Source organism: Lissotriton vulgaris, chromosome 3_1, assembly GCF_964263255.1.
Source record: "Lissotriton vulgaris chromosome 3_1, aLisVul1.2, whole genome shotgun sequence".
In the NCBI taxonomy this organism is placed as follows: domain Eukaryota; kingdom Metazoa; phylum Chordata; class Amphibia; order Caudata; family Salamandridae; genus Lissotriton; species Lissotriton vulgaris.
Window position 1 is genome coordinate 12,046,862 of NC_141689.1, and position 72,089 is coordinate 12,118,950.

Genomic DNA, 72,089 nt, shown 5'->3' on the forward strand with positions numbered 1-72,089 from the left:
GTGGGCCATGAAGAAGTTGAGACCATACTTATTTGGCACTCACTTCAAGATTCAGACCGACCATAAGCCCCTCTTATGGCTTAATCAGATGAAGGGTGAAAACCCCAAACTACTCAGGTGGTCCATTTCCCTACAGGGGATGGACTTTACAGTGGAGCACCGCCCAGGGACTGACCATGGCAACGCAGATGGTCTCTCCAGGTACTTCCACTTAGATCATGAAGACACAACTGGTCAAGGTTAGTCTAATGTCCCTGCGTTTGGGGGGGGGTTGTGTAGGAGAGTAGGGTCTGCTATCCTATGGTCACCCTAAATTTTTGCTTTTTGCTTCACTGGTTTCTGACTTAATGTGGCTGTGGGCCTGCTAATCAGACCCACAGCCTGCTGTTCTCTCTCTAAATTACTGCCAATGTACTTTAGGTGCATTATGAATTGGAACTGGTTCACCTTATTGGCCCCTGTAACAGTGTACCCTAGGTACCCAGGGCATAGGTGTTTCCAAGGACTACCAGGGGCTGCAGCATGTATTGTGCTACCCCTGGCCTGGCCTCCATATTTGACACAACTGGCTGATCACTCAGCTGGGGTAAGTTGGTGTAATCACCTCTTACTTAGGTACAGTATGCCTGTGCCTAACCCTAAACTGGACACATATGTTCCTATCAGCCACTCCTATGGAAGGCCTCATCAATCCTGGAGGCAGAGTGCTTGGAAATATGTGAGATGGTGCTCTAGCATGAGCTGAGCCTGTCTGCAGCTGTCGGGAACCACTCCCTAAGCTGTTCCGGGATATTGCCATACCATATACTCTTAAGTGCATTATAATCCTCGCGGTTAAATGCTATCTTTGGTTTGGCTTTATCAAAACATGTCGAGTAAGGTGTCATACGAATTGGAATACTATCCCCTCGACAGTTCTGTCGACGGGGATAGCATTCCACCTTTCTAGAGGGACACGACATGTGTGTAGCCTTAACCCCGGTTAAAGTTAACCAGAGCCTCAGCGTCACAAAATGGATGCTGCCACCACAGACACGATTCTGGCCTCCTGCTGCTGACCGAAACTCGGCAGATGGTGGCCTGGACAAAGGGTTTCCTGCCTTGGGAGGTGCGAGCACCACCCCAGATAGGGTTTTGTGTATTGGGTAGGACAGGGCTGAATAGAATCAGACATGCCCGGGACACACAAGGTGTCCCCGTGCATAAGCCAGTCCAAACCGGTCCTGGGACTTTCCAGACCCAGGCCTGGCGAGGAGCTGGACAAAGGAAAGGGGGGGTAACCGCCCCCCTTCCTGGTTCCTCCCAGAGGAGGGACCTAGTAGGTGATCCACCCCTTAGATTGGGAATAAGAGTGGGAGCAGTGCCATTGCACAGCAGATCATCCTGAATCAACTTTAAACAAAGAAGAAGACTGGACTTCGACATTCTGCTGCTCAGAAGACTGAAGAGAATCTCCCTTGTGGCCTAGGAGTGGCCACCCTGTGAACACAGGTACCAACCAGCAACTCGACGTCTGCTTTGCCACTGCCTCCCGCCGGAGCCCGAGCCCAGAGCCTGACAAGAACCAGACTCCCAGACTTCTCAGAGCCCGATCCACAGTTCCTGCAAAGAAGGGACCCGTGGAGGCACCGAGAGACGTAGGACCGGATATCTTGAAAGACACTCGAAAAGCTGACTGCGCAGCATCTGAGGCATCCTCGACGTTGTGCTTTGGGGACTGAGAACCCCCATCACCGAGCAGCCCTTGCACCGAAGATCAGCCCCCCAGCATCTCCATGATCTGCGTGGGGCCCTTTTGCATTGTGCTACTTGATGCGCCATCCCAGCCACTAGCCACGTGGTCAACGGCCATCTTGGCGACGAAACTGACAAACTACACTGCGGGTCTGGTTGCTCCAGACTTGCCCAAGCTCCTGTGAAAAGGAGCACTCGCTCTGACCTTGCTGGTCCGAGTGTTAAGCATCTTTCGATTCCTGCGTGGCTTGCATTAGCCAAGGCCTGTTTGCTCCGATCAGGTCGTCGACACCGCCAACAGCGAGAAGCCTGCGTGGGACAGCGCATGACCCACTCCTGGACGTCCTCGACCCCCAGTGTCTACGTGGCTGCAGAGAGAAGCTACACGACAACGCCTGTTTGCACCCGACATCGCCTGGTTCCAATCTGGTTCCACGGTAGTCACTGGCTAGTGACTTTGAACATTGTCCCCTCAGCTTTCAGGTCTTCATATCTTCAGATCCACCCTTGGATCCACCGGGACTCTTCATCTCGAGCCGCCTGCAGCATCTTCATCTCCAAGCACCATCGACCAGCGTGACGAAACCCGACACTACTTCGACCCTGTGCACCCGCTTCCTGTGGGTGAGGTAACTCAGCTCTACCGGTGTTCCTACACTGGTACACATCTCAAGGGCCTGTGTCTTAAGTTTCAGCGTTCTAGGTCACTCGGAAGGTTCCTAACTGTCTAACCTTGTACTTTTTACGCACCATTGACTTTACATTGAGAAGTGCGTGCACTTTAAACACTGCACCCGAGTCCCGCGGGCCTTTCCCGACTTAATCATTGCTAGTCTCGAATAGCTCCAGCGATTCCCAAGGCCCTAGGCCTGTTTCCTTTCCAATTGGTATCTCTTATACCACTTTCTTAGTATATGGTTTAGGTGGCCCTTAGGGCTCATCCATATTGTGCAACTTTTGTGTATTTTAAACTGTCTTGTGATTTAACGCTTGTGCTTCTGTGCTCATAAAGAGTCCAGGGGATTTTATAGTTAATAAATCAATATATATTTTCAATATATATCTGTGTGGTGTCCTTTCATTTGGTATTCAAGGGGGTTGTGTATGGTAATACAGCTGGCTTCACATGCCTTTCAGAGTTTAGCCTAAGACTGCTTTGTCCACGTTACCACTAGGATAACTGGTCTACAAGGCTGAATTACAACCAATCATCATAAGGGTTGCTTGGCATGGTACAAAGTGATCACTAAGAATTAGTGAGCATCATATACCAGGCCAACTTCTCACAATGGTGGAGCACTTACTTATTGCATGTGACACAATGTACTCTGGACGCAGACACTGAGCACTACATCGCTTGATAAGTGCGGAATATAGAGTGACATGAGTTGGTGATCACCACTGGTGCTATACATCTTCCAGCCTACATGCTGGCATGTCTACATTTATGTACGAGTGAATTTGTGCTAACTAATGCTCTTTATTGTTGATTAATTTAAATCATTACAATGTACATAATTTTGTGTGTCTAGAGTAGAAAAGAATAAAAGAGGATACAAAAGTTTAAGTTCATGACTGACATGCATACTCCGGCTGGAGTGACAGAGTTCGATAAAATATATAAAATCGTAGAAGCAGTGATCCAATCTGGAACAAAGGTGCTAATGCATAAGAGTGTCAGCTGAGAGTAGAGTCCAGGTCTATGCGCCCTTTGGGTGAGCCCTTTAACACAGTAGGTTAATATTTGTTCACTCAGCGAAATTAATAAAACCTTTACATTTACAGTCCCAGCATTGATTTCGAGTAAAAGCATTTTAAACCAACATTAACAGTTGTGTTTCTCGTTCTGTCTAGGTTGCATGTGCTGACTTATTTGGTGTGCTTATTTAATCTTCAGATCTTGAATGTACTGCTTTACTTGTGTGCCTGGGATTTCTTGTGTGGAGTAAGATCCAAAGCAAGACTCTTTGGTTTTGATGCTGACGGCAGACTGTTATTTTGCTATGCTGACCATTTGATCATTGTCGTTCGGGCTTTGTGGCCAGCTAATTGCTGCTAGTAAATTTAGTGGTATGTGTCAATGTGGCCCAAATTGCATCTGTAACTTTCCCCAGTCTGGCCATGGCTTGTGTTGTATTGGCAGAGAAACATAGATCTGAGACGTCTCAGCAGTGTCTGAGGCCATAAGACCTACAAATTGGAATCAACAGGCGATGTCACTCACTTGTCGTCTTTGGACAGCAGCACAGCAGATGAGGCCAGGATTTGCATTTGTAGCTGCAGAGACAACAGTTGTCCCACCGGGCCCAAGATCGAGTGAAGCCCACGAAAAGCCAGGTAAAATCTAGTGGCAATGACACACATGATAGGGACACTTCCAGTACTTTCTGTTAATGTTCCATTGCACGCCTTTGTAAAGGATGTATTCAGTCATACCTCACACACATTAACAGTATGGTGGCTGAACTGGGGGCCCTTAAAGTTGGTACGACACCACCGCAAGGGCCTGCGCTGGGCCCCTGGATGCAGAGAGACATAAAGGTGTCATGCCAGTGCTATGCAAATTAATAAAATAAATGAAAACATATACAAAAGCTTTTTTTGAATACATCAACTTGCGTGAAAATTTGCATACATTGAATATACGCACATCCCTTTATAACTGAACATCTCTTTCCCAAGCAGTCCTTTCATTATGCTCTGAAGGCAGAGCCATGCTGACCTGTTACAAAGCCAGCATAACAAAACACGGCAAGCCACAACAATGACGCTGTTTGTCTCAAGCGGATGCCTGTGCCATTCTCATCACCTCTAGCATGGCTTGGGGCAGCAAAAACGCTATACTGGATTTCATTTGAATTGCATGCAATTTAAACAGCTGCTGTCCGGTCGTAATTAAGTAGACTCACCTGCGGGCCACTCTTTCCCAGTCCTTTCTGGCCTCTGAGATGCCTGCCTCAGAGTCACGGGCATTTTTTAATGTGCGATCCCAAATACGCATGTCATGATGAGCGTCGCCAGGCAGCAGAGACCCCACCCTAAGTTAAAAATAACTGTATAACCCAGGAGTGCAGATGTGGAGGCGGAGACAACTGCGCGCGGTACAACCGTCATCATGGTCAGGTCAGGTGGTTTTTAATCAGTGGTCGAAGTGGGGCGAAGAAAGGAGGTGAACTGTGGGCGGAGACTCTGAGGACGGGGATAACCCAAGGATTGGATCAGCGGGCGGAGTCAGAAGTGTGGCCAGCATGTGCCAAACATCCCATTTTTTAGTGTTTCTTTGGCATTTTACCGACCAGTTACAGCTTATTGTGTTATTTAATTCAACCAATGGATACACTTGATTATTTAAGGTTTATTGGGAGTTATTGGCATTTAAATACATTCCCAAAGTGGGTTTTGCAAATTCTATGTGTGCTAATGCAGCACACATATTGAAGATGTAATGTGACATTTTAGATTGTTTATGTACAGGAAGGGAACCCTTCCACGACATAAACAATCATCCCAGTGACACAGCATCCTTGCACCATGGTGCAAGGGTGCCTGCGACGTGCATAGCAGCCCATTGTGTGCCAGCGCAGGAGAAACCTTAGGAATGCAACATATTATTGTAAATATGTTGCATTCTTGTGGTTTGAAAGTTCCACAATGTGGTGCAGTTAACGCCTTAACCGCAACGGTTTTCCCCCCGCGGTGTGGGCGTTCTAAAGGGTCGGAAGGCTGCGTGAGCCATTGGCCGACGGCAGCACTAGGGAGGTAGTGCTCCCGTCGGCCAATGGCCGACGGCAGCACGGAACGGGTTAAAGGGCTTGCGGTGTTCGACTGCGGCACTTTCGTAAATGAGGATCTTAATTCTTTTTGTTTCTTTTGTGGTCCTGGGGTGGGACTGGGTCCAGGGGTTGGGGCATTTTTTATTAATGTTTGGGGAGGAGGCTTGAGGACCCCGTCTCTGTGCCAGTATATATGGCCACTGTGACCCTGTCCCTTGGGTCCTGATGAAACAATGTCCTGGTAACCCTTTACCCCTGGACTGAATGTGGATTGAAGCAAATGCAAGGGGAGTGGGGTTTTGCTCCTACTGGTGGAAGTGAATAGAAAGGCAGGAGCACAAAGGCAATATTGCCTTCACACATGTGGCCATGGACGACATAGAATGCATGCCACCAACAAGTCCCCAAAAAAGAGAAAGCTGTGGGAGTTACAGGTGGACTTTAAAAGTAATTAAATAATGCATCACAAGGTCGCAAAAAGTCATAATTAATAGCAGAACTGCTCATTTATTAATCGCTGCTCCCAGCATGGAGAGCCCCTTAATGCCTTTCATGGGCTAATGTACGTTTATATCCTGATTTGTGGTGCTCCAGTCTGGGAAGAGGTACCATTAACATCTTACCAAAGTGTTGTTGGGGGTGCTGCAGGGAGTAGAGCAGCCCCCTGCAAATAATTTATTAAAAGTAACCTGTGTTTCCTGGAGCGTCACAATGTACCCCCAGGAAATGTTTGTGCCATTTTTAGGCATTCCCAGAGCTTCAGCTTTTTCATTTTAGCGAAGGATTGGAGGGCCCCATTTGATGTTGGTATTATGGCTAAATGATGTGGTTGAGACAGAATTAGGCAGTGTTTACGTTTGCTGACAAAGCCAGTAAACATACCTTCATATAATCATGTGATGACCCCACGAAAAAAGCAATAGGCTTGCCTTATGCATTGAGGTGGTCACCCCCTGACAAAGCTAACAGGCTTGCATTCTAATATATATTGATGTGAAGACCGCTTGACAGAGCCAGTAGAACAGCCTTCTTTAAAAGAACATTCCTTTATGTTGTGATGAGTGCTCTCATTGACTGGTCGTGCTCAAGGAGATTTGCTACCACTTGTGTGGTTGGGTTCAAGGCCTGTCCACCACCGTTCAGAGATGACATAGTTAGGTATGGTAGTAAAATCAGACTCTGTATTAAAACAGCCCTAGAAATTTAATGAAAATGCCCAATATTAAAGTTACATTATAGTTAGGTAGGAAAATACTTTCTGTTAAAAAAATCTAAGAAATTCACAGAAAAAAGTGACATTATGGTTAGCGTTGGTAATAATTTGGAACTTCACATTTGATAAAACCCTTGAAATGCACTGCAAAAACCAAGGGATAATATGGTGGTGTTAAATCATGTCTATTAAAAATATATTACTTTATGTTTAAAAACCTCAGATATTCATTGAAAAAAATATGGTTAAAGCAAGGCTAAACAAGTAAAAATATCATTTTAAACTAAAAACCAATAATATGTACCGGTTATATTTCACTCAGGTATTTACTTGTGCCCCTCCTGTGTACTGTTATGACCTCATATATTATACCCTTATGACATTTTCAATGATGTAATTGGTGACATCACAGATAATATCTCAAATTACATCAGTGATGTAATCACTGATGACATCATGTAATCGATGTGACAGTGTGCTATATAAAAGAACACATTGTACATTTGCATGGTGTAAGAAATGGGGTTACCAAATCTCCAGGAGGGTAGCACGGAACCAAGCGGGCAGGCCAAACTTCGGAGGACATGTGAAGCACCAACACAGTACCCACGTACGACTCATCAGGCACACCACAAAAGAGGCAGGACACCAGCTTGAGTTGGAACAAGAAGTAGTTTAGTATCTCTCCAACCTGCAAGGCAAAAATGCATAAACAGTGATATCACAACACGGCGCCAACTGGCACCAGAGCCAAGTGTATCAGGGGGGATTATTTACATGGGAAGTAAGGGCTTGGTCCGTAAGTCCATGGCTGAAATCAAGAAGGTGATTAAACTTGTCATTAAACCTGGGGTCACTATGGCGGGGCCAACTCAGGCTCTCATCCTTAGCAGTAGACCGTGACTACAAAGTACAACATTATCATCAGGATACCCCTGCAGAATAACTCCAACACGACCCCTGTAAAGGAAACCTTCATGGCATCACAGCAAATCCCAACAGACAGGAGCACCTGTAATAAAGCAGCACATTTTCTCATAAACATGGGATGTAAACCGGGGCCTGGAATGACACGTCAGGCCAGCATGGGGGCAGGACACCTGCAGTAAAAAGGGCACATCAAGATTAGATATCGGTCTCATCACCTTAGGCCAGGGAGATGACCATCTCATCAGGGTAGTAGGCACCTTGTATGCAATAGAACCGTAGGCATACACATTACGCTGTGACATTAGGCATTTAACCATAAGCATATCAGCAATGGCGCATTATTCCTGAGCAATACCCTGGCATCCAACACATGGCGCACCTCACCAGTGCGTACATTCGGCTCACTTAGGCAGGTAAATAACATCCGCAGGGGCCCACAACCTTATTTGTATAACAGCCTGGAATCAGCGTAGGATCACCTAACAGGCGGGAAACATCAATAGACATTAGTAACAGGTCACAACCATTCCTGGGCAGGGATAATCAAGCAGGTCCTCTAACCCGGTCACTTATGCAGGAATAAACATTTCAGTAGGCAAACCATAAATACCTCTTCAGGCGACTAAAACTTCCCTAGAGGGGCAGTCGGCCTCAGCAGTATAACGCATGGGGATGCCCACCATTAACAGGGGCATTAACACTAGGCCATAAGCACACTGGGCGCGAAACCATCGGCCTGAACATCAACCCAGCATTAACCTCAGTCCTGGTCCTAGCTCTTGGGCTTTTAATGATTCCTTGGGGCACAGCATTTACAACCAGACTACACCAGTCCGCACTTCAGGCTGTTGTCCAGTTCAGGGTATGTTTACCATTCAAGGTCTCTAATTTTCCAAGTCATGGGGAGTGGGCGGACACCGACCCTGTGCCCCGGTGCCCTCTCCACCCCCTCACACAGTTTGAATAGGGCCCCACTCACCGGGCTACTCCGGGGCTCCTCCCTTTGCAGTAGGCCAGGCACCCTTCTGGTAATTATTTTAAACACGTCATAAGTGCTTCTACACGCGGGGTGAGCTACCGCAGCGCTATTCACTCCGCAAAAGGGCGCGAATACATGGGTTAGGCACTCACAGCTCTATTCACGGCGCTCAGCTCCTCTCTCGGGCCACACAGCTTTCAGGGCCCTGGGGCTCAAAGGGCCAGCAGCACTTCTCCAGGGCTTTGAAGTTAAAGTGCTTAACAGGCAGCTCCTCACAGCACAGCTACTTGGGGATACAATCCTCCCCATACAGCTCTTCTGAAGCACAGCACTTTCCAGATTATAGAGCTTGGCAGGCAATCAGCAGGGCAGTCTTTGTCACAGCACTCTGGGGACTCAAGCAGTCTTCTGCAGGCCAACGCTTCCAGGCACACAGCGCAAGGGGGGGCGGACAGTCCCAGTAACACATCCAGGGGTCCCAGGGTAGCTCTTCTCACCTCCTGGGGGGGTCCAGTCCACAACACTCCTTCCCTTCTCGGCGCTTCTTGGCGCAGCGCTTGCGTAGCGCAGGGTCAAGGCAGCTCCAGGGACCTAGGGGGGCCCTCCTTCCTCAGGGGCCCGAGGACAGAGCAGTAGCACTACTGGGCCCGGTCAGCAGGTAGTGGGGGCATCATCAAAGCAGGGTGGAAGGCTTTCACCATCCCCACTGCAGCGTGGCCCTCCTCCCACACGGCAGCCTGAACTCCTGAAGTGGGGCTTGACAAGCCCTGGGGACAGTAGAGGGGTTTTAGATGGGTGCAGGGTCCAGCACACAGGCCCAAGTGGCGGTATCCCCTTGCAGAAGGTCCCCTCACATTCCTGTTCCAGCTCTGTCTCTGCTCATCACATCTCTACTGCTCTCCCTGTACCAGAAAGGCTGGAAGCTTCTAGAAGGTCCCTCCAAATGCTGGGATTGCTGGGTACCAGACAACTAGACCGCTAACCCACTTCAGACAGGCGAACTAGTTCTAACTGGCTCAGAGGGAGGAGTAGAGCACCCTGGGTGCCAGGCTTTCCCTCCAAATGCAGGGATGGCTGGGTACCTAACAACTAGACTGCTAACCTCCTGCAGTCAGGTGGAACAAGGCACAGCCATGGCAGCAATTTTAAAAACACAACATTTTACCAGGGTGCATTTTACAATGGGGGAAATTGACAAGTGCTCACACCAATGCATGACATTACATTTTTAAAACAGGGTAACTCCTACCACACAAGGCCTATACAGGTTTACTACCATGGGGGAGACATCCTAGTCAAGGGGATCAAAAGCGAAAAATTTCAGGGGAGAAGGCCAAGTCCAACACATGGCTTTCTGGTTTTCCTTCATTAGTTGCTATCACTGAGAAGCAGGTTAGATCTGCAATGAGCACTACACAGAATTAAAAACATAACAGATGTTTATGCAGGTCATTCTGCCCATTTGTCCAAACAATAAAAATATGTTGACATCACCCTGGCAGGTGAGCTACTGGAAGATATCTCAGGAGAGTAAAGCAGATCCTGTGAAGGGCAGAGAACAGAACGCATAGGATGGTCTAAGAGGAGCCCTCACCCACCATGGTGCAAGGCAGTCAGATGGGTATTAGCTTGAATTAGGGGCATTTCGGGTGAAGGCTTTCATATTTTGGTGCATAAACTGAAGCATATGACCTACTATAGCTGATGAGAAGTGAGTGTTTGTTCAGCCTGAGGCATGTGTCAAATATTCATTTGCTAAATGTTCAATATTTCTCAGAAAGAAATCTCTCTTTCTTGTGTATTTGCCTGATCATGTGGTTCCTAAAAGTGACATTATTGGAGTAATTAAACATGTATTTGAGTTTCAAGTTTGTAAGAAAGGTCTTTGCAAAACAGTATCTGCGAAAAGTTAAAGGCTGTTAGTGAGTTGTGGCTTCATGTATTAATTTCCTCCTTTTTAGCTATGTGTTAGCTCCTTATGTATTGTACTTTCAGCTTTGTATTATAGCTGTAGGAAGATGGCCCAGGGTCTGTGTGTGCTAGACACCCTGGTGGGAACAGGAACACATCCACAAGTGTACCCACCCTCGTCCTACCTGTCACTAAATAACCTCTCCGCATCCAGGTCACGAATCAACCGCATTGTTAATGCAATGTCCCGGTCAGATCAGCGCAGCGGTGAAGAAGCAGGAATACACACACACAATGTAGAAGGCAGGGCCAGTGCCAGGCATTGGCAGTCCACAAAGATCATAGGGCCACCCCTCCACCTACCACACACTAGGCCACCCACACCCATTAAGGGACATGCTATGTGCCCCTCCTGTGTACCCCTATGCACAAAAACCAGCCAGGTGAACCCATACCCTGCATCACACACCAAGCAACCAGGGAGAGAGCCACAGCAGGTGGTGCTGCAGAGGAACACATAGCACATAAACTCAGGGCCAGGGCAACCCTCACACCACACCCACACTTGAGTCACACGCCTAAACAGCTGTTTTCAGGTTCCTCGTATGCCCCCAGAGACTCCCCCTGTAGCAGCCAATCACGCTGCGAGAGGGCGGAGCTGAGGGCTGGGAATCGGAGCTAAAATCAGCTCGTAGCGCGGGAGTCACGCACTAGGGTTCCTGCTATTAGAATTGTTGTGTGGCATTGCCGGAAACTGTTATTTTAGATTGTAGAATTACTGCTTTTTTAAAAAAACATGTCTAAATTGCACTTAGTTGAGTCACACGCCTAAACTGCTGTATTCGGGCTCCTCGTACGCTCCTAGAGACTCCCCCGGTAGCAGTCAATCATGCTGCCAGAGGGCGGAGCTGAGGGCGGGGAATCAGAGCTAAATGCACCATGCAGAGCACCAACGGCGCGCCAAAAGGCAAGCCCGTCTGTGCCTGTCCTCGCCCGACCGTGTTCAGTGGCCAGTTATTATGCCCATTTTTCCATTTACTCCTTGAAAACACTAAAAAGTATGCATTCTATCCATCTGTGCCCCACTGGTCTGAACATGAAATTCTCACAAAAAGGACTATCTTTCCTGAAATACAGACTTCCATTTCCCCTACAGAATCAGGCTAAATCAGGGGTTACGCCTTAACTGTTTACTATCTTAACACTTGTTCCCTTGTCAAAACACCAGCTGGACACATTTTCTATTCTACTCTTGAATAAACCTAGCATTCTCTTGTTGACCAAGACATGGCTCACTGATGATTCTGCCCCTGATATGCTGGTGGCTATCCCTGATGATTATTATATTATCCATGTAAATCGTCCGTCTGATAAACTAGGGGGGTGTGCAGCAGCTATCATTCATACCGACTATAGGTTTTGCCCTTTGCCAAGCCTCTCTCTTAAGGATACTGAGAACATTGTAATAAAGCTTGAATCTCTTCTTGACTCTTTTGTCTGTGTGTTCATGTATAGGCCTCCCTACCACATGCCCTCATTTCCTCTGGCACTCAGCGGTCAGATGGCAAAACTTGCAATTGATCACGCCAAGGTCCTTCTCGTGGGAGATTTTAATTATTGGTATCTGACACGTCCCACTCTGTAGAACAGATATTGATGCTACAGAAGCAAATGTCTCCGTATTGAATGCTAGTGATACACATGCCCCCCTTAAAAGATTCAAATCGGCCCGTCGTACTGACGCGTTGAGATGGATTTCCTCTGAACTTAAAAACCAGAAACATGGCGCTACGCCAACTGGAAAGATAGTGGAGATTAAAGTACTGCCCTGATAAAAAATTCATCTATATTGCTGCCAGGAAAGAATATAAGAAAAGCATTCTTACAGCCAAAGCTAGCCATTTCTGATTGCGGCTGTCATGGACACCCTCAGAGCGGGTGCTGATGACAACCTCTCCCAAGCCCTGATTTTGCTGGATCTTTCGGCGGCATTTGACACGGTCGATCATGCTATCCTGATCGACCGTGTCAGAAACGCCGGCATCCAGGGTATCGCGCTGGACTGGGTGCGGTCTTTCTTGCAAGGCCGCTCGCAGGCAGTCCACTTGTCTACTTTCACTGCTCCCTTTTCCTCTCTCACCTGTGGTGTCCCTCAAGGTTCTGCTCTTTCTCCCCTTCTTTTTAATTTATATATGCAACCACTTATGGTCTCCCTTCGTCACTCCCCTGCAACTATCTATAATTATGCTGATGACCTTCAGTTGGTCTTTCCCTTGGACACTCTACCCTCTTCCCGTCATAATTTTCAAACCACAATGTTGTTGATCTCAGACTGGATGGCTCACAGCCAGCTCAAGTTGAATCCGTCAAAAACGGAACTTGTCCTGGTGGGTGGCCCTACTAATCCTTGGAATGACACTTATTGGCCTCCTTCCCTTGGTATCCCTCCCAGCCCGGTCAGCACTGTGAAAAGCCTTGGAGTGGTTATCTCTGAGGATCTATCCATGAAACCCCAGATCTCGGCTGTGACATCATCCTGTTTTTTTCAACTGCGCAGGATCCGTAAGATCTGTCGTTTTCTCACCAGAGAGGCACTCATTTTAGTTTTACTGGCTCTGGTCATCTCCAGGATTGACTTTGCTAATCTCCTGTACGTGGGGATTCCTGCTTATCAGCTCCACAAACTTCAGTTAATCCAGAATCAGGCGGCCCGCTTGGTGTTTCACCAACCTAAACACCAGCATGTTTCTCCCCTTCTGAGGAGCCTTCACTGGCTCCCAGTGGCCCAACGGTGCTCCTTCAAACTCGGATGCACCGTCTTCAAATCTCTTCACGATCGCGCCCCTGAATTTGTGTCTTCTAAACTGAAGAGATATCTTCCCACCCGTAATCTAAGATCATCTGCTGATAATCTTCTCTGCATTCCATCTTTCCGTCGGAAGAAGCATGGCGGCTTGCGCCTTTCTTCTCTCGGCCCCATCTTTTGGAATTCCCTTCCCTCTTCTTTTCGTCACTGCCCTACCTATGAGTCATTTAGGAGAACCTTAAAAACTTTTCTTTTCAAAGCTGGAACAGTATGATCCCCTGGCCCTGGTTTGTTATGTCTGTTATGAGCGCCAAGAAACCGTCCCGGTGTACGTGCGCGGTAGAAATTATTTAACATAACATAACATAACATTTCTCCACAAATATTCTATCTCCAATAAGAACTCAAAAGAAATATTTAACATAGTCAATGAAATTTCTAATCTAGAGAGAATTTTATTGAAGGCTTTGCCTTCCCAGGCACTGTAATCAATTTCATTGATAAAATCATGGCTATCGAAGTCAATATTCCCAAGCATCCACTTAATCCGAGCTCTGCCCTTCCCCAAAATAACAGTATTTTAAGGCATTTCCCTAGTATTAACACTGAAATCCTCCATAAACGTTTAGTGAAGGTTAAATCGGGCGCCTCTTCTGATTGTTGCCCGCCCCACATTCTCAAAGTCTGCCTCACAGCTTTTCCTGGTCCTGTACTCACTCTTTTGAATGAGTCCCTTTCATCCAGCCACGTTCCTATGGCTTTTAAGAAAGCCACAGTGGTACCCCTTTTAAAGAAACCTGGAGCCAATCCTACACTCCTTTCCAGCTATCGTCCGATTTCCCTGCTCCCGTTCTTAGCAAAGATATTGGAAGCCCATGTAGCAAAAAGTCTCTCCAATTCTCTGGAGGAATTCAAATACCTTGATCCTCACAAGGCAGGGTTTTGGCCACCCTTATTCCACCGAAACAGTAATTCCGGCAGTCCTGGATACTCTCCGGGACTATGCTGACAAGGGTTCCCCTCAGGCTTTAGTACTATTAGATTTTTCTGCCGCTTTTGACATGGTCGACCATGTTATTTTGGCTGACCATGCCAAACCTGCTGGCATCCAAGGGGTAGCTGCCTGTTGGCTCACCTCATTTCTGGAGGCTAGGTCTCAGGCTGTCCATCAAGGGCACTTCTTGGCTTCCCCACGTAAAATCACCTGTGAAGTCCAACAGGGTTAGGCACTCTCCCCCTACCTGTTTAATATCTACATTTCTCCTTTGATTCAGTCCTTGAAGGAAAGAAATGTGACAGTTTTCAACTATGTGGATGACTTTCAGTTGGTCTTCAAGATTGATGACTCAGATTTTCAGGCTACAATGCTATATATACAACAGTGGATGGACCATAAACATCTTAAGTTAAACCTTGGAAAGACAGAGCTTGTCCTGACTGGGGATAGTCATAAATTCTGGGGCCCGCACTACTGGCCACCAGAGCTGGGTCCATCTCCCCTCCCCCTCCTTCTGAGCCAAAACATTGGGAATCTCCCTCAACAATAAACTTACGTTGAAATCACAGGTTAGCACAGTGATCTCTAAGTGTTTCTTCAATCTGCGTAAGATTTGGAAGATACACCGTCTCTTCACTCATGACGCACTGATCCAGATTATAATTGACACCGTTCTGTCACATCTGGATTATGCCAACTCTGTGTATCTGGGAATGCCACTCTATCTGTTTAAATGGCTGCATTTGGTCCAAAACCATGTAGCCTGGTTGGTATTTCGATAACCGAGATGGCAACCAGTTACGCCATTATGAATTTCGAATTTACAGCAATTTATATAGCGCGCTTATACCATGCGGTTTCATGGCGCTAGGAGGACGCTTAGTCAGAGGTGAGTAAAAGGGGAAGCAAGGTGCTAGGATGGAAAAGCACGGGAGAAATGAAAAGTCTTGAGTGCTCTGCGGAAATCAGAATAGGAGGGGGTGGATCTGATATGAAAGGGGAGAGAGTTCCAAAGAGTGGGGGCAAGGACCCTGAATTTCATGCCCCCGGATTTCTTTTTCTTAAATCGGGGAACAGAGAGCAAAAATTTAGTGGAGGAGCGAAGTTCTCTGTTGGGGCAATAAGCCCTAATGGCGGAGGATATGAAATCAGGGGCAGTCCCCGCCAAGGCCTGAAAGGTAGTGCACCCCAGTTTAAAGAGGGCCCGCTCTTTAATAGGGAGCCAATGGAGGGATTGGAGAAGGGGAGTAACATGATGGAATCTGGGTAAGCCATGGATCAGGCGAGCGGCCTGATTCTGGACTAGCTGGAGACGGTGGAAGGCATAGGCGGGAGCTCCATTGTATACAATGTTCCCGTAATCCAGCCGGGACAGAACCATTGCCATAAAAATAAGTTTAAGGCCCGGGACAGAGAAGAACCGGGAAATTTTGCGTATAGTGCGAAGGGCAAAGAAACAAGAAGAAACAACAGAATTGATCTGAGTGTGAGGGGTGAGGTGCTTGTTGAGTGAGATCCCTAGAGTTTTTACAGAGGGAGAAGGGGTGGGGGAAGTACCCAGGGAAGGGGGCCAGAAACTAGGGGACCAGGGACTGGGGGTGCTACCAGTAACAACAAGTTCCGTCTTGTCCGGATTTAATTTCAAATGATTACCGTTCATCCAATCGCTGATGAATAGCATGACCGACTGGAAGTTGAGTATGCTGGTAGGGGAGTGTGACAGGTGAAAGATGAGCTGGAGGTCATCAGCGTAATTGTATACGGTGACCTCCATGTTTTGAAGTGCGAAAATAAGGGGATAGATGTATAGGTTAAATAATAACGGGGAAAGGGAAGAACCCTGGGGAACACCACACCGGACTGGGAGAGGGGGGGGCAGTGAATTCAGCCAGGTGAACGGCCTGGGAACGATCTCTCAGAAAGGAGCTGATCCAGGCCAAAGCTGGGCCCTCAATGCCTGCCGCCCTGACACGGGTGAGAAGAATGGAGTGATCAACCGTGTCAAAGGCGGCGGAAAGATCTAGAAGGACCAGGGCCTGGGGCGTATTGGTATCCAGCCCCTCCCTGAGGTTGTCCATCACAGAGATAACCACCTTCTCGGTGGAGTGCCGAGGGCGAAAGCCGGCCTGCTGGGAAGCAAATCCTCCGCTTTCCTCAATAAAGGCACCTAGGACCTGAGTAACATGGGCCTCCAGGGCCTTAGCCAGGAAGGGGAGGAGGGAAATGGGGCGGTAGTTAGAAGGGGAGGTAGGGTCAGCCCCAGATTTTTTTAAAAGAGGAATAACAATGGCAGTTTTGTGAGAGACTGGGACGATCCCCTGGTCAAGGGAATCATTGAGGAAGGTGAGGGGAGGGAGATAGCAGCTCGTAAAGAGCCTGCGAAGAATATGCGCTGGAGCAACGCCTTTGCCGGATTTGACGCGAGTCAGTAGAGAAAGGAAGGTGTCTCTGGTAAGGGGAGGTAAGTGGGTCAGACGGGAAACAGGAGGGGGAGGCTGGGGATCACAGAAGGTAGAGGAGGGGGGGAATCCTGGCCTTAAAAAGGGCAGCCTTTTCAATGAATAAATCGTTGAGAGAGTTGCACAACACCTGGGAGGGAGGAACCTTGGAAGAGGCCCTGTCAGATGAGGACAGTTCTCGAACAATAGAGAATATCTCCCTGGAATGGTTCTCAGCATCAAGAATTCTCCCAGAAAAATACGCTGTCTTGGCCAGGAGAATGTCCTTTTTGTATTCTTTTAAAATAAGCAGGTAACAGGTTTTTAAGAGAGGACCGTAGGCGCATCTCCATGCTCTCTCCGCTTGATGCGTCTCAAGTTTTTTTGCCTTAAGTGCAGGAGAGAACCATTTGTTCGCGTCGTGGGCGCGCTTGACTGTTACATGCTTCAAAGGGGCAGCCTGATCACAAGCCCTCAGGAGCCAACTGCCGAGAGCATCCAACTGTCTAGATGGCGTGAGATCAGCCAGGATAGGGTCAGAAGCAGAGAGGGAGGAACAGAGGGCAGGGATATCGGCTCTGCTCCAGTTCCTCGCCCAAGTGTGTTTGGGGAGAGGAGTGGTGGAAGAAGAGCTTAGGTCCAGTGAGAAAGAAATGAGAAAGTGATCCGACCAGGGGCACGGCTGGACGGACAGGACCGGAATCGAGATATTGAGGGTCCAGATTTGATCCAACGTATGGCCGTGGATATGTGTAGGGGAAAGGACCCAGGAAACAAAATTCAAGCTCAGAAGGAGTTCTGTAAAGTTGCGAGAAACTACATCTTCAGAAGAAGCATTGGGCCAAAAGTTAAAATCTCCAAGGAGCAGAACCGAGGAATTGTTGATTGCTAGGGTTCCCAATAGATCAGAAATGGCTGGGAGAAAACGGGATTGCGGGGGACGATAAACGAGGACTCACGTCAGTGGGGTCTGAGAGAAAGTAGAGCGGATGACCAAACAGTCTGCCGTGGGTAGGGAAGGAGAAGGGAGAGGTTGAAAGTGGAAGTCTGCTCGGGCAACCAAAGCAACTCCACCACCAGCTCGACCGTTAGGTCGATCAGCCCTGAGTATAACATAGGGAGGGGGAAGGGCAGATAGCACACTCGGGAGTGAGTCAGAGCGGAACCATGTCTCGGTCAAGAATAGTAGATCTGGTTTGACAGAATCTAAGAAGTCAAATAACTCTAAATGGTGTTTGACAGCCGATCTAGTATTAAGTAGGAAGGCAGAAAGTTGGGGCGACATCAGGGACTGAGGGGAGATAGGGGCCACCTGACGGAGGGGAAGGGAAGGGTTGAAAGTGGGAGGGGTTGCTAAGGAATGCAAAGGAAGGAAGGAAACGACATTGGCTCCCCATTTCTCAGCTCTGTGCTTTTAAAATGGGCTGTCTTGTTTTTAAAGCCTTGCATGGCAATAGCCCTGCATTTATCAACAGCTTTTTACTTAGACATACACCTTCACGTAATCTTTGATCTGCCCACCTCTCACTTCTCACCACTCCAACTTTTAAGCGAGTACATCAAGGAGGCTGCAGATTTGCAGTCCTAGCTCCTAAACTTTGGAGTTCCCTTCCACTGGAAACACGGTCCAGCACTGACATTGTACAATTTAGGAAATCACTTAAGACCTGGTTGTTCAGGCAAGCATACAATTAAAAACTCTGGTTAGCATACTAAGCCTTTTTAGCGCCATGAAGCCGCCCGGTGTAAGTGCACTCTACAAATGATTATTAACATTAACATTAACAGTAACAGACATGAAGGACCCTGGCCAGCCTGCCTGCAATCCTGTGGATAGAATCCAATTCTGTGCTGGAAGTGCATCCAAACATCACATGTGTACAACTTAGCCAACATCACCATAGATTGTTTAGGATAACAGCTGCTTATCACAAACAACCATCATTGCACCCCCAGGCCTCAGAGTAAAGAACAACTGAAGTGCCTGTCACCTCTGCAAAACCCTGAGAAAATTAAGCCATTGGCAATGTTAAAGTGGCATACAGAACATGTTTCGCAATAAAGTATACCCACACATAAAACCCTTTATTTAGCAAGGGCACTGACAAAGCAGACAGCAGGAGTCACTGTCTTTATTCACATATCACACAGATAGGCTTCAAAAGTAGACAAGAGCAAGACCAGTGGCTAGTCCAAAGTGCAGAGTAAATACCTGAGAAGCTGCACAGGGAATGTGCAAACTCAACAAAGAACAGCAAGGCCAGTGGCCAGTACAAAGTGCAGAGCAGGTACATGAGATCCTGCACAGAGAATGTGCAAAGAGCAGTAAACATCAAGGCCAGTGGCCAGTACAAAGTGCAGAGAAGGCACATGTGTGCATTAGATCCTGCACAGGGAATGGGTGAGACTGTACCCTCCCAGGGTCAGCAACACAGTTTGGGGGAGAACAATGGGTGGTCCAGGTACCACTGTGGGAGAGACAGGTGTGTGAGGGGGACACTCACTCAGCTTTGGCTGTCGGTTGGACTGGATGGTGGCTGAGTGTCGGGCCGATTTGGAGGACTGGACCGGGGAGAGAGGCCAAGCTGGGGTAGAGATATCAGTGTCTTTGGAAGCCGGAGGGCTTCTTGGATCGGGTGGTGTGGTGGCATGTGGAGATGGAGTCATGCTGCCGTGAGATACAGTGTGGGTGGGTGAATGTGGAGGGGTGCCTTTCCACTTCTTGGGGAGCCTAAATGGCTTTCCTGTCTTGGCAGGAGGTGGGGCAGACACAACAGGCACACTCTCCAACAAAGCTGCATCAGGCGCAGCCGGTGGGCCTTCCTCTGGGGACATGCTGGATCCAGCGGTACGCTTCGACTGGCCTTGCCTTTGCCCCTCCACCCCCTGTTTAACACATGTACACCTTACAGTGCCCTCCTTTACCAGCTTCACAGGGGTGTGGATGGGAGTTGAGGTTGTGGGTGAATCTGCCTTGGAGCTATATTTATATGTACTCATAGCAGACACCCGCTTCTCAGCAGACACAGCAACTGTCTGCTTGCCTTTGTGAGTCACTTTTGGGACAGGAGAGTCCTTGGCTCGGGATGACTCTGAGGCATGTCAGCCTGAGGCCTGCTTTTTGGCTTTATGTCCCTGACTTTCGCCTAAAGGGCTTTTGCCTTTGCGCCTGTGGTGGCTTTGGTTTTTTGGAGGGATGGTGACTGCGCCCTGGATCACTTGGGCCGCTGCTGTTGTGTGCTGCGTGTGCTGTATCTTGAGCCTGAGGTCTGTGGTCACTATCGTCAGATGTAGCCACTGGCAGTTTGGTGGCCAAAGGGACTGGAGCTGGACTCTGAGATTATGCGAGCTGAATGGCTGCTGCCACTGTGGAGGACAAAGCCTCAACAGTCCGTGTGTAGTCCACCCGTGTCTGAATGAATGCCATCCATGAAAGCAACAACCTGTGCCAATTTTTTGTCATTGTCTAGGAAAGCATTGAGGAGAGTTGTCTGGCCCACACACAAAAGGTCCACAGACTCAACACTGATGGCAGCAGAGGAGACAGGGGCAGCGGTGCCTGTGGGGAAGGACACTCTTCCCTTCATTCTAATGCAAACACTTGCAGCTCTATAGGAAGTTGGCGGGAGGGTGTGCACTGGACACTGTGTGGTAGAAGAGGAGGCAGAGTTCTCCTCTGAGGCGCTGGTCTAATCAGTGTCACTGTGCTTGTGGGTAACTGCTGTGCTTGATGCCTCACCACTGGAGTCCGTCCGTCCCCTGTCCTTCTGTGCCCATGGTAGATGCTGCATGAGACAGAGATGCAGGGTCAGTTCAGTGTCATTAACAAAAACATCATATGCTAGCAAAGCACGAAACAAGATGATATCCCAATGGTGCACACCAGTGCAGTAATATTGTGCAAACTCAATTCTAAACTCAATTTGGGCATGTTATCATGCAAACTTGGCATAATTGACCCATGTGATGACCACACAGCCATATAGCCTGCCGCTAGCTCCGTGTAACCAGACACACAGATACCACTGAGCACACATAGGGCCCTAAGGGGGGAAAATAAGTACCTCCCAACATGTTGCCAAATTCACATCTGGAGGCAGCGGAAGTGGACAACACAGATACAGTCTCCAACATATCAGTCCACAATGACCATGAGCTCATGCCATCCACCATGTCGTACTTTGGGAACAACTACAGTTGCACATTGGTGTCAGATGTCTATTCCTCACAATTCTGATGTCAGGCAATGCACACATTGATGAAAGCACACTCAGATAATGCACACTGCCATTCCCTTCCATGGGATGTCCCTGCCTACCTGAATGAAGACAATGCCAGAAGTCCACAACTCAGAATACAATGTCAAGGGCAATAACTCCAATGACATGAGAAAGTACAGGTAGGGAAAATTCCTAACAGCTGCACCGAACACAGAGGCCACTTACAAGCCATTGCATCAAACTAGCAACATCACAGAGCCCAGCGCTGGCCCAGGCTTGGAACACATGCAGCCACTCACAACCAAAGTCACTCTTCCCAGAATACTCACCCCCACTTGCGGCTGAAGATCCTTCAAACGTGCATCCATTAGTGGTGTCATGCTCCTGCACGCCAACCTGTCAGTCCGAGTGTCATCTCTGCCACATTTTTGCTCAGCTGGCTGATGTCATCCCACCTCTTGTGACAGTGTGTGCGCGGTCAGTTGGAGACACACAGAGCCCACGCCTTACATGCAATGGCCCACCCCATGGCCTTTCGCTGGTGGACTTTGAGCTGCAGGCATGGGAGACAAGAGGGGGAAAAATCAGTTACACAGTGTTATGTACCAATATCTCCCTCAGTACAGGAGCATGATACTAACTCAACACAATTTCACAGATATGTCCAGCAGGACCAATACAGAATCTCACATAGTACATTAGCATGGGAGAATCATACAAAAATTCATGCAGGTATGAGTCATAGTACATGCCCATCACATACACATTCAGGATGCCAGCACAGAAAGTTAAGTGTAGGCTGCCCACATCTACTATGCAGTTTGTGGGTGAGCAGAACCTACATTACATTAGAAAAATTGTTTAGGGGCAGCCTCACTATGTCCAACACTGCGCAGCCATCAATGTCCTTGCCCTGTGAATGGCTCACTGTGTCATGGAGGTCCTATTCAGGGACATGATCTTCTAATCTCACACCCTTCTCCCAAGGTCTGTTGTGTGCAATCGACAGGGCTGAGATGGCTCTTTGATGGATAGTCTAGCAAACAACACACATGTATCACTCTGTACTTTCAGTGATGTGTCCTTGTCAGATTGGGCAGTGACCGTGCAGGCCAGGTGGGCTCACATTGAGATCTAACGTGGGGCATCAGGAATGTCAGATGAAGGGACAAATTGAGAGCGTAAACAGTGCGTAAACATGCGAGTCAGTACACATGCTGGTGAAAATAGAATGGGCTCTGTACAAAAGTGCAACAATCTGCTGTGCCATAAATGAATTACCACTAAGAGTGTCATCCTCTGGTATTAAAGTCCTGAGCATAGAGCTAACCGATGCATGATGCCAATTTTGAGTCAGTACCCTCTGGACCTAAACCCTTGCTAAGGCCACAGATGAGCCTGTAAAGAACATCAGAGATCTACACATCCATTCACACCGGCAATTTCTGTCCTGTCTGCTCCATATCCAACTTGCTGTGTCACTGTATGGCTGACAAAAAAATACATGTCCCTCCAATTTTGATGTGCAGGCAGAGAAATGTGTGAAATAGGCTACACACCCCTTTCTCATGGAGACAGCATGCTCGGCAGTGCATGACACAACCCCACACTCTCAGGCACATACTGCAGCAGACCCACTTCATGTGTGCACACCCTGCACTCTCACTTCCTCTGAAACACTTACCATGACATCTGGTGGACCAGATAGCCTCCCACACTGTGTGAGCACCTCGTCCAACAGGACCTCCTGCTTCTCTGTGGTGAAGGGATGGGCCCGGATCTTCTCAGTCTCTGATATCACTGGGTCCAGGAGACGGTGTCAGGCAGCAGGCTCTGGAGACAGGAGCAGCAGAAGTTGGTGGTGAGGGGTGTCAGGCAGCAGGCTTTGGAAGCAGTGGAAATGTGAGGCTCTCTCACACATATACAGTCTCCTGGGGTAGTTTCACTGGTTCTGAGATGCAGCAATGTGTGTTCCAGGTCAGGTTTTTTCAAACGTATCCAATGAGGTTCCAATTGGCTATAAGGGCTTGGGTGTTGGCGGCGACACACTGCAGGGGCCAGGCGAATGCTACTGCTGTTGTGCATATTTCAACTGCATCCAATGACCAGCACCGCGGTGGCGTAGCACACCTACCGTGATTTTCAAAATTGCATTAGTCGACCGCGATTGTGGTTCCCATTGACTGTAAGGGCTTGGGCATTGGGTGTGACACACTGCAGGGGCCAGGTGGTAGCTACAGCGATATGGGTGCAATACATTTGAGCCGGTGACAGTGATTTGTAAGGCGAAGCATGCCAACCGCCATTTTTTGCAATACACATATCACTATCACTACCGCGAGTGTGTTTTTTTATCATTGGCTGTGACACACTGCAGGGGCCAGGCGGTGGCTTCCATGATATGGACGCCATACATTTGAGCCAGTGACCGTGATTTGGGTGGCGGAGCATGCCAACCGCCACTTGGCAAACACATATCACTATCACCCATGCGAGTGTGGCTTTGGCATAGGCAGTGAAACACCGCTGGGGCCAGGCGGTCGCGACCTCCATATGGGTGCCATACATTGCTAAGAATGACCGTGATTTGGGTGGCAGAGCATGCCAACCGCCACTTGGCAAACACATATAACTATCACTACTGCGAGTGTGGCTTTGGCATTGGCAGTGAAACACCGCTGGGGCCAGGCAGTCGCGACCTCCATATGGGTGCCATACATTGCTAAGAATGACCGTGATTTGGGTAGCGGAGCATGCCAACCGCCACTTGGCAAACACATATCACTATCACTACTGCGAGTGTGGCTTTGGCATAGGCAGTGAAACATCGCTGGGGCCAGGCAGTCGCGACCTCCATATGGGTGCCATACATTGCTAAGAATGACGTCATGTGGTGGAGCGTACTTTCGGTCTCCTGAAGTCACATTTCCACTGCTTGGACAAGACCAGAGGTGCACTGATGTACTGGCACAAAAAGGGGTGTCAGATTGTAGTTGCATGCTCCACAACCTGGCCTTGTGCAAGGGGATCCCCCGCTCCTGGATGCTGATGAGCAGCTAAGGCCCCCGCCTACAAACCAACCCATGTCCAGTGACGAGGATAGTGGAGAGGAGAAAGGTGTCGACCTACGTCAACAGCTCATCAACCGCTACTTCACTTGAAGGTGAGTGACAATGTACAACAGAGCCATTGTCTGGTGATGTCGTTGTTGGTAGAAAGGTGTGTGTGAGCTTTGTGACTGCAGCCTGTAGTTGACTCAATGCTGGCTGACAATGTTTCTGGGACTGGATAGTTTGTCACAGATACAGGATGTTTATGTAGGTTGTGCTGCTCATTGCAATCTGTGTAGATGGAGAACCCTCATGGCAAGTGTTGTGTGAAGGCTGCGATGCCACCGCCTGACTAGGAAATATTGTTCTGTTGTGTTGTCCTAGGTCCCTTCAGCCTCTCCTTGCCCACAAACAATCCGTACTCCAGGTACATCGTAATCATGGTGAAGACTGCACAACCTGTAATACACAGGGAACAGACACAACAACATATGTGTGTAAGGTGCGTTTATTTACAATGGGTACATGTGACAGGGGAGTACATTTTTACAAACTGGAGAATAGTGAAACAATGAGTTGTCAGTGATGGTAGATGAGACAATTGAGTAGTCACCACATGGATCTGGTGACCCAGTCCAACAGACGGATGCCATTAACAAGACAGTGTGGGGAACAACAGTCAACAATGTCAATGACAAGGTGAAGAGGTTTGCCTTCATGGCTGGCTCCTTGACTGGCATTTGGCAGGTGCTTTGCCACAGAATCCTACCTGGGATTTCTTTAGACGGCCCCTTGGTCGGTTTGTAGGGGGGCCTCTGATGCGGTACCAGTGGGGTTTGAGGAGTCCCCCCTCTCCGTGGCCGCAGGGGAGGATGTGTCACAGTCATCCTGCGGGCCACCAGAGGGAGGTGTAGGTGTTGTTTGTGCCGCAGGCCTGTTCCTCTGTACCGCCACTAGCTGGCCCAAGAGGTCAACAATTTGTCACATGCAGCTGTCGATGGACATAATCAGCAGACAGAGCTCACATGAATCTTCCTCACCCTGGCCCGTTCATAGGCCCCAAGGACTCTGTTAATGTTGTTGAGGGCTTCAGTCCCAGTGTCCTGTTGATTTCGAATCACCCTTGCCCTCCCACCTGCCCTGCTGTCACATATTTGTTGCCTCACCACTGTAGGCACCCGCCTCTTTTCCCTGCCCACCTCAGTTGGTTGGATGGGGTGGTCATCCTTTGGGGCTGGGAGAGGGTTGCAAGCAGAATTGGTGGTGGTGGTGGAGGCAGCACAAGTCATTCCAGCAGGGTTCAGTGTAGTTGTTGTTGTTGCTGCTGAGGTGGTGGTGGGGAAAGTGGGGTCCTGGGACCTGTTCCAAGCTCTGTGTCCTCAAAACCCAGGAAGTCCTCATCTGAGAGTCCATGTTCAGGGGGTGGAGACTGGCTCTGCAGGTTGATGTTGTCATCCTCTGCAGTCAGTTATTGGTCTCCTGTTGGACAGAGGGGAAATTGTAATTGACTAACACCTCTCATACTTTGAGTTCGATGTGTCTTATTTACTTGTTATGCAACACATAGTAACCTATTTCACACATTGTATGTCTGCACAGTATTGTGCATCATGACATGTTTTGGAGGTATATACATAAAATGTCCAAGGTGTGACATGTCAATGGATACAATGCCCCACGTGTAGATCCTGTGACTATGGGGTTAGGTTGTCATCTGACAACTGGCAACAATACAACTTGATGTGAAGCATCTTTGCTGATTACTCTGCCTGTCAGGCGTTACATCTGCTCATCTACTAGGCATTGTCATTTCATGCATACCTATGTCATGTCCTGGGCTTAGATTTATTTGTTCAACAGACCATGCTTGTTTTGTTTTTATATTGTCCTTCAAGCTCAGCCCCATGTAACTTATAGATAGCATTCTTTGTTGTGCATGTTTGTCCCTTGATTTTCTTTCACATTGGATTTGGTGAGTCAAGCTTCTGTTTCTGTGACAGTTACATATGCTTGGCCGTCTGCACACTGTAATTTATTATTGTATCGGTGTCAATTTTGGTGGGATGTGAGGGCTGGTCTTGTCATATGGCTCTATGGCTCCATGGTTTTTTAGATGAATGGTGGGGTGCATGCACTGTCTACTTACCTGTTCTGCTGTCTCAATGGGGAGGACTTTTGGACACATCTTTATGGGTGTGTGTTTAAGTGCTCCATCCTGCTCAGGGGCGGCATTAGGGTACCTGTGGGAGTCATAGTGCAGGCCTCACACCCCCAAAACAGCCCTCCCTGGGCACCTACCTGTTGGATGAAGGTGAACAATGCAATGGAGGTAGTGTGGCTCACTGGTTAGAGGCGGCAGACCCGAGAGCAGAGGACGGCCCGGGACCAGGGTTCGATTCCCGGCGCGGCAGGTTTCTGGACCAGGGTCAGCGGACTCGATAATTCTCTCGCCTCTGTCCCCACTCTGATCAGCGATCACACTCGGCAACTCTGGGCATTAGCTTGCCTCATCCTCACTAACGGCCCCACCAGACCGCCGGGGATGCCTGGTCTCACCCTGGAGATACCCATTAAGGGACCATCTCTCAGGGAAGCCAGGAAGGGTTTCGCAGCGGTCGAAGCGCCTTGGGACCCTACGGGTAAGTAGTGCGCTATATAAATGCCTATACATTTACATTTACATTTACATGGCTGATACATGCTTCTGGGTGGGGTGGCGGGAGTGCTCCATCCTGCTCAGGGGTGGGACAGGGCTGCCTGCTGGGAGTTGTGGTGCAGGCCTCCCACCCCAAAACAGCCCTCATAGTAAAAATGGCTACCTACCTGTTAGATGAGGGTGAACAATGCAATGGCTGCCACATGCTTTTAGGTGGGGTGGGTGGTCCACCTTGCTGAACTGTGGGACAAGGAGACATGGTGGGAGTAGTAGTGCAGGCCTCCCACCCCCAAACAGCCATCCCTGTAAAGAAGGCGATCTACCTATTAGTTTGTTTGTTGTAAGGTAAGGGGTGTGCTCCATCCTGTTCAGGGGTGGGCAAGGGGTGCCTGATGGGAGTTGTAGTGCAGGCCTGCCACCCCAAAACAGCCCTCATAGTGAAAATGTCTACCTACTTGTTAGATGAGGGTGAGCAATGCAAAGGCTGCCACATGCTTCATTACATTAGAACATTTGTTTAGGGGCAGCCTCACTATGTCCAGCACTGCGCAGCCATCAATGTCCTTGCCCTGTGAATGGCTCACTGTGTCATGGAGGTCCTATTCAGGGACATGATCTTCTAATCTCACACCCTTCTCCCAAGGTCTGTTGTGTGCAATCGACAGGGCTGAGATGGCTCTTTGATGGATAGTCTAGCAAACAACACACATGTATCACTCTGTACTTTCAGTGATGTGTCCTTGTCAGATTGGGCAGTGACCGTGCAGGCCAGGTGGGCTCACATTGAGATCTAACGTGGGGCATCAGGAATGTCAGATGAAGGGACAAATTGAGAGCGTAAACAGTGCGTAAACATGCGAGTCAGTACACATGCTGGTGAAAATAGAATGGGCTCTGTACAAAAGTGCAACAATCTGCTGTGCCATAAATGAATTACCACTAAGAGTGTCATCCTCTGGTAATAAAGTCCTGAGCATAGAGCTAACCGATGCATGATGCCAATTTTTTTTTATTTACTTGTTATGCAACACATAGTAACCTATTTCACACATTGTATGTCTGCACAGTATTGTGCATCATGACATGTTTTGGAGGTATATACATAAAATGTCCAAGGTGTGACATGTCAATGGATGCAATGCCCCACGTGTAGATCCTGTGATTATGGGGTTAGGTTGTCATCTGACAACTGGCAACAATACAACTTGATGTGAAGCATCTTTGCTGATTACTCTGCCTTTCAGGCGTTACATCTGCTCATCTACTAGGCATTGTCATGTCATGCATACCTATGTCATGTCCTGGGCTTAGATTTATTTGTTCAACAGACCATGCTTGTTTTGTTTTTATATTGTCCTTCAAGCTCAGCCCCATGTAACTTATAGATAGCATTCTTTGTTGTGCATGTTTGTCCCTTGATTTTCTTTCACATTGGATTTGGTGAGTCAAACTTCTGTTTCTGTGACAGTTACATATGCTTGGCCGTCTGCACACTGTAATTTATTATTGTATCGGTGTCAATTTTGGTGGGATGTGAGGGCTGGTCTTGTCATATGGCTCTATGGCTCCATGGTTTTTGAGATGAATGGTGGGGTGTATGCACTGTCTACTTACCTGTTCTGTTGTCTCAATGGGGAGGACTTTTGGACACATCTTTATGGGTGTGTATTTAAGTGCTCCATCCTGCTCAGGGGCGGCATTAGGGTACCTGTGGGAGTCATAGTGCAGGCCTCACACCCCCAAAACAGCCCTCCCTGGGCACCTACCTGTTGGATGAAGGTGAACAATGCAATGGCTGATACATGCTTCTGGGTGCGGTGGCGGGAGTGCTCCATCCTGCTCAGGGGTGGGACAGGGCTGCCTGCTGGGAGTTGTGGTGCAGGCCTCCCACCCCAAAACAGCCCTCATAGTAAAAATGGCTACCTACCTGTTAGATGAGGGTGAACAATGCAATGGCTGCCACATGCTTTTAGGTGGGGTGGGTGGTCCACCTTGCTGAACTGTGGGACAAGGAGACATGGTGGGAGTAGTAGTGCAGGCCTCCCACCCCCAAACAGCCATCCCTGTAAAGAAGGCGATCTACCTATTAGTTTGTTTGTTGTAAGGTAAGGGGTGTGCTCCATCCTGTTCAGGGGTGGGCAAGGGGTGCCTGATAGGAGTTGTAGTGCAGGCCTGCCACCCCAAAACAGCCCTCATAGTGAAAATGGCTACCTACTTGTTAGATGAGGGTGAGCAATGCAAAGGCTGCCACATGCTTCTGGGTGGAGTGGGTGCTCCACCTTGCTGAACTGTGGGACTAGGGGGCATTGTGGGAGTAGTAGTGCAGACCTCCCACCCCCAAACAGCCATCCCTCTAAAGAAGGCTATCTACCTGTAAATGTGTTTGTTGTAATTCAATGGCTGACACATGATTCATGGTGGGGTAGGTGTGCTCCATCCTGCTCAGGGGTGGGATAGGGGTACCTGGTGGGAGTTGTAGTACAAACCTCCCACCCCAAACAGCCCTCCCTGTGAAGATGGCTACCTACCTTTTGGATGAAAGTGAACAATGCAATGGCTGGCACTTGCTTCTGGGTGGGGAGGCCTGGTGGTAGTTGTGGCGCATGCCTCCCATCCCCAAACACCCCTCCCTGTTAAGATGGCTACCTACCTGTAAGTTTTATTGCTGGAATGTAAAGGCTGCCGCATGCTTCTGGGTGGAGTGGGGTGGGTGCTTCACCTTGCTGAACTATGGGACAATGGGGCATGGTGGGAGAAGTAGTAAAGGCCTACCCCCAAACAGTCCTCCCTGTGAAGATGGCTACCTACCTGTTAGGTGAATGTGACACATACACTGGCTGCCACAAGCTTCTGGCTGGGTGGGGGTGCTTCATCCGGCTCAGGTGTGGGACAGAGGGGATGGTGGGAATTGTAGTACATCCCTACCACCCACCAGCAGCCCACCCTGGGAAGAGGGCTACCTACCTTTAAGTTTAGTTGGTGTGCTACAATGGCTGCCACATGGTTTTGGCTAGGTGGGGGAGTGCTCCACCTTGCTGAGCTCTGGGACAGGGGGCCTGGTGGGAGTTGTAGTGCTGGCTGCCTGTGCCTATTCAACCCTGGGAATGCAGCTGGCTAACTTTGGGGTGAATCAAATGGGGTGACAGTTACATCTGTGAGACCTGTGTTGGGTATTGTTGTGCAGTTGGATGGGATTGGGCCTAGGATGTGCAGCTTTGTAGTTGTGTGAGACAGTACATAGCAGTGTAATGGTATACATTTGTTTGTACTTACCAGCCCGCACTCCCCCGGATATTCCTGGGAGACTATCTGGATGCAGAATGGCAAGCACCTTCTCCTCCCATGCAGTGAATGTTCTTGGTGGAATGGGAGGGCCGCCTTCGGTCATCTGAGCGAGCTGACTGTACTTGCAGTACTTCTGCTCCACCTGTCTCTTGAGGTCATGCCACCGCTTTATGATCTCCTTCTTGTTGTGCAGTGTGGTCCTTACTGGATTGACCTGGTTGACTAACCTTCCCAACTTTTGTGCCCTGGTGGCTAATGGTGTCTGTTGGGCAAGGGTACCAAAGAATTGTGGTTCTAATCTGATTATCTCATCTACCATGACTGACAACTCACTGTGAGTGAATTTGGCCATTTTCTTTTGTGCCATGATGTATGATGTGCTAATGGTTTGAGGTGCTGTTGTGAGGGTGGTAGGGTGGAGTAGGAGGTGTGTGTTGTTGTACTGGTGAGATGTGTGGCGTTTTGCCTATCCAATGTGCTGCAGGGTTTGGCTCATTCAGTGCGTGAGAAGTGCAAAGGATTCTGGTCAGGGAAGGGGCTGGTTTTATACTCAGCTATGTGGGTGTGTCGAAATGAAGTATAGCTGTCAGGTGTGTTGAGTGGGTTGTCCTGGAATTTGTATTTTTGAAGTTGTCATAGGGGGTGTCATTGGGGTGTGTTAGGTGGTTTTAGGGGCAGGGTTAGTTTGCTGTGTGCACTTGGTGGCCTTGTTGTTAGTTTCTTTTGATGACCGCCATATTTGTCATGCTGTCCCCGCAGTGATGGCTATGCTACAGCCCTTCCGCCGGGTCTCCTATTTATCACTGATTAAGACCACGGCGGTCGGAAACAGCGGAACGTTCCGCTGTTACATCGGGGAATGGTAATTTTCCGTGCGGTTTCTCCGCTGGCCTGGCGGCGGTTTACTGTGCTTCCGCCACAAATCCGACCATAGCGGATGGTTTTTCACCAGCTCTGCCCACTATGGGTGGTCTTTCGTGGCCTTGTTCTGTCGTGGTTGGATTTTTGGGGTGGATGATCCTAATTGGACCACCTGTTTTGCCGTGGGACCAGGACGGTTCATTTCCGCTAACCTGGCAGTCGAGGTGGTATTCCCACTGCCATCCTAATAGACCCCTTAGTGTTTGATGCCTCAGCAGCCTCTGCTCTACACACTGCCAGCTCCAGTGAAGAGAGTAGGCAGGCATGGGCAGATGGGAAGAGAGTAACATAGGATGTGATGGAGCCTCAGTTCCATGGAAGGGAGGACAATAGAGAAGTAGAGTATGAAGACGTAGTAGTTCTGCACCGCCACTTTGTGCACCTACGACCAGATGGTAGAAGCCAAGATACAGCTGTTTTCCTAGAGACTCCTTGCTTAGCTCACTGGTACCACCTTCCCCATGTCTCTCTTGCTTCATGACGCAAGGGTGCTTGAGTTAGTACTACAAACCCATTTGTGTTTCAGCTCCAGGAGAGAGCTGACCAGTAAATAGAATATATATTGCAAATATGGCGCTTCTCATCTTTAGCTCTCCCGATCATGTTGTGATGGGTGAAAAATGTAACTCTGCTCCTAATATATTAAAAACTTTTTTTTCAAACCCATTTTTTATTTAATTCATAAAATCCATCAAGCAAAGTTCTTAATTGCATTATTTTAAATATCCACAATTTCTGTTCTAAATTTAAAAGGAGTGAAAGAAGATGCATTTAAGACTGTATTTATAAGTCTCACTGCTTACATTGCTCATAAACATAATTACCTTTATTAAAACACCAAAGTCTCAAATTTTGGTTGCCTCCATAATATGTTGAACCATTTAAGCCATTATTAAAACTTCAAAGGCTGATACACAGAGAGAATCTCGAGTAAAAAATATCAAGTTGCATAAATATTGAGTCATTAATATCATGGTTCAGAAATATCGACTGCAAGATGATTATGGTCAAGAATATCAACTTAAGGTAAGTAATATCATTTGTAAAAATATAGGCGTGAAAAATAATTTTTTTTACTAATGTTATGTATTTTAGCATATATTTTACATATATGTGATGTATTTTTTTGTGTGATCATTGTTGTATTTTTACTATATATGCTACATTTGTGGTGGATATTATTTTTTTTTTTTAATTTTACATTTGTAGTTTTGTTGCTGATTGTGGGCTTATAGGAGAATAGGGTGTGGAATAATTGAATTATATTAATTGTGTTGATTATTTTTTATTTATTAATATGTGTTTAATGGAGATGTCATTGTGTTAAATGTGTAACATAATTTAATATTAATTAATTATTAATTGTAATTCAAATTAATTCACTGGTAATTAATTATGGAAATAGTGAAATTAATTTTAAGTGTGAGTTGTGGTGTTTATAGATATAAAGGGTAAGAAGCAATTTATTTTTAATTGAACTAATAATTAGTTGGTAATACATTTTAACTAATGAATTGGTAATTAAGTATGGTAATTGTGTAATTCATTTTAGGCTTATGTTGTAGAGTTTATAGGAGTAAATGGTGGGAAATAATTTGTATTTAATTAATTAAGATATAGTTGGTAACGTTAATTATTTGTTATTTATTTTAGGTAATTGTGATTTTATTTGTGTATTGTTTTCAGTTTTAAAGGGGTAAACGGTGGATATTGAATACATTTTAATTATTTATCTATTAGTTGTTAATATATATAGTTTTTATTTTAAAAATATGTTTAAATTGTGTTTAATTTAGGTGCATGTTGTGGATATTATAGTTTAAAGTGTGTGTATTCAACAAAAGTTTATTAGTTTTTATCATTAATATCTTTTAATTGATTATTAATTGTGTTAATTACGGAAATACATTTAATTAAACATTTTGAAGTATTTTGTTATTGGTGTGGTATTATAGGGTAGGAAATGAAATAAATACATTTATGTATGAATTCATTTTTTGGTTTTAAATATTTTCTAGTTCTAAAGAATAATTTTTTATAAATGTTTCTATTATTTTATTTTATATCATATTTGTAGGTTTTTGTTATATGTAACATTATTATGCGTTCTTTTCATATGTTTAATATTTTTATTTTTTAAATATTGTTTTTTTATGTTTTATGGTTTTTTAAACATATTTTTTAACTGTTTGATTGTGAATAGTATTTGTTGTTTCTCCACTATCCAACACTTACCCTACTGTTACCCTCACTGGAGTTGGAATAGTAATTTTTACCCTCGGCTAGGCAACACTTTCCCTACTGTTGCACTCTCTGGAGTGGCAATAGTAATTTTTACCTCTCCATTATCCAAAACTTTCCCTACTGTTGCACTGAATATATTCTGAAATGTAAGTTTAAATATTTTTCTAATATTTTACAGTTTTAATTTATTGTAGATTTTAGTTTTTTTATATTTCAAATCATTAATATATTTTTTATTTTTGATATTATTTTAAACTTTTAACTTAAATTAAAATAATAGTGTATTAATTGTTTTTAAGTAAATATATATGTATACATTATTATGTTTGTGTGTTTTTTTCTTAAGTATATTTTTTATATTTTATTAATATGTATATTAAATATATGTTGTTTTGTTAATATTATATTTAATATGTAATGTATTTGATATATACATATTTTTTGTATTGATATAAAAGTAGATATTTTATACATCTATATTTTTTACATTGATATTACACTCAATATGTTTGTACTTACCTGTTTAAGGAAAGGAGTCAATATGTTTGTTGTCTATATTTTTTACTCAATATTTTTAACATAGATATTTTTGACATCGATGTTGTGTCAGTGCCAAAAGGGTACGCTGGGGAAACTATGGAACCTGTTACCTCTTGAGATTAAGATGCAACCCTCTCTGTCTTCTTTTGAAAAAGTGCACAAGACCTGGTGTTTTGTCAGGGCATATCCGTAATTAGGACTACTCTCTGATAGCTGGTATTATTTGGTTATGCGCCTTGACGCCCACCTGGGCTTAGTTGCGCGATAAAAATTGTTTTTCATTTCATTTCATTTTCATTTCAGTGAACCTCAAAGGCCTCCTGAGTCCAAACCACAAGTACCAGTAATTCAAACATATAGTTCACATAAATGTCACTGCCAAAAGTGCTTGCCATGAATCAATCTAATGGCACATGTGTAGATTCATTTTTCTCCCTAATTATTTGCGCCAAGCACATGTATCATCCCCAAACATTGTGAAATTATTTAACCATTACAAACTGATTGCTACCATACAGTTGAAACATTAAACAATCAATACTTACAGGGGATTCCATCCAACCTGTCATTCATGTCACTCACTCACCCACAGAGACCACTCCACACACTGTATAATTTGGGCTGCAAAAAAATCACTTGGTTGTAAGTGGCGAGGCCTTCTCAAAAATCCTTTTGTTAAAGGAGTGGGCTTAAGAAAATTCTATTATCCCATAGGAACAGGGTGGTTTTTATAAGATCCACCCATAGGTCAGGGTGGTTTTAAGGAAAGCCACCCATAGGAACAGGATAGTTTTAAGGAGAGAGACCCACAGGAACAGAGGGGTTTTAAGGAGAGCCATCCATATGAACAGAGTGGTTTTAAGGAGAGCCACCCTTTGAAACAGGGTGGTTTTAAGGAGAAAAACCCTTAGGAATAGGGTGGTTTTAAGGAGAGACACCCATAGGAAAAGGTTGGTTTTAAGGATAGACAACCAAAGGAACAGGAGAGCCACTCAACAATTGACCACTGTTTTAGTCAATCGATTTAGCACAAAAATTGATGACATGCATATTAGCTGTCTTTTATATGCAGATGAATTTGTGATTTTTACGTGGCAGGAATTGGGCTTCAGAGAACATATTTGTTGATTACTGTAAGAAGAATATTTTTTTAAATACAATTGGTAAAGTTCTGATTGGGTAATAAATAAAGTTAAAATAGAGAGAATTAAAAAATACAAATAGTAGGGAAGTGAACTTCAGTAGGAGACTGGAAAAATTTGAAAACCTCTATGGTGGGCCCTTCCTGTGGCCTTTGCTTGTGCCCTGTCAGACCCCGATAAGGCCATATTTCAGTATGGTGCTGAGGTGCTCAACATAGGGGTCAAAACAAATTGGGACCTCGAAGGATGGTGCCTAAAAAGACTACTCTCTCTCCCATCTTCTTCTATGGTGTAGGCAGTTAGATTAAAAACGGGCATGCAGGGGTGGACCTATTTAGCACATGCAGAGCTAATAACATTTTGAATACAAAAAGATAGTGTGGAAGTCTCTAAAATCTCTCAGTTATGTAACTTCAGAACATGACAACCGTTTGGGGAGAGGAGTATGTCCTAATGGCTAGGGTGGTCGACCTCAAATCTGGGGAACCGGGTTCAAGTTTTGCCAAGGTCGCACAACATCCTGTCATTCTGGGCAAATCACTTAGGGCCAGATGTAGGTAAACTCGATTTACCTACTCTTAAATACCGAATCATACCGATTCGGTATTTAAGAGTAGGTAAATGGGATGTAGGTAATTTCTCTTTTGAAATTACCAAATCAGTAAGATTTGGTAATTACCGAATCGGTATTTACCGATTCGGTAATTGCCATTCATTCCTATGGGCCTGGAGGCCCTTTAGCACTGATTACAGTGCTCCCTACATCTAAAAATACAGATTCGGTAATTTTACCGATTCGGTAATTTTACAGAACCGGTAAAATTACAGATTCGGTAAAATTACCCAATCTGTATTTTAGGTGGCCCTACATCTCAGTATCCAAATACCGGTCTGTGATGGCCGGAAATCTGTATTTTCGGCCGTTACCGACCGGTATTTGGATACCTACATCTGGCCCTTAATCACTTAATCTCCCCGTGTCTAACAAAGAATGAATTTGTCCTTATGTAATACAACTGGTGCTCGTGTTAAGCACTCTGATACCTGATACCTTTGGGGCGAGTTTGCGCCATATAACACTCTGTGCAAAAAAAACACAATTCCCCCAAGGAAAACATGTAAACAGATCTTACCCTTGCATTAGTAATTCAGGCATGGAAAAAGAGAGACACAAAAAGTACACAAATTGGTCTATCCAATCTAGAACCTCCTTTCTTTTTATACATAAGTCCTCTGTATATGCTTCGCTAAAATATTTTAATAGAGTATCCTCTATACTAGTCCCCACTCTGGTTGGACATCCAGCATTACCATAATTAAGTTAGAATTGCCACACCTGTTATTGTAAGTTGCTGCTCTGTACATACCATAATCTGTACCCAACTCCTATTTTTAAACAACTCTCTCATCTCATTACCGGTTAGGTGCATCTCTTGGAGTAGAATAATGTGAGCTGAAGTATCATTTAGATACTGTAGGACCCTCTCACACCTATGACTCACCCATAGGCCATTTACATTCCATTAAAAAAATGTTATGAGTGGCTTCTGATTTGCTGTCATTTATCTTTATTCTAACTTTGTGGCTCTGCTGCGACCTGCATTTAGATGTATATAGAGGACTACATTTTTTTGTTTATTTTCCTCATGCTCCCACACCCGTGCACCAGAAACTACTCGTGTTCCCCTCCCCCTCCCCATGGGAAATCCTTCTCTTCCTTCTTGATGGCCAAGGCCTAGGGAGGCCCCAATTCTGGAGAACTGTATAATCTGTGTAACCCGGCCTACAGTTTGTGGTGTACCACTAAAGACATTATCTCAACATTGTATGCCAAAAGACCTAATCTCGAAATTAATACCATCCAATGTCAGAGATCTTTGTTTCAATGCTTTGAGAAGAATTTCTTCTTTAAAGTTATAAGTATGAATATTTACCAGAAATTTCCTCGGTTTAGTTTTATTAACGTTCCTTCTATATGGATCTCTATGGACTATCTGTATGTCAATACTTAGTTCTTCTTCTGACCATACTTGAAACCCTTCCTTGATCAGATGTACCATGGGACCTTAAGAACAAAAAGTATCCAACTCCAAAAAGACGTCATTAATAGTAAGATAACTGAGCAAGAAAATAAAAATGCCATCAAAGCAGGGAAGTCGAGGCCCGATGGTTTTCCTATGGCAGTCTATAAAAAGCTAGGCAAATATTTAATGCCAGTTATCAGTAGATTGCTTACAGCAGTATTTGAAAACAGAGAAGTGATTCAAGGCTCATGGAATGAAGCTTTTGTTACTTTGATTCTTAAACCTGATAGACCACCAGACTGGTGCGATTCATGCAGTCCTATCTCCCTGTTAAACTCGGATTATAGGATCTATTCAAAAATATTAGCAGACAAATTGAATGGGGTGGTGGGAGCACTCCTTCACGAAGATCAAAAAGGTTTTGTGTGTGGTAGAAGTATTAAAGATCTAACTTATAGTCTTATTGGTGCCATTGACCTAGCCTCTGTAGACAAAGAGCCATTAGCTGTCCTCACAGTTGACGTGACTAAAGCGTTCGGCCAAGTAAACTGGTGTTATCCTCAGGACATTTTGAGATTTTCAAACCTGGGGAAAATGTAATGGGCAATAAAGCAGATATTTAAAATCCCCACAGCAAAAATATTAATAAATGGCAGGTTATCTGAAATATTTAATATCTTTAGAGCGACAAGACAGGGGTGCCCATTGTCCCCACTACTTTTTAATCTCTATATTGAACCCTTGGGGGTGAAAATCAGGAAGCATGAGGAGATAATTCCTTTTCAAGCTAGGGGCTGGCAGAAGAAATTGGTATTATTTGCGGATGATCTTGGTGGTGTATACATCAAACCTCAGTCTTGCATTAGCAATAGTTTATGAACTGGCTGCAGGTTTTGGGAAAATCTCAGGTTACAAAATAAATCGTAACCTGAGATTGCGTCAAAAAGGAAATGAGGTAACTGGGAATTAAAATCACTCAGAAAATAGAACAAATCCCTGAAACTAGCTTTCAGAAGATCAATAAGGAAATTGGGAAATTGTTTTTGGGATGGTCTCACCTGCCATTATCAATCAATCAATCATCTATGGGAGAGTTAATATCATTAAAATGACAATTCTCCCCAAAATTACCTTCCTATTTCAGAATGTTCCTATGGCATCTTATAGGAAGAGTGGCTTAAAAAAACACAGTCAAAAATGGCCAGTTTAATTTAGGCCTCTAAACCAGTGTGTATCACATGGAAAAAATTAAGACAACAATATGAGAAAGGGGGCTTAAGGCTGCCAGATTTATCCTATTATGCCTGGGTTTTCTTATTAAAAGGAGGGAAGGGTCTGTTTAAGGCACCAGGTGGTTCAGAATTAGGAAAGATGTATGTAGCAATGCTAAAAGTTGTAAAAGGGGGAGAGTATGGTTTTATTCATAAATCTGGAGACCCGCGCTACTTTAAAAAGATAAGTCTGAAAACTCTTCAGAGCTTAGCACAACATGGTACAAAGTTAGGCGGGAGCTAAAAATGAACTACTATAGTAGGATGGCGCGTATTTTTGACTCTCCGGGATCTCCACGTTAGTCGTAGGACTGTTTGACGCGTCCATTAAAAGACGTAGGGATAACAATCTGGAGCCAATTGATGATGAATGGAGCCTTAATACTTTGGGAAGAGAGCCAAATACTATCTAATGCTGAGTTGGAGCCTCACTGATGGTCTGGAAGCAGGACTGTCTAATAAACTGGAAGCAAGCTTAGTAGCTGGTGTAACTAAAAAAAAAGAGGTGGCGAACGAATACTAGCTGTTAATGGAGATAGCGGATGGTGATTTCAACTTGCCAACGGTGCTGTGAGAGAAGAGCTTGCCAGGAGAGCAGATCCAAGATTTATGGCAAGTATCTTGGGACATGTTAAACTCCACAGTAGGGCCTGCAAATTTAAGATCGAACTCCGTCTTTTGTCTCCATAGTGTATATTGGACTCCATATAAATTGTCAAAACTGGGAAACGGAGCCTAGATGTCTCAAATGTGGTAAAGAGAAAGGGGATGATACTCACAAGTTTATAGTGTTGCGTGCTTATCTAGGATCCTGATCGATACTGTGACCTTATGCCCCTATTCGGCTATAAATCCACTTATTCCCTATATTGGCATAACCGTTCAAGTGCAATATTCAGAAACTCATCTCTGGCCTCACACGAACAGAGCCAAATTCCAGAATAGCTTTCTCTGCCACTTCCTTTGCAACCAATTAGTGCAATGACAGAGCAGAAGTCACTATCTGAGATTCCTAGATTAACACTCTGAGTTCTTCAACAAGATAAAAACTCAGCAAATCTGGAAATCCCCGCTTGCTGTGTTTTGATTAGTAATGGAACTCTAATGAGCAACTGATAGCAATCACTTCCTAGTGACATCTTATTGACGTCTTATGTCCAGCAAACTTACGTCAAACAAGGCACCTTTCAGGTATAAATACTACCAACGTTGCCTTAAGCAAACGCTGCTGTCTCATTGCTGTTAGTGAAACTGATGCTGCCAGCTATCTCGCTGCTGCTGAAGAAGCTGTCATGCTGATGACACCATAGCTGCTATCGCTACTGCTATCGCTGCTAACTAGCGAACGATGGTGTGGTGAACTTAGGAGCTGAACAGACGTCCCTCTGCAAGAGCCCAGGTACACTGGGGTAGGCGTAGTTAGAAGCACCAGTTGAGTATTTTAGCCTAATGTATATATGAATGTATATATGTTTTATTACTTTTAAACCATTGTATGGCTAAGAAACCATATCAACTCTCAAAAGGCTATGATATTCTGTTAGCTGAAAAAGATTGGCCCCCAGAGTTTGTCAGGGAGTGCCCTCGTGGCGAAGAAATGATTATGCCTGCCTTCTCGAATCACATTCTGATTCACAAAAAATATACATATGCAAGGAAATGGGCAGTAGCCCAGGCACCGGCATTATATATAAATCATGTAGGATGGGATGAGGACTCTCCTCCCCACAAAATCCAGTTAAAAAGTGAACCAACTGCCCAACGGCAGTATCCCATTAAGCAAGAAGCTAAAAAACAAGTCAGGGAGATCTTAGATCAACTTGAATACCAGGGGGTGATTGAAACATGCACCTCTCAAATGAACAATCCTTTGTTTCCTGTCTCCAAGCCAGACAATTCATATCGTCTAGTTTTGGACTACAGACATCTTAATGCATGTTGTAAAACATTTGCAGTACAAAACTCGCATAGTGCAGCCCTAATGAATAACATAGTTAGGAAAAAATATAAAACGACATTAGACATATCTAATGGTTTCTTTTGTCAAAACATTGCACCAGAAAGCATATATTTGACCGCTTTCTCAGCATTTGGGTCGCAGAAAAAATTCTGTCGACTCCCACAGGGGTTCAAGAACAGCCCAGGACTATTCTCAGCTAGCGTAACAGAGTTACTACAAATATATGATGATGAGGCATTATCTTACGTAGATGATATTTATCTCACAGACGACGACTTGGATACTCACTTGAAAAGAGTGAACACCATTATACTTGGGTTCGCAGCAGAGGATTACAAATTCAACTTTAAAAAGTCTCGAATTGCCCATCTGACAGTACTATTCTTAGGGTACGAATTATCAAGTGAAGGAAAAAGCCTAGCGGACAACTTCTTAGAGAAGTGCGCTGTACTCCAAGCTCCAAAAACGCTGAAGAATTTACAATCCATTCTAGGTTTTCTGAATTTCGGAAGAACTTACATTCTAAATTACGCAGAGAGGATTAAACCTCTCTACGAACTAATTAAACGTGATTTTAAACAAATCAATTGGACTCGAAAACACACAGAAATTTTGAGATCACTGCAAACAGACATGTTAGCAAAAACAAATTAGATACACGTGACAATACATGCGATCTTGTAATCCGAGTCATCCCGGGAAGATGCGGATTCACGTACCTGACCTCTAATGAGGGAGAAAAGGTACCAATAGCATACAAATCACATTTGTATACAAAGGCTGAAATAAAATTCAGTTCAACTGAGAAAATTCTAACTGCGGTTCAGACTGCTGTAGCAAAAGAAAGGCCCCTAGCACAAGGTAAACGAATAGTAATCGTAACACCAATACCGGCTTTAGAAGCGGTAACTAAAGCAAGCATTCCTAATGCTAAAGCTTTGCATCCAAGATGGATCCAGTGGGTTAATTCTCTTGCTGCAACAGACGTAGTTTACGAATTTGATCCTAATTTAAAGACACAAGAATTCTTACAATATGAATATGAATGTCCTCTGCCAATTGAAATCCTGCCTCTCGAAGAATACGGAAGTATTATATATACTGACGGATCAGCACAACCCGCAGTTGGGGGCAAACAAGCTTATAGTGCTGCGTGCGCGATTGTTAAAGGTCGCTGGCACAAAGGTAAATTTAGACCAATGGTCACCAAAACGCAATCTCTAGGAGATTGCTTGGCTCAACGAGCTGAATTAGTAGCATTTAAGATGGCGCTAGAAAATACCGATCGCGAATTCCCCACACTAATAGTGTTTGCGATTCTTTTTATTGCGTACAATCTTATAATGAATACTTGCAGAATTGGGTGGAAAATGGTTTCAAAGATGCAAAAGGTGGCACAATAAAGCATAAAATGCTTTGGGAACAGGTAGTTCTTTTACAGAAAGAACTACAAAAGACTCACGTGATACACACACTGAGTCATCAACGTGATGGCGTTCACGTTGCAAGGAATTCATTGGCTGATGAAGCCGCGAAGGCAGCTGTGCAAACGGCTTCCGTAGCTGCGATAACTCGGTCACAAACAAAAATAGACAGCGATATTCTACAAGCTGTCAGTGTGTCAGTAAAAAATGATAAGAAAACACTCCCAAAAGGCTTTCCAGAAAAGTACTTATACTTAACAGATACGAATAATGTTCCTTTTGCTCGAATCCCTGGAGTGGGGGATAGGGTAATTCCAAACATGGAACACAGGTTAGGACTAATCAAAGCGGCACACGAAGGGCTTGCCTCTGCACACGCTGGCATTTCCGCAACAATATCACTATTAAAACAGAGATATTGGTGGCCTCGCTTGAGAATACAAACTAAAAAGTATGTATTAGAATGCGATATATGCCAAAGGATAAAAGTATCAACAGTAAAACGACCAGCGCAGACACCCCTTCTCATCTCGGATAAACCATTTGCATGTGTTTACCTGGACCACTGTGGTCCCCTACAAAGGGACGGCAACTATAGATATATCATGGTAGCAGTGGATTCCTGTACGAGGTTCATATGGATGTGGCCCCAGCGCTCGGCTGACGCTAGAACGGTTATCAAAGATCTGCGAGTCTTTATCGGCACATACGCAATTACCACGTTCTATTCTGACCAGCGTCCTGCTTTCAGCTCTCGAGCTTATAAGGAGGCCATGGCCAGCATGGGAATTGGGTTGCGGTATTCTTGTCCGTCGCACCCCGAAGGGAATAGTGTGGTTGAAAGAAAAAACCGGGACATAAAGCGATCTATAACAGCGAAGGTATTAGGTTCAGGCGCTGGGTGGGTCAAACATTTAATAAGTGTCCAGTCCAGTCTTCACAATTTGCCAAGAAAATCTCTAAAAGGTTTCAGCCCATACGAACTATTGTTCGGAATTAGAATGAGAATTCAGGACTTAGATAGTCAGGTATCAGTGGTACAAGAAAAGAAAACAGACTTTGACATCAAAGATCGTTTGGCTGTTTTACAGGAACTGAATGAAACAAGAAAATCCTTAAGCAACATAAAGTTAAAGCAACAGCCAGATACCACTGACGAGGTACCACAAGCAACAGCCCCAGCAAGGCCTGTCTGGATTCCAAAGATTGGGGATCTAGTCAGAGAAAAAATCGCGGTGAAGAAGGAATTTGGGCCTTCTTACAGAAAAGCAGTACCTGTCTTGGCAGTCACCGGAACAAGATCAGTAGTACTACCGCCCCTTGCTGGTAAAAAGGAGAACAGAGTCGTGTCTATCGACCTGGTAAAACCACAACCATGTGGCCTATAATCAACAGTAGGCCCAGTGGACTCCCAAGAAACAACAGAATACCCAAACTTGCAACAATCCAAGAGGTTTATACTGAAAGACTAATCACATTCGATCAGCCTGCAGTGCACAGAGAAGGACTATGCAATAATGCCATGGAACTCGTGCCTCTTGAGACACAGATTGAAACAGTTCGTCAAGAAACACCAGTCTACAACAATATGGCATCAGAAAGTGCTACCCAAAGACAGATTGAAAGAACAATCCCAACAATTGACAGAACTGCCTCTGGTTATTTCATCAACTTCGACAACTTCTCTGAAGATCAAAACGACCCGAAGTGATGCCAGAAACTAAAAAGACTTTTAAAGAAAAAGCAACGGAACTCTTTCATCAACTGAAGGAAATCTACCTTATTTCCCCTTGGTTAGAGTTCTGGTTCGGTCTAGGTGCATTTTTCCTCCTGCTTTGGCTCATCATGGTACTTTGTTTGGGAAAATTCATTGAGGGAAAATATAGCACAATGGACACAGCAAGTCAGAATATCAACCTAGTCCTCAAACCACACAGATCATCCCACGTGAAGAAAAGAGAACTGTCAACAGTAAATGTCACAGCAATTCCAATACCTGGTGGGGTAGTATGGGAGAAAACTGACTATGAGATCTATGGTCCGGTTGAAATCCTGAAGTATCCTCATCAACTGAAGGTTTCCTTAAGTGACTTTGTAAAACCTAGTACATTCTCTGATGATTGGGACTTTAACAGTATTAATGACATGATGTCTGATTTAGTAATGTCAGCTAGATTCACAGAACATGATTATTTACAAGGTTCATCTAGTTATGAACAGTTATTCTGTTATACACACTATGGCGATCATTATTTGCATAAATCTGCACAGCCTAGAAATGTTTTTAAGTATAATCAATGGGAACATTGTTCTACACCACCTAAAAGCAGTTCTAAAGCATTTTTTGAGAAATTCAAATACTTCTCAGGGTTTAACACCAGTGATGCAGAAACGTTTTATTACAAACTGTTAGATAAAACAGGAATGAAAACAATGCTGACAAATTCTAAATTGATATATTCAGAAGCATTGTATGACAAAATGATGACATTTGGTTTTGATTATTGGAAAAATAACATTGAAACAAAAACAATTTGGGGTACAAAAGATTGGCAGGTACAAGGCCTTGAAGCACTATTCAGAACCTGCATGATACCGGAACAAATTATGTTTTTAAATGACACAATACACCAAACATCCTGTCTTGGCCTAGCTAAGATCAAACAACTTAACAAACCGTCTATTCCAAAGCCAATACCTGAGAATGCAACAACAGATATTGAGATAGACGTATGACATATTTTATATTTCAACAGAACACATCCTGATTGGAAAAAGTGGTTAATCTGGCCTACTGACACAAACAGCTGTCAAGATAGATTCCTGAACAAAACACAGGGGTTAAAAATGACCAGACAAGACCCTAGATACTCCCAGAGACAACATCCAGGGATAGTAACAACATACAGTGTAGGGAAACTCTGCCTCGAATGGCTAGGAACATCCACACTGGCTGAAATTAAGCAACACTTATCTTTACTAAAAGATGGTGCTGATTTGCACGATTTCATTCTTGGACCACGCAAACAGCGTCAAAAACGTTTCATTGCGGCCAGCATCTATGCTGCGTACAACGAGGCTTGGAAAGTCACACAAATTGAAACAGCAGAAAAAATACGAGAAATTGATCGTATTAATTTGGAAAAATCACTTTCTGTAGTGGACAATGGGTTAATGACTCTGTCCTCCAGAATATATTCGTTGGACAATATTGTATCTTCTGCCTTTGACATAATAGACAGAGACTTGCTAATGTTACAGCATGTCCAGTCACAATTACGTTCTATTGTACAATTAGGCTGGACGCTGCAAAATCTTCGTTCAGGCTATGTGCCTTGGCGTTTAATCAACACAACGTCATTATTTTCCATTTTTAACCTTACTGATAAACAAATCAGTTTGGCACAGAAAGGAGCAGACTATACAATCCTGAGCATCGAAAAACTTGAGAGATTACCATTGACAATGTCAGAGAGTCCTGTCATTGAATGGATAATACACAGAATTATCACTATTTCAATAACAACTTTCCAATTTAAAAAGTGCCTTGAATACATATTTACTGGCCAGTATGAACGATTGGGTAAAGGATAAATAAAATCAGAATGGAAATTACCATACACACATTCATGCTATAGTGACAGCGACAAAAATGTATTTCTTAGTGGTGAAAATTGTAAACATTCACTAAGCGGTATACTTTTGTGTTAGGGTATTAATTTACACGGCGACTGTGAAGGTAATTCTAACAACCTTTCATGCCACCAGCTAGTCACACCTGCAACTCAGATAGAGCCCTTCTTTATGCAACTTGCTAACGGGAGTTACATTCTTAGAACGGATCACAGATGTTGTGGCCTTGTGCCAGGGAAAAGTTATCTAGTAAGTGTAACATGCATGGTCAAATACTGTATGCAAGCAGTGTTCCCGAGCGGGCTCGCAGACACAGAGACTCCCATCTGGCCTCGTCTGAATCTCTATTCTATTCGAATTGATACTTTAAGCAAAATGAAGTCTGTGCTTTTACAGACAACAGTGCCCATAACGTCATCAAAAGAGACGTATGATCTTCTAGTTGCAAGGACAGCTACGGAGGTTCATGACCTTTTATCAACAAATTGCCCCGTGCATTTCGTAGAAATGCTTAGCCAACTCCTTAACATGTCTAGTGCCACAGGCATCCCAGGCATATTTAAGACGATTTTTACGGGACTGCTAACACCTTTTCAAGCAATTTTGGGAATCGTTCCAAATTTTGTCCACTCTGTTTTTGGCGGCATACCCCTATTTTTGGGACTTGTAGCAGGGATTTTATTTTTGACCCTCCTGCTTCGTTATGGCAAGCCAAAGCTCAGACATGACTCCTATGGGAATGGAAGAGACAATCCTAGCAATCCGCTACCGGGACAGAATAACTAGAGTCCTTGGATTGGCCAGGCTGAGAGAGCTAAACATGGCCTGGTTCCTTTCATTCAGACCTATATGGCAGAACTGTATATTACCGGTACTTCGATGTATGCTATGCGGAGATGAGTGCGTGTTGGACATCTGTCTTTCACTTCCATCAGCAGTACCAATGGACGTCAATACTTTGCTAAGTCCGATAACGGCTCCCGCATTGTGTTGTCCCCAGCGGCTACCAATCCTGATGACGGCATTCGTTGAGACTCCTGTGCTACGACTAGGTGGTAACAGTGGAGTGAGTGACAAAAGCAACATCACCCAGGTACGACTTTCTGTGAGCATTGCTGATCCCGACTATGATGACAGCAATCATTCTCACACCTGCCAAGTTACAACACTATCGAATTTGGTTGAACTGTCACCTGATTTTGTAGACCAATTCTTTGAGAGCCTGTCTGATATGATGTTCTCACCCGAACAGAAATAATAACTTAGGAGAAGCTTTCCGACACACAGCGTTCCCATGAACTCTGAATTCGGCCTTCAGTTTTGAACAACAAAAACTTCTAAAAGCGTTGGAACTCTATTTTCCCCGTTCATGCGATAATTCTTTTGAATTGAACACTTTTTAATATTCACCCTTTTTGGCACGAAAAATTCTTTGCTTAAGGTAAAAACTATTCTTTGAGAAGAGAAGCTTCAAACTTCTATTTCTACATACATCTAGAGAGATAATACCTGTACACCAGCCTCTAGCACATTTATTGCAATGCATTTATATGTGATGATTTATCTCGCCCTTCTTCTGTTTCAGAGATATTTCATGTGTAATTCTTGCATAATCGTTCATTGATTTCATATGCTATAATTTTTGAATGATTTCTATGCTTCAAAAACGTACAGTACCTATATTTTCACGTATTACAATATACGCCTATTTCAAATGCATTTATGTATTTTGGGGTGGTCAATGTTACACATGCATCTTATTGCTCTAGTTTTAGTAATTTGATGGACATGAATTCGTGGAGGGGGTGTTGCGTGTTTATCTAGGATCCTGATCGATACTGTGACCTTATGCCCCTATTCGGCTATGAATCCACTTATTCCCTATATTGGCATAACCGTTCAAGTGCAAACTCATCTCTGGCCTCACACGAACAGAGCCACATTCCAGAATAGCTTTCTCTGCCACTTCCTTTGCAACCAATTAGTGCAATGACAGAGCAGAAGTCACTATCTGAGATTCCTAGATTAACACTCTGAGTTCTTCAACAAGATAAAAACTCAGCAAACCTGGAAATCCCCACTTGCTGTGTTTTGATTAGTAATAGAACTCTAATGAGCACTGATAGACGATCACTTCCTAGTGACATCTTATTGACGTCTTATGTCTTGCAAACTTACGTCAAACAAGGCACCTTTCAGGTATAAATACTACCAACGTTGCCTTAAGCAAACGCTGCTGTCTCGTTGCTGTTGGTGAAGCTGATGCTGCCAGCTATCTTGCTGCTGCTGAAGAAGCTGTCATGCTGATGACACCATAGCTGCTATCGCTACTGCTATCGCTGTTAACTAGCGAACGATGGTGTGGTGAACTTAGGAGCTGAACAGCCGTCCCTCTGCAAGAGCCCAGCAGATGCAAGCTGCCCCCAGACGCTGTCCCCCATCCTTCTCCTCCTCGATGCGCGGAAGAAGAGACGATGCCTTTCTCCTGCCGAGAAATCCAGCTCCGGCGTTTCTAGTCTACCCTTGCGGGTGACTGGGATATCGAGCCCTGAGGGAGATACCAGACCTCCATCATTCTATTCCAGAGGTATGGTGTTGACTAAACCCTTGAGAGAGAATTCTTGAAGCAAACCTTGGCAAAACCAACTTAACTTAAATCTACTTACTTACTCCCCTCCCAAGTATTAGGCTTAGGTCAGGTACACTGGGGTAGGCGTAGTTAGAAGCACCAGTTGAGTATTTTAGCCTAATGTATATATGAATGTATATATGTTTTATTACTTTTAAACCATTGTATGGCTAAGAAACCATATCAATGCTTTTACAGTATTATTTCGCAATACTTATCTTACTGTACGTACTTTTTATAATAACAAGTCTTGCAATTGTGGCAATACATTTCTCTTGTACGAGAAGAAAGACTGTTCAATAAATGTTAACCTTTTATTGACAAACGCCCGTCTCTCTATTCTCTACATATTGTGAAAGTAAACTGTACCAACCTGACTGAGTAAAATAACTGTCTATTGTTTCACACGACCCTAGAGATTGACTCTTGATCTGAGGAGCAAAGTTGTCATGTTGCACGGTTGTTGGAAAACTGAATCCCTTCTTGTCTGTGCCAGGGAAGCTGATCACTTCCTATTTCAGTCAAGAAAGTTTCCAGTGACCTCTGAGCTAGTTGGTAACAAACCCAATTAAGTTTAGCATAGTCAGTAGAGGCCTGGAAGATCCGCACTTCTACGTCGATACTACTGTTTATGTTATTCCAATGCGCAGGGCCTATTGGGAAAATAGGAACTACGCTACAATAGATTGCCCGGCAATCCACGGTTTCTGGCTGGATGTGAGTAATACAATTCTTTTAATACTTGGTGAAATGATCCAGGTAAGCAAATCTTTTGGATTTTTTGGACTTCAGATAATTATGAATCTCTGTCATAAAATACTAAAAAATTGATATTTTACCTAATACTACTTACTGGTAGGGAAATTTATAAAAACTGGTTCAAAGTTATTCGCCCTAATAAAATAGAATGGTGGGCCTCAATAAAATATACCAATACGTTGGATAGACTATGTAAATGTAAGCATAGCGATTTCTGGCTCCCCTATGAGAACTGGGAACAATCATTACATAATAAGTCCAATGATTAGGCCTTTATACCATATTGCTAAAATACTCTGGTGGTGGCTTATGGACGACAGGGCAAAATAGGAGGATGACATGGGAGGCGGATAACATGGCTAAGAGCATTTCGTCGTTAATGTGTGAATATCGCTGTATTCTCAGCGATATTCACGCATTTCGCCGCTATCGCTGAAAAATGTATAGCTTTGGAGATAAACGTTGCTAATAGCACGTTATCTCAGCGATAAATTCCGGCGATGGTCAGCGATAAAAAAATCCCTGCTTAGCCTTTTTAGCGATAAATATCGCTACTTGTTGGTAATATGCGCCACATATGCAGCCTTACTTTTTAGTGGGTGCAACAGGTTGGTCTTTTGGCCCCCCATTACCCTGGAAAATGCATTTGCAATGTGCGAGTACCTATTTGGTACTCACAAATTGCAAATGTATTCCTATTGATTCCTATGGGCCTCTAAGCCCAAAGAAATGAATGGGAAGGTATTCCTTAATAGCGAATCGCAATTTGTGATTCACAATTAAGGAATATGTAGGAATCACAATTATTATTGCGAAACCTACATACATCACATTTTGCGATTCCATAATAGCGAATCAGTAGAATTCGCTATAATAGATTCACAAAATCCAATATTGATACATCTGGCCCTGTGTATTGATTGAGGCAATTGGACTATGGTGTAAAATATCGCTGCTGCAATGATTAATAGAATGAAGAAAAACAATGTCACCAGCATGACGGGAATGGTGAAAGATGGAATAATTCAACATTTGTACATTTGCATTAGCTCATATGAATACATATAATTGTACTCCTACCCAGCTCTGCCAATCCTAAAAAAGCATAGGGTGTGCAGGTCTGGCACACACCTTGGACTGGACAATATCCCCAGTTACCTGTGTGTTTGTGTGTCATGCGGTAGCCAGTCTTAGTGTTGGAGCAGGTCGCCGTCCTCAGGATGTGGATAGAATTCATCTGGCTAGAATTCAAGCACAGGGTGTTCACCGCAATTCATTGAAAACACTACCTAAGCAAAGTTTTTATGATTTATACATTATCTTCAACCCACGTATTCAGTAACTCAGCTCTGGTCTGGCTGCATTTTCTCTATCCTACCCACCCAGGACTGTTGCTTAACAGACAATAATCCACCACTCAGTTTTAGGTGTGTGCCGGGGATCTTGTACAGAATGTTCTAGGAGATGATAATATGACTATGAGAAAATGAACATGTAAGCATTTATTTTCTGAGCACAATATTATATGCTGATTTGCAAGCTAATTTTGTGCTAAATGTCGCAGCTTAGAAAATTTTGATAAACAAGAAAAGAGTGACCAAAGGGTGCACACAATTCGAAGAGCAAATGGAGCAGCTGGGGGATGGAACTAACCCCACTCAGGTTAGTTTAAAAAGCCCTCACTCACCAACCTGGTTGGTGACATGCTTCATCATCGGGCTCCACTGGAGAGGCCGAATGCCCCCCAGTGTGCTTCGACGCCAGATCTACCGCGGAGCAGGTATTGTGAAAAATAGACGTGAAGTGAATTAGTTAACAGTGATAGTGATAGTTAAAAATGTCTTATGTGTCTCAAAAAAAGTATTTAATGTTTGATCACAAGGACATAAATATAATTAGTGTGGGAAAATGGTCCAAATAATTTTTTGGGGTTATTTCCAGAAATTTTATAGTCAATCAACATGTTTCTGCCTTGAAACGGTGTCAATTTACCAGGCATTCATCAGGACAAAAAAGGGAACTAAACCCTGGCGGTATGGACACTCTAAGGCCCACCCTAACCACGGGACGTGTTATGTAAAAACAGTGCAAAAGTGCATTAGGGGGAGCAGACTCCTCCTTAGGTAATCCTTGGTTAGGAAACCTCAAAAATAGTAATGATGCACTTGAATGGTGGGATAGTTACACACCATGGATCACGGGAAGGGGGTGGTGGCGTAATTGGCACACTGCCCTCGACGCATGGCACCCTCTCGGGACCTGCATACACCCTCGCAAACCGGATCCTGAAGATTGAGTTCATGATCATGTAAGCATTGAAGAGTTTGTGCAAAGAACCTAACAAGCACTGAACAGGTACCTTCTGTTCTTGTGGTGAGCACATAGCCTCTTTCAGGTCAAAGATCTTTTGGCATCCAGTGGTCATTTTTAAGCTGCTTCTTGGAAGTAAGTCCAATGAGTGGGGCCACAATGATCCCATAACCCTTCACAAACCTCCTGGAGTACACAGTCAAAGCAAGGAAGGCCCTGACTTGAGTCTGGGTTTTGGGAGCCACCGACTCCCGAATAGCCTGGATCTTGTGCTGGAGAGGTTGCATGCACTTGTCCTCCGACTACAAGGTGGCCCTAGTACATAACAGAACTCTGCCTTATCTCGCACTCACTGGCCTTGATAGTTAGGCCTGCCTGATGTAGGGTCTGAAACACTTCCTTGAGGTGGAATAGGTGATCCTCCCAACTGGAGCTAAAGACAGATATATCATCTTTATATGCTGCACTAAAGTAATTCAGGCCTGAAAATACAGGATTCACCAACTGCTGGAAGGGGCATGTTTTATCCAAAAGGCATCACTTTAAATTGGAAGTGGCCTTCTGGGGTTGAAAATGCTGACTTCTCTTTTGTTCCCTGATTGAGTCCAATCTGCCAGTACCATGATGTCAAATCAAAGGTACTCAAAAACGTGGCTGCACCCAGCTTGTCAATAAGTTCATCTGCTCTCTGAATTGGATGAGCATCTCTTTTGGTAACTGCATTTAAATCCCTGAATTCCACACAAAATCTCATTTCAGGTTCACACGTTTGGAATGAGGTTTCTGGACCAGTACCACTGGGCTGACCCGGGGACTGTCAGAGGGTTCAGTAACTCCAAGCTCTATTATCACTAACATCTTGCTGACCTCAGTATTAATGCAAGTCTTGACTTTTTCTTACAACCTGTAAATCTTACTTATGACAGGGAGACTGTCACCAGTGTCCACTTCATTGGTACACCATATTGTCTAACCAGGGGTCAAGGAAAAGAGGGTAAACTGCCCTATGACTTGCCCGCAGCTAGATTGCTGTTTTTCAGTGAGCGTGTCAGACAGAGCAACACCCTCAACTGACCCTTCATGTGAGTTATTCAACAGTAAGTCAGGGAAGGGTTCACTCTCATCCTCCTGGCCTTCATCAGTGGCCATGAGCATGGTCATGTCAGCTCTGTCCACGCATGCTTTTAGGCAATTTATTTGGAGAACTCAATGAGGACGCCTTGGCGTGCCTAAGTCAAACAAGGAGGTGACATCCCCCTTCTTCTCCAAGACTGGATTGGGTCCAGTCCACTTGTTGTGGAGGACCATGGGAGCCACAGGCGCCAACACCAGCTGATGAGTTAGGAATTCTACCAGTGCTGACCTCTGGCCATACCGGTGCTTGATGTGCTCCTGGCTGGCCTTTAGGTCTTTTTATGCCCTCTCCATGTACTCTACAATACTTGAACGTCGACCTAGCGCATAATCCACAATGTCCTGCTTGGGGTCTCTGAGATCTTCCTCCCATTCTTCCCTAACTAGACTCAATGAACTCCTCACAGGATGGCCAAACACATATTCAAAAGGGGTGAATCCATCCACCTTTTCTGGCACCACTCTGTAGACTAAAACAGGCAAAGTAACAGGACATCCCATCTCCTGATTTTTTTCAGGGATGCCCATTATCATGTTTTTTTATGATTTTATTGAACCTTTCAACTAACCCATTTCTCTGAAGGTGATAGGGGTAGTGAACTTGTAGCTCACTCCACATTTATCCCACATAGCTTTTAGGTATGCACACATGAAATTGGTCCGTATATCTGAGACCACATCATTAGGGAATCCAACCCTGGTAAAGACGCCAAGGGGAAGCTTTGCTACTTCAAAAGAAATGGCAGAACTGAGGCAAATTTCCTCTGGGTATCTTCTGGTATGGTCCATTACTACCAAGATAAATAAATTCCCAGATGCTGTCTGAGGGTCAAGAGGGCAAACAATGTCAACCTCGGCCCTTTCAAAGGGAGTCCAAACAACAGGTAGTGGAACTAAGGGAGCATTTTCTTCTCTCTGACTTGACAAGTCGCACAGGAGTTTCAAAACTCCTTCACTTTTTCAGACTTCTAGGGCTAATACAAATAGCCACCCAACCGGTACCAAGTTTTGAATTGTCCAGCTAGAGGGATGTCATAGTCCAAAGTGAGAATAAACACTCTGTACATTTGGGGACCACCATTCTCCTGGTTACCCTTGACTTGGGGTCCCTGGCCTTAGTGTATAGACAGTCATCCTCCCAGTAGCCCCTGTGGGCACCACCGATATCTCCTTTTTATTCACTTGTAGCCTGCAGCCTGAGGCCTACAAGAGTAGGCACTGCATTTGTCCTTGTCATAGGTCTTCTTTGGCAGTCCCCCGCACTGGAGACTTCTGCCAGGTTAAGCCAAACTCTATCAGCTGCAGTAAGTCCACTCCTTAGGCATCACGGTATCTCACTCAGGAAACTGTCCCACTGTCTTGTGACCTTTTAGAAGCTGCCTTAGCAAACTGTACTTTCTCTTGCTTTGGGTCACTTGGTCCACTCTTTCAGGATCCAGGTTCTCATGATTTTTCTGTTGTGCTACTTGTGCTATGGTACTAACACACACCCACTCAGGGAGACCCAGCATTTCTGCATGAGCCTTCTGCTCCACCTGTGCCCATGGAGTCTCAACATCATTTCCCAATAGACTCTCCACTACGGTGGCAGACAAAATGAACGTCTTTGGGCCAGAAACTCCTCCCCATTCTAAGTTTACCAAGGTGATTGGATGGAGCCTAGTCTCATTGTGACCACGGGTAACCTGGTGACTGACACCAGGCAACATTTGGACTGGGGAACTGCTAAAGTCAAACATGTTTCCATTTTTGAGCAGCCACTAGTCTGCCTATTGACTCAGACGACCTACATCGTCTTTGGAAGTCATGTCTGACAGTGATCCCATAGAGGCCACATATCAGCCTTGTGTCGGAAGTGATGCTACCTCACTACCGTGTCTCATGTGATGGTGGAGCACTTACTTATTGCATGTGACACAATGTACTCTGGACGCAGACACTGAGCACTACATCCGCTTGATAAGTGCGGAATATAGAGTGACATGAGTTGGTGATCACCACTGGTGCTATATGTCTTCCAGCCTACATGCTGGCATGTCTACATTTATGTACGAGTGAATTTGTGCTAACTAGTGCTCTTTATTGTTGATTAATTTAAATCATTACAATGTACATAATTTTGTGTGTCTAGAGTAGAAAAGAATAAAAGAGGATACAAAAGTTTAAGTTCATGACTGACATGCATACTCCGGCTGGGGTGACAGAGTTCGATAAAATATATAAAATCGTAGAAGCAGTGATCCAATCTGGAACAAAGGTGATAATGCATAAGAGTGTCAGCTGAGAGTAGAGTGCAGGTCTATGCGCCTTGTGGGTGAGCCCTTTAACACAGAAGGTTAATATTTGTTCACTCAGCGAAATTAATAAAACCTTTACATTTACAGTCCCAGCATTGATTTCGAGTAAAAGCATTTTAAACCAACATTAACAGTTGTGTTTCTCGTTCTGTCTAGGTTGCATGTGCTGACTTATTTGGTGTGCTTATTTAATCTTCAGATCTTGAATGTACTGATTTCCTTGTGTGCCTGGGATTTCTTGTGTGGAGTAAGATCCAAAGCAAGACTCTTTGGTTTTGATGCTGACGGCAGACTGTTATTTTGCTATGCTGACTATTGGATCATTGTCGTTCGGGCTTTGTGGCCAGCTAATTGCTGCTAGTAAATTTAGTGGTATGTGTCAATGTGGCCCAAATTGCATCTGTATCTTTCCCCAGTCTGGCAATGGCTTGTGTTGCATTGGCAGAGAAACATAGATCTGCGACTTCTCAGCAGTGTCTGAGGCCATAAGACCTACAAATTGAAATTAACAGACGATGTCACTCACTTGTCGTCTTTGGACAGCAGCACAGCAGATGAAGCCAGGATATACATTCGTAGCTACATAGACAACAGTTGTCCCACCGGGCCCAAGATCGAGTGAAGCCCACGAAAAGCCAGGTAAAATCTAGTGGATATGACACACATGATAGGGACACTTCCAGTACTTTCTGTTAATGTTCCATTGTACACCTTTGTAAAGGATGTATTCAGTCAGGTGGGATGCACATGTGCATCTTTGTAGAGTAATTCTGTGGCTGATGTTATACACCAGGGAATGAAATGCTGACATGCTGGTGTCATATGTGTGTGTCACTACTCAGTATTACATCTGTATTTGTGATAGCAAAAGATGAGGTGTTACAGAAACATCAGTATTTCTGACGTAGCTGTAGGCATAAAAGTGATGCATTGCTGAGGGTTTGTCTAAAAACAGGCGCAACTCCAGCGATGTGTCCTTTTACATGTGACAATCCCCTCTTATGTGGCGTCCTAGAAGTGTTGCAGCGAAATCTGATAGGTTTCACTACACCACTTCTACGGGGCTCTGTTGCGACGGAACGCCCATCTTGCATATATTATACCTGACGCATTTACAATGTAGCGCAGGGGTTTACAAAGTGACGCATCACTTTGTAAATATGGTGCAACATGGTAAATTATGTATGCTTGCGCTGTGTAAAAGTGTTGCAGGCCTTCATAAATAAGGCCAAAAATGTACAGTGGGCACAATTAAGACCACTATATGCCCTTGAAATTTCCTGCACGTCATGTGCTTTTAATGTTCTCATGACATCAAGATTTTCTATATGAAAAATGTGTGTTCACACTATACAATCTAGGCAGGGCATGTTCCTAGGCAGACTCATGTGCAATGGTCATTTTTTCTGCAGTCTAATACCAATTGAAGCCACATTCTGCTCTTCTGTACTACATGTAACACATAGCTAGGCTACCCAGTTGAATCTATCAACTGTGTCATCTGGCTGTGGACAGAACTATAAGTGTCGCTTGTAAAGTATGTGGAATGGGCACTTTCATGTCAACTGATTGTTGTTAGTCACAGTATACTGCTACTTCTCTGTAGCAGGTGCCCAGCAGTTCTGTTGCAGGCATTTTGCACATACACAGAACTATGCGCAGGATTATGGGCCCTTGATGAATTGGGGCTAAGACTTCCCACCACAGGACAGTAATAGCAAATTATTATTCACCCCAGAACAATACACTTCCTTACCTCTTAGAAATCGCGGAAAACAAGACACACTTTTTGGCTCACACTCTCATACTTATCCACAATAAGAATGAAAAGAGACACAAATATAGTTTAAAATGTTTATTTTAACTGTTGTGTTTTAACATGCAGTATACGAGCCACAACAAGCAGTAAAATACATAGTCCTAATAGAGTAAGCATTACAGCGAGGCCATAAATCATAAAGGGAGATGTCATCAGATAAAGACTTTGGAGAAAGGGTTATAGAGCCTAACCTCCCTCCCCTTGGCAAGAATAGAAGATCTCTGGACTTAGTCAGCAGACCCCATACCTTAGACTATAGATGGTATTTCTACATCGTGGTGTGTGTTGCTCTTTTCTCTGGAAAGACATCTCTCCAAGTGTGTTTCTCCTAAACATGTATCCCCATAATATCAATGTACGAGTGTTCAGCAGCAGCTGCATTAGCCTGTTTTGTCTAGGTGCTGACCAGAACAGAATTATAAGGGCCTGACCAGAACCGAATTATAAGGGACATTGTTTATCGACCTTGCTCGCAATGTTCAAACTAAACTCCAGGAATCGTCAGAGAGCGAACACTGCAGACTGTTCTCGTGTGAAAGGCATAAAAGGTTTTTGCAAAAATAAAGCCATGTGGCAATGTGCTCAAAAGCTGCATCATGGCAGCAGGGCTCCTGCTAACTTAGTGATGTTGACAATGTCCCAAACTGCCATGTGACAGTTCTACATGTAGCATATTTGGGAAACCTGACTGTTTGCGGATTTCAGGGCCTTGTGTGGATGGGTCGGTATGGCTTCCATGTGGACATCCCAGGTGATGACATCAGGTAAATATGGCATGATCCAAAGATCAATTTTGACAGGGTGATGACATCTCCTGATACACACATGATGGTGTATTTAGGATATGGTCACATAAGCAGGAGGAGCAGACTGTGCTAATGACACCATTATGTTTTGCTGTGCACAGGTCACATGACATTCATAAATGTTCATCATGCCGATATAAAAGCCAATATCGTTATACTTGACCAATGTTGGGTTTCTTGCTATCGTGTTATGTTTTGTGTTTTGATATGATTGCCTAGTGTGTGTGTAGGCAATTGCAATTAACATATTACTCATCTTATTTCAACAACTACCCAGAGCAGCGAAGGAGTCAGGGAGGCCGTTGAGGAAACAGCTGGCCACAGTGGTTCTATCCACTGCAGTGACAAAGAGGTGAGCCAGAGGCCCAGAGGGTGGTGGGACTGCCACTGAGGTGCAACATGATGAATCAACATCAATATCAACATCATTGTCAAGCTCCAGTGGATGGTCTGTAGTGTTGGACCCACCAGGACCTGAGTCAGCTATGTCCATTTCTGCCACACCCCCTTCCATCTCTACTCTTCCTGCTGCTCCCCTACCAGCTATCCGGGCCCTTTACCCCAAGCAGGGGAGGATCACATTGGCACCAGGCACCTCATCCCCTCCCTCTGTCTCCCCTGCTGCCGTGAGTATGGAGGCTATTGACCTCCTGAGGCAGATTTCTATGGGTCAGACAACAGTGCTGAATGCCCTCCAGGTGAAAACACTCCAACTGACTATGATGGTGTAATACCTGGAAGGCATTCACAATGACATTTCTGGCTTACAGAGATATTTTCAGGCTCTGGCCTCCACACTCACAGCAGCATTTCAACATTTCCAGCTTTCCACCCCACCTACTGCTTCTTCCCCATCCACTATCCCTATACTCCTACCTGCCTAAAGACACAACTACATTATCACACATCCACCCCAACAGCCACATGCAGCACACACAAAGGCAAACATAAGAAGAAAAAAGACACCACACCCACCATCCAAGCAGTCACCACCCTTATCACCACCTCCACTGTCAAACACAAACAGACCACTGACCCAGAGCCTGTCACAGTTACTTCAAAAATTACACAGTCAGAAACCATGCCCACACCACCAGCCAAAGACACTGCTGCCACCATGCAGTCACATACCACACCACCGGCTACAGACACTACTGCCATCACACAGCCAGACAGCACATCCACATGACCAGCCACATACACTACTGCCATCACACAGCCAGACAACACAGCCACAACACCAGCCACCGATACTACTGATATCACACAGCCGGACACCACAGCCACAACACCAGCCACAGAGACATCACACACTTCCAAGCACCACAGAAATTCTACAGACATCAGACACACAGAGACATGCATTCAGATCTACACCTCAAATCTTTCATCCCTCTTCCTTCAAAAAACTACCCCTTGTCATTCCTCCTCCTCAGTCTTGAGGAAATATAATTTTTGATCGAGTAGTGTTCCCCAGCGAGTACCCCACCGTCTCCATGTACTAGCTTACAGTGCATGTAATTTCCCTCCTGTGCCAGCTACGAAGACGCAAATACATTTGCGTCCATCTTTAACATGTCCTCTTTCAGATCCGCCATGAACGGATTGAATATTCAGTTCCTATATATACCGTGCCACCGTCTTTTTGTGGTGCACTTTGCACGTTTTTCAGCTCTGGCGAAGTAGGCCCAGATTATGCCATTGAGCCTTTTCCGAGTTCTTTCCTGTTTCCTGACTCCGAGGGCCTCAGCCCAGGCTACCTCTGTACCAGTGACCCCCACCTTACTCCTTGCGCGGCTCCGGCGCATAGCCTAGCCTCTGCCTGCCAAGACTGCATTCAACCTTCGAATTATCTGCTCCACTCCTTGAAAATACATTCCTGTCTCGTAGCTTAAGTAAACATTCTCCCAGCTGCAGGAGCAGAGGGCCCGGTCCTTCTGTCTCCATGCAAGTAATTCATAGACTCCGTTGCCATGGTAGGCCCATGCCCCCTCACCTAGCAGGTCGACACGTAGACACATGTACCCGCACTCACAACCAGTATAGTGTAGTCTCCGCCCGAGAGACCTTTTCCCTTCCAGATATTACAGTTCCTAAAACATATGATATCAGATACGATTTTGGGATTAGTTGATCTGACATCCTAGACTTATGTCTACACTTACACGACTTATGTCTACCCCTGTAGTGCTAAATGTCAAGTCCCCTTCGCCCTCCAGTTATACGTCAGACTCACGTCAAGCTGCTGCGCGCGCATCTCTGCCATATATTTCTGCTGACATTGCAGGATTCTCTTATGGATCCACCTACTTGTGACCTCATGATAAGTGACGTTTCTAGTACACGCCTATTGTAATGCCTTTTTCATGACGTTTCCATGTTTTATCTCTTCTTTTCCAGTTGTTACGCCTACTACATGCTCATACATTGTAATGCATTGACTATATATATGTACTTCTGTAAACAATATGTTGTCTGTCTGTCCCTTCCTAAACCTGCGTGGTGATGGAATGGTTATGCCACCTTGGCTCGAGCCAATAACCCAATTCCTTTTACAGGAATAAAACCCTTTTGAGTTAACCTCAATATCCCGGATTTTGCCTCTTATTTCTCTGAGTTATTCCTATTGATTATTGATTATAAATTATGTATTGGTAATCGATTTTACCACAGTTTTGGCGCCCGAATAGGGACCCCTCCCCCACCCCACGCGCCGGAGGTGCGTTGCAGGCCTAGCCCCCTGCCACAGCCGGACGGACAATTACGCGTACCCGCAGGATTTCCTGTATCTCCCTCAGGCCAACGGAGGTGACTGAGGCTGCGATCGACACCCAGACGAGGCGGTGAGGAGTGCGGAGGATCCCGACCTGAGCCTAGCTGAGAGAGCAAGATCCGTGGTATACCGAGGCCCACCAGATTCCGAAGTATCTGCGTCGAGTCCGAATCCAGTCCGAGCCCAGTCCAGTCCAGGGTTTCCGAGGCCTTCTGTTTCCGTGCTTCCTGGTGAGTACCGTTGCTAGGGACGCATCCTGACGTGCGCATTAGTTTGTGCCGGTCAAGACGGGTTCGGGTACACGAGCCTGTTCTGCACTGTTCAGCAGTGTATCTGTACTGTATAGCAGTATATCTAGTTTGCACCTGTAAAAGGTGTATCTGTGCCGTTTAGCGGTACATCCTGTTGCACTAGGTTGGTAGGTTTGTCATTGTAATTAATGTGGGTTGTCTTTGAAATGTTTTGATGTGTCATTCAAATGTCGTGGTACGAGTGAATGTTCGATCCGCATTATTGTGCTTAAACGTGTCTTATGTGTTCATGTTCATATCTGAAGTAAGAACCAAGTAGCCAGATTTCAGAATGCCGTTGTTTTCCAAACTAAGACAAATAAAAACCCGTAAAGGGGTTCTAGAAGAAGCTGTCCCCATTCCACCTAGGGACACTCCCGGGTACTTTATGTACCATAAACACGGCCTAGATGCTGTTTTATTTCTCGACTTGTGGGTAGACTACACTAAAGACTTGTCGGAGAATCAGAGATGGCCCGCTGCAGGGACATGGGATGCAGATTGCATCATGAGAGTAGAAGAAGCATTATGGAAAAAGAAAGCCAGACAGTCACAGAAAGATGCCATCGAGTTATGGCGTAAAGAGTCGCATAGGCGCACAGAAAAAGCTCACAGACTAGAGGGAAAGAATAAGGAGGAGCCTGACAAGGCCCAAGAAAACGTATTAGTTGAGGAAGGTATCAGAGTAAAATTAGAACAAGTAGACAGACAGCGAAATACACTTATGAATGGCATGTATCCTATCTTGTCAAAAGGCCTGCCTGAGGCCTCTCCAGAAGTACCGAAGGACCTACCACCCCCATTGCTCCCGACTAAAACACACCAGAGGACAGCAAAGGACATTTTCCTTTCTTCCTATTTAGACGATGTGGCTCCCACATATGTTAATACCGCATTGCCACCGCCACCAGTGCCTGCACCTGACGGTCAGGACGGTCAGGATAATTATGCTCTTCCTCCCCGACAGGCTACTCCTCCCCGGATCCCTCCTCCTCCTCTTCCACCTCCTCCTACTTCCCTTGACACGAACCCGACTAACCCTTTCGGAGCCGGTGCCTCAGGAGGCGCGTCCGGAGGGACAGGTTTCCAGACTCCGCCACAAGCCCAACGTCTGAGCTTTAGAGAAATAGCGCAACAGCGTACACCTAGAACAGACATTACAATTTATGGAGATCGCCTAGCAGACTGTAGATATGATCCAGTACCTGGTAGAAAGAGTGATGAGAGAATGTTACTTGCATCAGTACGTTTACGGCGAGTCACGAACTTCCTGATGACGTTACCTGGAATGACAGATCACTTAGATCGAATATATACGTTTGTTCAGACAGGAGTAGGGCCTGAAAGTGTTAAAGAGGCCATGGTCTATCAGAAAGTGGATACTAAAGGCAAGTTATTGCGGTTTCTTATAAACTTATATATTAGAGAAATGGATAGGCCGGGTATGAACCCGGAGGATGTAAAAGCACTCCACAAATGGGGTCAGCATATAGCGGATGGACAGCATGACAAAGATGCCTGTATAGATAATATGTACCGAAGAATCAGAAAGTCAATAATTAAGATGCATGAGAAAAGGCAGCCTGTACCGGAAAGAGATTCAGACAAACAGGAATCCTCAGAGGAGGAGGCGGAGGAGGAAGCCGAGACACCAGAACAGACCCAATTGCCAGCAAGAGAAATGGTGGCTTACGTAGGTAAAGGAAGACCATTTAATAATTCTATGCGCCCCGTGCGCCCGGAAAGTAAAAGAATATATCAGGAAGCCATGTGTAATCCTAGAACACCCGAACACTTATTCCAAGCTACTGACAGAGTACTTCAAGAGCGCATGGGGTACCATGTACTCGATTCCATGGATGAACAAGAATTAGCCAGGTCAGCCGTGCAATGGGCTGACAGCTCTGAGAAATATGGTGATGATGCGTTAGCACATACGTTCTTGAACTTGACACCGAGTGAACAGCGTTTAGCTGGTATGTACATGATACAACATCTGCTCTTGTTGTATAAAAGCCAACATTCTGATCCAGGCCCTCTGCCTGATATACTAATTGAACTGGTCACGAACAGATGGAAAGGTCTAAGTACTGACCTGATTAAAGTAATTCTAGAACACCGTCACAAGTATAGTGCGTTCTTATGTCCACAGATCAACTCAGCACCCGTTATGGAACGAAGGACCATGTATTACATGGATAGACAGAATCCGTTGCGAGAAGTGCACCCAGTACAGAACGCAGACCACACGCTTAGACGCGTGTTTGTGTATACACCTATAACTAAAATAGAATTGTTAGAGATGAAGAAACTAGTACCTAGTCATGATAAAGACCCTGCAGGTTTTCACCGTGAAATAAAAGACATGTTATTAATGGGCGATTACACCTATCCTGACCTTATGAAAATACTGAAAGTACTACTACCTCCAGGCATATACGAGAAACTCAAAGAAAAAGAGTGGGAGGTGGGAAATGCAAAGATTGATTGGGCTGCATTACAAAATGAAGAAGATACCCGAGTTCCAGGCCTAGGGCTTGGAGATAAAGTTAAAGCGTTACCAGGTTTATTAGTACAAGTGTTGCCACGCTTATTGAGTACGAAAAAGGAGGATTGGGGTGCAATTTCAGCATGTAAACAGAAACCCGATGAAGATACTAGTGATTTTTATACACGATTTGAGAAATGTTTTGGTATTAATAGCGGTTTGAAAGCAAGTAGCGAGTCATATCCACATCTTTTTGTAACGAAACTAGTCGAGAATTCCTTGCCCCAAGTTAAGAATAGAGTATTGAAAGTAGAAAGCACTTGGCAAGCTAACACCCCTGCACAAATGTTACAAATGTTACAGTACCACCAGAATAGACTTAGAGAAGAACAAGAACATGAACAAAGACGTATGAAAGACACAAAAATGAAAATGTTAGTTGCTCAGTCGGTTCCTGCCGACGGGCAGAAAAAGGGTACGACCCATCCCGGGAATCCAACAGTTCCTGTAAAGGGTGTATGTAATTATTGTAAACAGCCAGGTCATTATATAAACGATTGTGCAGTTTTGAAACATAATATCGCCACGGGTAAGACTAAAGAGAGGCCACGTCCTCCTAGACAAGACCAGACTTCACAACCAATATCGCAGAATATACAACATATTGCACCCATGCCAGCCTCCACACAGACCGTAGCGATACCCCAGCAGCAGCCCATTACCGCAACACAAAACACAACACAGCAAATGTATCAGTATGCACAGAACGATTACCCTGATTACCAGCGATACACATGAAACAGCCTAGAGAGGGAATTCCGCTTGCCTCTTATTGAAGTTCCTGTAGATCAGAATGGTCCCTATGTACATAGTCAAGTATTAGGGAAAGACAGAAAGTTCCTCATTGATACAGGGGCAAGCAGAACCACGATAAGCCACAACGAAGTACCAGGGGCACCCCTCTCAGGCTCCCAGAACGTGTCCCTCGGATTTTCAGGAAAACCCATTATTAACGAAGTATCGCAACCCCTCCCTCTTGCAGTAGGTCCTCTGACACGGACTACAGATTTATTGCTTACGAAATCATGTCCAGAAAACCTGTTAGGCATTAAAACACTGAAAGCTCTAGGAGCGATTATTTGTTGTTCTCCTGAGGGAGTACGATTATTCTTGCGAGATTTCAAAGGCCATTATGTATTGAGAGATATGGATCCCCGGTTACAGAACGTCCCTGCGCACTTGTGGGCGCAGGGCCCCACTGATGTAGGTTGCATGCACATTACCCCGTATCGAGTCACACTCAAGGCAGGAGTGATATTACCACGAATTCGACAATACAAGTTACCCCCAGATGCTGTAGTGGCTTTACTGAGAATCATTGACGAGCTGATTGCACAAGGAGTGGTTGTGGAGACTGACTCCAACGTGTGTAATTCTCCTATCATTCCTGTTCTTAAACGTACTGACCCAAATGCTCCACCTGTTTATCGATTAGTTATTGATCTACGCGAATTGAATAAATGCATTGTACCACAATACCCTGTGGTCCCAGATATCTCTTCATTACTAACTGCTATTGACTCAGAAGCGACGTTTTTCACTGTAATTGACCTCAAGAACGCCTTCTTCAGTGTTCCTATTGATCCGGAAAGCCAATATTTGTTCGGATTCAGTTTAAATGGACGATCTTTCAAATTTGCACGTGCACCTCAAGGGTTCACAGAAAGCCCCAGCATCTATAGTCAAGCACTGAAAAAACAACTCGATAGCATCCACATGCCGGTACACACTGCTCTGCTTCAGTATGTCGATGATCTGCTGATCACCGCTCGAAGCGAACCCGAATGTGAAACTGCTTCTCTGACTGTTTTGAACTTCCTGGCCGACAAAGGACACAAGGTGTCTCCTTCGAAGCTACAATTCTGTGTTCAGCAAGTTGTGTACCTGGGTCACTTGCTGTCCAAAGTGGGGAGACAGCTCACACCCGATCGCATTCAGTTAATCGTAAACATGTCACCACCCAGAACACAAAAGGAAGTGCGGGCTTTCATAGGCCTCACTTCATACTGCAGACAATGGATTCCCCAATATGCATTTCTAGCAAAGCCACTCATTCAGTTAACGACACAGGAGGCAGCGACTTCGTCTGTCCTCCCTTGGACTCAGGAACATATACAAGCTTTTGAAGACTTGAAGAAAGCCTTATGTCAAGCACCTGTTTTAGCAACACCATGTTACAGTAAGCCTTTTACACTTTTTGTCACAGAACGTGAAGGCACTGCCTTGTCAGTCCTTACTCAGGAACAAGCAGGTTCACATAAGCCTTGTGCTTATTTTTCTAGCACATTAGATCCAGTAGCCCAAGCCCTTCCAGCATGTTTGAAGTCAGTTGCAGCAACAGCTTTAGCAATCAGACAGAGTGATTCTATTGTGTTAGGACACCCATTGACAGTACAGGTTCCACATTCTGTAGAGGTTCTTTTAAATCGCACTCAGACCCAACATCTGACTATAGCAAGATTGACAGGTTACGAACTGACATTGTTCCAACCTCATATTGAAATCAGACGCTGCAGCACATTGAATCCTGCCACGTTATTGCCAGTAAGTGGAGTAGATCCATTGGCACATGATTGCATTGAAGTTATCACTATCACAACAAAGCCCAGACAAGACTTGACAGATGTTCCGTTACCGGATCCAGACCTGACACTGTATGTGGATGGATCATGTATGAGAACAAGGACAGGTGAATTAGTGGCAGCCTACGCTGTCACGACAGACACGGAAGTCATTGAAACCAGTTGTATTGACACTTTGTCAGCTCAAGCAGCAGAGCTCATTGCTCTGACACAAGCATGTATTCAAGCCAAAAATAAGAGAGTCAACATATATACTGATTCACGTTATGCATTCGGAGTCGTTCACGACTTTGGAATCCTTTGGCGAGAGAGAGGTTACTTGACTTCTCACGGTGCCAACATTCAACACGGTCCCCTCATTCAAGCTTTATTAGACGCGATACATCTACCCACTGCAATCTCTATCATGAAATGTAAGGCACATACCAAGGTTACTGACACCATTTCCCAGGGTAACAACCTGGCAGACCGAATGGCAAAGCAAACTGCCCAGAACCGAATTCATGTACCTGACCAGACACAGATAGTGGTACCATCACATTGTATGACTGTTAGGGATCCCGCACATGATGTGATCGACATACAGTCACATGCAACACCAGAGGAAATTAAGGAATGGATTAAACTAGGAGGGGTCCAAACAGATCAGGGATGGATGACGAAGGGAAAATCTACATGGTTTCTCCCCGATTCTATGGTACAAGTCATTGTTAACACAATACATAGCCCAGCACACCTAGGAGAGAAGGCAATGCTAGACAGTATTCAACACATATGGTTCAATAAAAACGTACGGGCAGCAGCCAAACAGAAAGTGCGTACTTGCATGATTTGTGGTCAGTTCAATCCAGGTAAAAGCATCCCCGTAGAGCAAGGTGGATTCCAGCCTCCCGACCACCCTTTTGAAGTCCTCCAGATGGATTATATCCAGATGGAACGTTGTCGAGGATTTAAGTATGTCCTCGTAGTCGTGTGCGCTCTTTCCCGATGGATAGAGGCATACCCAGTTCCCGATTATACTGCTCCGACCACTGCCAAGCAACTGGTTCGTGAATACTTCCCACGGTATGGTTTGCCCCGTATCGTGTACTCAGATAATGGTCAGCCGTTCTCATCCGCACTTGTGGAAAACATTACACTTCTGTTAGGTTACCAGTGGAAGTTCCATTGTGTTCGGCATCCCGAGGCAGCAGGTCTCGTGGAGCGCCATAATCAGACACTGAAAATCCGACTTTCCAAGATTTGTAGAGACAAAGGTATAGACTGGATAGTTGCCTTGCCGGTCGCCCTCTTCTATATGAGGATGGTGGTCCATTCCCGTTCTGGGCTATCCCCGTACGAAGTGGTCTTTGCTAGGCCACCGAATATGTGGGGGACGCCTATTCCACGTAAAATAACTGATGTTGATTGTCTTATGCTGACAGATTACCTTGCCTCCTTGATGTCTGCACTACAATCTTGTCGTTCACAGGTAGCTGCAGCCTTTCCCGACAACACCGAGACGAAGCCCCATGAGGTGGTTCCTGGTGACTACGTTTTCGTCAGGAATTTTGATCGGAAGAGTCCACTGGAGCCCCGCTGGCAATCCCCGAAGTTGGTTCTGCTCACGACGAGGACAGCTGTGAAAATAGAGGGCAGGAAGGGATGGCTGCATTCCAGCCATATTAAAAAATATTTCGGACTTCCTTCGGACTTGGACTCTAAGCCCTGCCCTCCTCCACAAGCTGACACGAAACTCCCTTTGGCTGAGAAAACTGCTTCCGAAAATTACAGACTGAAATTACGATCTAGCAAGTCAGACAGTTTAATTGTTTAAGTCCTCCCCTAGGTGAATCGGTTAAATTAGTTTCTGACATGTATCCCCTAGATCGAGATAGAGAGAGAGATAGACAAAGACAACATAAGAAAAATGCATATTGCAAATCACTTCGTAGTCGCTGTATAGTGACACTACTTGTTATGTTTTTTTTAAGTTTGCTGGTTATTACTGCTAGTGTTCTGCTGCACATATACTATCCTATATTCAAGCGTACACAATCTGCCTATAATGCTACTGCTGAACATTCTTTTAGTGAATTACCGCCTCACGAATTGTCCTACAGACTTGCGCTGCGCAATAACACTTTTATTAGAATGTTACATCACTCCCATCAGACTACCAATGCTACTAATTGTTGGATATGTGGTCGTCTCCCTCCTTACCAAGAAAACAAGGGTGTTTTGCCCCTTTTCCCATACCCGTTCACTCACAATGGCACGTGTGGTGCCTGGTTTAAAATGCTCAATTCCCTAGTTTCTACTGCTGCCATTTACGAAGGTAACTGGGTTTGGGGAAACCTGAACTTAGTCCTGCTTAAGGTATGCTATCCTGACAAGGAGGGACTCCCCGTAGATACTGGAACTGATCTAGAAAATGAAGTATATGGATTAGGTAATTACACAGTTACATTTATGATTTTGTCTGTTGAATCCGAAGCTGCTCCTGTTCTACCTGCTATGGAAGTATTGCCCGTTACTGGTGAACTCTGTGTTCGCAAGAATGGTTCCGTACACTTAGGTCATAGTAAATGTACCACGGTAGTCGATTTCACTGATCATGGTAGGTCCACGTTTAGGGCCATACGTCATTCCTATTTTGTTTGTGGTCATACTGCATATGTCCGTTTGCCTCTAGATTGGGATGGTACCTGTTACATTGCATTCCTTCTGCCACCTGTTTTCCTAGCCCCTCCTGACTACCATAGAAACACCAATCTGGTTAAACACAGATACCAGAGAGATCTCCCGCTTGTCGATTATACTGAAACTACATGGGAACAATATACAGATTTCAATAAAGGTTTCTTCCCCTACCTAGGTACTGTTTCAAATAGTAAACTAATTCGTAGATTAACCAGAACCCTCGAAGCAGTGGTACTTGAGACCACTTCAGCCCTAGGCAACTTAACAGAGGAACAGTCCGCTATGCGGGTTGTTGTTCTTCAAAATCGTCTTGTTATTGACGTCATCTTGGCAGATAGGGGTGGAGCTTGTAAGGTCATCGGGTCAAGCTGCTGTATTTTCATTCCTAATAACGCGCCAACCGTGTATAAAGCTATTACACGTCTCCATAAAATTGCAAGTTTAATTCATCAGACTCCAGGCACCTGGACTTGGTCCGGTTGGTTCTGGACAACGTTATCAGCCTGGGGGTGGAAGATCCTATCCCTCCTAGGTATTGGTTTTCTCGTAGTATTCAGTTGTTGCCTGTGTCTCCAATGTGGTCCGGCGATTTGCGGCCTGTGTGCCACTTCATGTGTCCCGCATCCAAGTTCCCATTCAAAGCGCGTAAAAGAAGAACAAATGATGTTAAGTGAACAGGTTGATCAATTAATGAGAATCGATGTATCATGAAGGGTCCGTGGGGAACAAGGAGGGAATGAGGAAATATAATTTTTGATCGAGTAGTGTTCCCCAGCGAGTACCCCACCGTCTCCATGTACTAGCTTACAGTGCATGTAATTTCCCTCCTGTGCCAGCTACGAAGACGCAAATACATTTGCGTCCATCTTTAACATGTCCTCTTTCAGATCCGCCATGAACGGATTGAATATTCAGTTCCTATATATACCGTGCCACCGTCTTTTTGTGGTGCACTTTGCACGTTTTTCAGCTCTGGCGAAGTAGGCCCAGATTATGCCATTGAGCCTTTTCCGAGTTCTTTCCTGTTTCCTGACTCCGAGGGCCTCAGCCCAGGCTACCTCTGTACCAGTGACCCCCACCTTACTCCTTGCGCGGCTCCGGCGCATAGCCTAGCCTCTGCCTGCCAAGACTGCATTCAACCTTCGAATTATCTGCTCCACTCCTTGAAAATACATTCCTGTCTCGTAGCTTAAGTAAACATTCTCCCAGCTGCAGGAGCAGAGGGCCCGGTCCTTCTGTCTCCATGCAAGTAATTCATAGACTCCGTTGCCATGGTAGGCCCATGCCCCCTCACCTAGCAGGTCGACACGTAGACACATGTACCCGCACTCACAACCAGTATAGTGTAGTCTCCGCCCGAGAGACCTTTTCCCTTCCAGATATTACAGTTCCTAAAACATATGATATCAGATACGATTTTGGGATTAGTTGATCTGACATCCTAGACTTATGTCTACACTTACACGACTTATGTCTACCCCTGTAGTGCTAAATGTCAAGTCCCCTTCGCCCTCCAGTTATACGTCAGACTCACGTCAAGCTGCTGCGCGCGCATCTCTGCCATATATTTCTGCTGACATTGCAGGATTCTCTTATGGATCCACCTACTTGTGACCTCATGATAAGTGACGTTTCTAGTACACGCCTATTGTAATGCCTTTTTCATGACGTTTCCATGTTTTATCTCTTCTTTTCCAGTTGTTACGCCTACTACATGCTCATACATTGTAATGCATTGACTATATATATGTACTTCTGTAAACAATATGTTGTCTGTCTGTCCCTTCCTAAACCTGCGTGGTGATGGAATGGTTATGCCACCTTGGCTCGAGCCAATAACCCAATTCCTTTTACAGGAATAAAACCCTTTTGAGTTAACCTCAATATCCCGGATTTTGCCTCTTATTTCTCTGAGTTATTCCTATTGATTATTGATTATAAATTATGTATTGGTAATCGATTTTACCACAGTTTTGGCGCCCGAATAGGGACCCCTCCCCCACCCCACGCGCCGGAGGTGCGTTGCAGGCCTAGCCCTCTGCCACAGCCGGACGGACAATTACGCGTACCCGCAGGATTTCCTGTATCTCCCTCAGGCCAACGGAGGTGACTGAGGCTGCGATCGACACCCAGACGAGGCGGTGAGGAGTGCGGAGGATCCCGACCTGAGCCTAGCTGAGAGAGCAAGATCCGTGGTATACCGAGGCCCACCAGATTCCGAAGTATCTGCGTCGAGTCCGAATCCAGTCCGAGCCCAGTCCAGTCCAGGGTTTCCGAGGCCTTCTGTTTCCGTGCTTCCTGGTGAGTACCGTTGCTAGGGACGCATCCTGACGTGCGCATTAGTTTGTGCCGGTCAAGACGGGTTCGGGTACACGAGCCTGTTCTGCACTGTTCAGCAGTGTATCTGTACTGTATAGCAGTATATCTAGTTTGCACCTGTAAAAGGTGTATCTGTGCCGTTTAGCGGTACATCCTGTTGCACTAGGTTGGTAGGTTTGTCATTGTAATTAATGTGGGTTGTCTTTGAAATGTTTTGATGTGTCATTCAAATGTCGTGGTACGAGTGAATGTTCGATCCGCATTATTGTGCTTAAACGTGTCTTATGTGTTCATGTTCATATCTGAAGTAAGAACCAAGTAGCCAGATTTCAGAATGCCGTTGTTTTCCAAACTAAGACAAATAAAAACCCGTAAAGGGGTTCTAGAAGAAGCTGTCCCCATTCCACCTAGGGACACTCCCGGGTACTTTATGTACCATAAACACGGCCTAGATGCTGTTTTATTTCTCGACTTGTGGGTAGACTACACTAAAGACTTGTCGGAGAATCAGAGATGGCCCGCTGCAGGGACATGGGATGCAGATTGCATCATGAGAGTAGAAGAAGCATTATGGAAAAAGAAAGCCAGACAGTCACAGAAAGATGCCATCGAGTTATGGCGTAAAGAGTCGCATAGGCGCACAGAAAAAGCTCACAGACTAGAGGGAAAGAATAAGGAGGAGCCTGACAAGGCCCAAGAAAACGTATTAGTTGAGGAAGGTATCAGAGTAAAATTAGAACAAGTAGACAGACAGCGAAATACACTTATGAATGGCATGTATCCTATCTTGTCAAAAGGCCTGCCTAAGGCCTCTCCAGAAGTACCGAAGGACCTACCACCCCCATTGCTCCCGACTAAAACACACCAGAGGACAGCAAAGGACATTTTCCTTTCTTCCTATTTAGACGATGTGGCTCCCACATATGTTAATACCGCATTGCCACCGCCACCAGTGCCTGCACCTGACGGTCAGGACGGTCAGGATAATTATGCTCTTCCTCCCCGACAGGCTACTCCTCCCCGGATCCCTCCTCCTCCTCTTCCACCTCCTCCTACTTCCCTTGACAAGAACCCGACTAACCCTTTCGGAGCCGGTGCCTCAGGAGGCGCGTCCGGAGGGACAGGTTTCCAGACTCCGCCACAAGCCCAACGTCTGAGCTTTAGAGAAATAGCGCAACAGCGTACACCTAGAACAGACATTACAATTTATGGAGATCGCCTAGCAGACTGTAGATATGATCCAGTACCTGGTAGAAAGAGTGATGAGAGAATGTTACTTGCATCAGTACGTTTACGGCGAGTCACGAACTTCCTGATGACGTTACCTGGAATGACAGATCACTTAGATCGAATATATACGTTTGTTCAGACAGGAGTAGGGCCTGAAAGTGTTAAAGAGGCCATGGTCTATCAGAAAGTGGATACTAAAGGCAAGTTATTGCGGTTTCTTATAAACTTATATATTAGAGAAATGGATAGGCCGGGTATGAACCCGGAGGATGTAAAAGCACTCCACAAATGGGGTCAGCATATAGCGGATGGACAGCATGACAAAGATGCCTGTATAGATAATATGTACCGAAGAATCAGAAAGTCAATAATTAAGATGCATGAGAAAAGGCAGCCTGTACCGGAAAGAGATTCAGACAAACAGGAATCCTCAGAGGAGGAGGCGGAGGAAGAAGCCGAGACACCAGAACAGACCCAATTGCCAGCAAGAGAAATGGTGGCTTACGTAGGTAAAGGAAGACCATTTAATAATTCTATGCGCCCCGTGCGCCCGGAAAGTAAAAGAATATATCAGGAAGCCATGTGTAATCCTAGAACACCCGAACACTTATTCCAAGCTACTGACAGAGTACTTCAAGAGCGCATGGGGTACCATGTACTCGATTCCATGGATGAACAAGAATTAGCCAGGTCAGCCGTGCAATGGGCTGACAGCTCTGAGAAATATGGTGATGATGCGTTAGCACATACGTTCTTGAAC